Raw genomic sequence first — 72,089 nt, forward strand, 5'->3', positions numbered from 1 at the left:
TCCCTCTTTTTTAGGTTCGGCACTCTAGCTGAAAAAAAACAATTATTCTCACAGCCTTAGTCACACGTTTTCCAGGCAGTGCCTGAAATGTTTCCTTTCAACTCTTTGCAAGCATTTTATAGGTTGTCATTTCGCTGCTGCTTCAAGAACAAGAGACTGCAATTCTTCCAAGTGAACAGCTTCGATGACTTTCCTGACTGATGTAAATGTGTTACACTGTTGACAAATACTAACCATGAGAGTTGACTTGGCTATTGCTGTTTGCTGTAACTGGTATTTTCCCTGAAAATTCTCCTCACACCCATCAAATGGAGCATTCTCTTTTATCAAGTTAGCTTTTAATAATTTTTTGTGCACCTTATCTTTTATCTAGACAAATAGGAACTAATCAGTTTTCAAGAACCATAATTTGCCACTTAAATGGCTCTAACAAGTCCCTGACGAGTGGCCAGGCACTGAATACATATGGAGGCCAGAATATCTCCTACCATTAAAACTGAACCTTTTAGTCCACACTGACACACATGGACAGGGTAATATGGGCATTTCAGCTATATCTCTATATATCTTAATTTCAGCTGTTTGCAGCTTGGTTTGAGAAGAAACAGGGAATGCAGTCGATGCGCCAAGCCTGTCAGTGTTTTAGAGGCATTTGGACAATGCCCTTAACATGCTTTAACTTGGTCAGCCCTGAATTGGTCAGGCAGTTGGACCAGATGATCCTTGTAGGTCCCTTCCAACTGAAATAGTCTATTCTGTCCTATCCTATCCTATTCTATTCTATTATTTCTATTCTATTTATTCCTGTAAGTGTTGCCAATACCTATAGCACACAAACACTGACGTGGTTCCTGCCCCGAGGAACTTGCAATTGAAAATAAAACACGACAAAATGTGTCAAGAGATGCAGTAGGTTACAGAGGCCAAAGTCTCAAGCTGTACAAAATGCAATCCTGCCCCTGGTCAAAATCCTGTTCAGGAAAATGTAGGCAACCATCTATACTTATGGACCAGCTCCTTAAAATATATGAAAATATACATACACATTAATAGGAAGATAACGATAGCAATTTTGTCACTGTAAGTTAGCTGCTAGAGTTGGTGCTAACAGGCTTCAGGAGGCAGCAAATCTGGTGTATCCTAACTTTGACACCGTCTCCAAAAGTAATTCTCAACCTCATCAAAATTACTACACGGAAAAAAATAAAACAACAAGTAAATTACTTTTTAGAACTACTAATCCACATGGATTAACAACCATAATTCAATTTCAGAGAGATGACTGGATTTTCATAACACGTGCACACACACACAAAATAGACACCAGGATACTGGGGCTCAGTTAAATATTTAAATAAGATCAAAATAAAATTAAAATAGTTTTTGTATTTCATATTTGTATTTTTAATTGAGTGGAAAATGGAAAGATGACATTGAAATACTGTGTTAATATCTACGCTATCTCCACTGGCTACACAAAGATTTGCTTCTGATTTTAAAGTTTCTCAGCTCAAGAAGATGTAGATTTTCTTGGCAACAGCTGCTGTGTAAAATATTCTGAGATAGAATTTTTTATCATAATTAATAATAGATGAAAATTTCTGCGTTTTTGATGTTCTAAACTCTATGCTGTTTGATTTACGATGTCTTTATAGTTGTTTTTCTAGTAATTCTATGCCTCTCTCTGTTGGTATAAGGCTGGTCGTCTCTTTTATTTCCCTAGTGGAGTTGGTACAGTACTCTTTTCTTCCTTTTCTTGCCTTCTTTTTCTGTAAGTATATTTCATAAAGTTCCCCTTTCTTCCTTAATGAGACTGATCCCTATGTTCTGTAAGTTTGTTGCTGTGGAATTTTTTTTCTTTTTCTTTTTCTTTTTTTTAACTCCACACAAGGCAGTAATAAAACCTTGGCGGAGGCTATTGCAGCGAGGAGTGTGTTCTGTGCACACTCTTGTAGAGCTGGCTGTATTCTCTGTAATGAATGTTTTAAACCGGATGGTGACTGAAGAGGTATAATCTGGTTTGGGGGTTGAGTTTTTTTGCATTACGATTTTTTCATTTGGTGTTGGGGTTTTAGGGAAGTGTGCCTTGCAAAGCTTCCTGGATAATGCTCCGTGATTGGTATTTTATGAGAAGTTGGATACAGGTGCTTATAGGTTATTATTACTGCGTCAGCAGTCCCAGCTCTTGTGACAGTAGAGGACCATATGTCATAGCTGGGATGCTAGTGACAGCTGTAATTAAAGCTGTCAAAGAGTTTCAATAGAACCCCTTGTTTTCCATCATTCATAACTTTTTCAGCATTACACCTGCAGAGCGCATATTTTCCAGGAAACGTTTATACCTCAAAGGGAAGTTTTTTGGATGAGCCTGGCCAGTTGTTGACACATGAGAATTAAAAAAAAAAAAAAAACCAAAACCCAAATCAACCAAAAATCAAGCCACCTCTGATCATGAAATCAAAAAGATTCTTTTTCGAACTAGCCATTTGTCAGGCTGAGAAACATCCTGAAACATGTCAGGGACACCCCACGTGGAAGAAAGCAGCTCCAGGGAAAACTGTCGGATACTTGACGGGGTTGGGAGGCTCTGACTTACTGCAAACCAGGTGCAGGCAAGCTGTTCCTCAGCCCGCTGGGGACAGGCTGGGCAGGGTGGGTATTCATAAATGTATGGAATTTTTATTTATAAATAAACAAAAAAAAAAAATTCCAAATCAGCTGCAAACAAAAATAATAAATACCCTCTCTGGCTCTTTGTCAGCATTATTGCCGCACGAAAGCTCATAAATGTTCACCAGAGAAGTCACTGCTGCAAGTAAAAGGCAGCAGTAAGAAATCCCGTCTGTTCTCCTGCACTGCCTGCTTCCCTGCTTCAGTGCCATGCAAGTTTAAAAGGCCACTTCCATCCTTACTCTGTAATACCCTTTAAGTAGCATTTGTGCATCATGACTGTCAATTACCTCATAAACATCTGCAGCAGCATCATTGTTTGGATAGCTGGTTCTCAGTATATATCCTTACAGAAAAATAAGCTTTGCCTCTTATATCATTCAGCTTCTGTGGTTTGGGGTTTTTTTCAGTAGGATCTATATATTTGCCTATACTGCAACATGCCATATGGGTGTACTCATGGTAGTGTGGCTTTTTCTACTGACTGCATTTTTATTTGTAACACTGCACTTTCCATAAAAGATTTTGGCATAGGCAATGGAGACTCATAGTTTAAATATAATAATATTAATTTACCATCCTTTCTTCCCTTTTCTTTTTTCTTTTGGAGTTATAACGTAACAAACAGTCTCTAGTGCACAGACACTAATTTCTTCTTCAGTAACCCCAGGAGATAACATTCTGGCATTCTTTAGTAAATTGGGCCTTGTAAAAACTATGTCTGGGTGGTCCATGATTATCTTTCTAGAACCAGGCTGTTCTCAGTCAGCATTGTTTTTTCTTTAATAAAAAATGCTCACTGAGAAATATGTGTCCTTCAAATCAATACAATTTGAACTGCTGGTTAGGAAATAAGAGTTAGACTTCCTATATAGGAGTCACTTTCATTTTTAAACTATCATCATTACTGTCTTAGAAGCGTAAATTTGACAAATCTTAGTACTGCTTTAATACCTTGTATTTATGCAACATCCCTCATCCTGAGGGATCCCTTCATGTTACTCGGAGCCTGACCAGGCACAAACTCATCTCCAGGTCCAAACACGCACTTCCTGAGTGGGTTCCTGTACATATATTAGCATTTTGCAACAAGTTCTGTGCTAAATAAGAAGAAGGGCAGAAAGATGAGGAAATCTGTCAAATGCATGTGGCAGTCTGAAACATCATTGACTATGTAGTGACACATGCTGCTTAATAACAGAGTTAACTGTATTACAAGCGCTATGGTCTGCAACTACAACTGAATGGGACTGACACTGGTATGTGACCACACCTTCATAGCGAGGACCGCACAAAACCTGCCTAATCGAGGCAATTAAATATGCCAGGCAAGGATTTGGCCTAACCCTTTGTGGCAGGGAAAATACACGCATACATCATACAAAATTACTTTGTCTGAATGCGGTGAGAGAAAATTAATTTTACATCTGACCATGGCCTCTGGTATTACAATAGCCTAATATTTCTAACAGTGATGCCTTTGGCAAAGCCTGATTCAAGTAGGCAGGAAAAGACGATTTAAAAATAGGTACTAAGTATTCTCTACTCTCACAGACCTGGTTCACTAATGCCAGAAACTTTCCCCGCTTTTTCTTTTTTAGCTCATCAAAGGCCTGAGGACCAAACTGTGCCTTATTCTTCTTTATGCCGTTATGCTCAGCCTGCTGGAGAACAGAAACAGTACCAACCCATAAAAATGGCCCTGATTACCAAGGTAGGAAAGACTGCAGACGAAGCAGGCCGCATTTGTGAGATGCCCCTTAATCGCATGGTGTAATAGTAACAGCAGCAACAATAATAATAATAACGAACGATCACATTTATAAAAATAAGAGAATAAGCAACAAAAATTATATGTATCCTTATACCAAAAAATAGCAAAAATTATTAACTGTATGAAATCATTGACTACTGCAGTTGATCACAAATTATAGCTACCTTGTGAAAGAAAATAATTGTTTCTTAATAGTTCCAGCAATGCAACATAATAGCTTTCTAACACTGAATCTTAAAGTCTGAATAAGTGGTGTACAAGCAGTGTACAGACCCATAGTTGCCCCAGTGGTATTTTAAAACTGAAAACTGTGTGTAATACTGCTAAGTGCTTGAGGCATTACAAAGGCTGAGAAGTGGCTCACAAGTCCAAAAAACTTGAGAGCCACTGGCTTAGGAGAAGAACAAGGAGGAATACCTTACAGTTGAAACTACAAGAACATATGCAGAATAATATTTCCTATGACAGATTCTGGCCAGGTTGGTAGGATGTCCAAGCACCCCATGATTTTTAATAACCATAAAAAATAGAAGTCCATTTTATGTTTTACTTGGAAACGTACCTTCTTGGCAGCTGCAGATCCATTGATATCATTTGTTCAGCAAAAGATTTGCTTATTACTGATTCAGAAAGCAGGCCAAAGATTTACTTTGCAATTTTCTATGTCCGTTATCCAGCTTCAAGCTTCACTCAAAATTGCCCCATTTATGAGCTCAGATGAGATAACCACCTAAAACAGTATGACGGATGTCAGAAGAAGTCCAGAGGTGTTCACTTAGTCATAAATGTTTTGGACATAATTTTTAATCAGAGTTAATAATATTCAGAGCATAATTCTAACAGTTCAGCAGTTTATGGATAAAAATTGCAGAATTTATCAATAAACGTGAAAGTTCCATTTGTTCTATTATTCCAACTGGGACCATTTTTCTATGAAATGGATTTCTTTTATGTGTTCATTAACGTAAGATTGGAAGGGACCTCTTGAGTCATCAAGGCCAGACAACCATCCAACTATCATAAGCAATCACATCACACCATCTCTTATACAAAAATTGACTGAACCATGTTTTACAAGCAGTTCCATTTTTATTCCCACTACATCTCTGGAGATGCTGTTCAAAACCTCAGTAATTTAATGTTTGAGGACTTTCTTTTGTCTTCTAACTTCCTGCAGGTTTTGTGACTGGTTAAATGCATTTAATCTTTTATTTTGATAGTGAGTTTAACGATCTCTTCTCCCTCCCTGGCATATGCCCGCCTGATATGTTCATAGACATTGATTGCTAGGTTAAAAAAGACAGGTTGTTTTTAGTATCCTCTCAAAATGTAGGTTCTCTGCTTCTCTCCTGGTGGCCCTTCTCTGAACGTGCCTTTGCTTTGAGTTCCCCTTTCTTGAATGTGGTTGACCTCATCTGTACACAGTCTTTCAGGTGAGGTCTTATACATTGCAGTCGTGTTAATACGTCCTTATCTCCTTTGGGTTACTTGGCAAGAGCCCACTTGCTTATTCTCCTTGCTGCCCATATTGCACTGGGAATACAGCCCTGCTCAACCTCTTGCAGTTGGTTTGGTGGAGTCTGAAGGTACAAGTAAACACCATTTCCTGGAGCTTAGGGAGCTATGGGAAGACTTGATTGACCACCATTCATCTTTGCACTCTCCTGTCAGATTATAGTGACCCACTACAAAGGTGTCCCAAGAAAGAGCATTAAGAATACTCCCTCTACCTTTGAGGTGGTTTCTCTCTAGTTTAAAAACAAGCTGTACAATAACAGATAGGCGATGTTTCATGATGACTCCATTGGTTAAATATTTTGATGCTGTAAGTGCAGAAATGGCAGAAACACCGCACAACAAAAATGTGCAGTCCTAATAGCATCTACAAAGCTCTCCATCCCTCTTCCTTTTAAATACCAATGAACAGGAGAACATAGCAGGGAGGAGTATATTCATTCAATCAGTTCAATCATTCCTGTGTTACTTCTGTGGTGCCCTTCATGCAGAATGATCACAAGGAAAGTCGCTTAAACTAAACTCAAACGCTTACCAAACTACAACAGAAGGAAAGCAGAATAAAACAAATTAGTCTAGTCAAGACTGAGGCTTAAAAATGCTGAGGGCCCTATTAACTATAAAAAGCTTACAGTGTCTCTGTGTGTACGCACTCGCAAGCATGAGAGAGAAACGATACATGTACATGAAAAAGAAGGAATTAGCAATCTACGCTGCTTCAGAGAGATTGTGCACTTCATTCTTGATTCACAAAGAAAACTTGCCTTGAAAGTGACCCACATTCAAGAATTGGAGACCTTCTTAGGCTACCATCCAGATTAACATAGGTAACAAGGCTGGCCGGGAACAGCTAAAATCTCGCTCAGCAATTCAATTACGATACAACGCATGGACACATGTTTCAGCATGGATTTAGTGCGGGGCCTTATCCATTGGGATAGAAAAGCATGGCATGGCATTCCTCATGCTCATAAATACTGGAAACATGCAAAGTGCAAATTAGCTGGAATTGGCAGGACCAATATCTGTTACAACATCAGATTAAAAGCCTGTGACTACTGGCAATTTTATGGATCATGCTGCGTTAACATTTTGTTAATGTTTTGCTAGGGAAGTAGGGAAAATAATTGTAAAACTTCCCTGTATAGATGTATACTTGTATCTTAACAGAAAGCTAGGGGAGAAAATCAAGGAAGGAAGCAACACAATCAGCTACAGACAAGCAACCTCCTAAAAAACATTGAGGGCACAATCACACACAACCATTTCTCTTCTTGTCTACCCCAGCCATTGTGGGCTGTTCTCCCCATGTTGGAAACTAAGATAAAGAGGTTAAAAAGGCTCTTATGGGAAAAGAGAGGTGCTCAGGAAAGGCAAGCTCTGCAGAGAGCAGAGTGGGAGGTGAGGCGACCGCCCTGACCGTGGAAGGGGAGGGAGGCAGCTTGGGGGCTGAGGAACTCATGCTTGAAGAGATTTGGAGATGTCAGAGGAGAACACACTTGGGTGCGGTAAGGGAGGAAAATATGATACAGTGATATTTCTGTTATGATACAGTATTTAAGATAGCTGAACTAGGTAAGGCAGAAGACCAACAAGTCGCAGGACAGCAACTTTGTGGAGCTGCAGAAAATACACCCACAATTTGCTAGTAAAACTTAGAGGTCGCTGAACAGCGACATTTCCCACTCACACATGAAGATCCCACCCAAAAATGGAGGAAGAGATCATAAGCAATGACAAAAGAAAATGGAAGCTTCCCTCAGCAGGAGGGAATTATGTCTAATTTTTATTTAACATAAATCAGGCACAGTTTTAATGATAGGTAAGAAGGCTTCTGAGGCAAGGTAATCCCAGAGCGTGTCCCTACGAACATACAGCCCTAATGAGCGTTGCCTGGCTGTTACTGTGAAACAGCAACCCTGCATCGTCGGCCCGTGTGGACACAGCTACTGTGCACCATCAGGAACAAAACTGGTTAAAGTACATCAAAGCGAATTAAGTATTTCTGCCAGGGGTACTTTTATTATGAAATAAGAGTGTGCATCCCTTAATAAAATTTAAAATAATGATTAAAAAAAAACAAACAAAAAACCTCCTATGGAATAGCTTTTCAGCTTTAAAATTGTGCTACTGCTTTTTCTCAGTAGCTTGACTCTGTAGAACAGTCCTTACTGAGGTAAGACTCAGTAAGGGGAGGGAGGGAAAAAGTCCCATTTAAATTTAATTTTAAATGGCATCAGAAGGAATTTTGAAAAAGTTCTCTACGTTGCAGGGTGGTGGTGGGGAAGTAATGTCTCTAAATAGCTTTTTTCCATGGACAAAAGAAGTATTTCTGTAGACTTTTTAAAAAGCTTTACCTATAATATTTCTTGGGTTTGCTAGTTCAAAGAAATTTTAGAATTTAGAGATTTAAAGAACAGGACAAATTTCAAATTAAAAAAAAAAAAACTTTTTTCAGCTATTGAAAGAATGTATCCAGGGTTGCTGTTAGCTTAAAATGCTGAACAGTCTCTATGGTGATTTTCAATGTTTCTTGTAACTGAAAAAATCATATTTGGGAAAAAAAAAAAAGTCGAAAACAAAGTGTTTAGAGAACGACATTAACCAGATTACAACCTCACAACTAATTAGCAGCGCAAGTAGTAAATACTTAATAGAGGCAAGCCGGTTACACAGAAATATAAAATGGCTTAACATGATTTGGTACATTTTAGGATTATTGATGAAAACTAGACTGACTGTCTGAATAATATAGGCCACATAATTTTATCTAGTCATTCCTGAATCAAAATATAGAAGGTACAAATGAAGTTGAACATATATCTATGTAAATGTATAGATATATTTATAAAGATGCCCATCTGGATTTAAAGCCTTTAATTAACAGAAATGTTACAACACCTCTTGCTTCATCATTTCAGTGCTCACGAAGTAGAATTTACACCTCATGAAGACCAGGCATAGAAGGGACACAGTTCTTCTTTTAGAAAAAAACAAAATTTACATGAAATCATATTTTAATTAATTAAAAGCCCTGGTCATAAATCTGGAGGGGAAATTATCGTGGTAATTCACAAAAAAAAAACCCAACAAAATTTCAAGGCAATGCATTATTCTTACATGTATTTGTCAATCAGGAAAGATACTCTGCACAAACTGCCAGTGGTAGAAAATCACTGCTGAAACATCTCGGCTACATCAGATTCTCATAATAAAAGGATGAAACATTTTTTGAACACAAGGTTTCTGCTTCCATCGCACCAAATCAAAATTTTCTGAAAACATATTGCTTCATAGTTATTAAAAATAAATCATAAAATGTACTACTTTCTCATATTACAGATACACACATGATAATAGTTTGTTCTCTCTTGCATCCAAATCTTCTGGCTCAATGACATAATCTTTTAGCAGGGTGTCTACTAGTTCTTAAATGGAAGACACAGTGTACTTTTTTTCAGCTGTAGTTACATTTCACAAGAAGTGCCCAGCTATTTTGAACTAAGACATTGTTTGGAAACATATTCCATCCTTTTACAGAAACATGATTGCCAGCTAAGGCCACTGGTATAATGATTATACAAGATGAAAAAAAAGCACATCTTCACAAAGGTTTTCCAAATGCAAGTGTCCCCCTCCCCATACTTATAACTGGTTGGAAATCAGCAACTCTAAGTTTTCCCAAAATTAATTTATTTAAAAATAAAGGTTACACCCAGGACCAAGTCCAACAGTGAAATCAGCCATGTAAACAGGATGGAAAAATCAGTTATTCTCACATATGGTGAGTTATAAAAGGTATGTGACATATGGAATCTGTATTTCAGTTAGGTCACAGTTTTGCTCTATGTTTCTTTTACTCTTTTAACCTACTAGGAAAATGGTTTTCAGTCAAGGAGATGGAGATGAAAAAGAAAACCTACTGACTGTTGAATCTGAAGCCCTCTCAGGGCAGGATGTTTGTACCCAAGAAAGATGTGTTAAATAACAAATATGTAACGTGCATGGAGGATAAGTTAGATAAGCGTGTAATGTGCTTGGATTAAAAAACAAATACAAACTTAGAAAAATCAATCCTTGTTTACTCTATTATGAGAAACTCCAGGTTCTTTAATATTCTGTATATTCATCAGAGTAAGAAAACATGAAAACTAAAATCCTTGTGGGATGGGAAAACTGTTTCCTGCCCATCTCTGACCTCTCAGTGTAAAACTGCTAAGCGCTTTGGTTTACAGTACAAATATTTCTGGATATGGTATCCATCTGTTACGTATTAGTGAAATGTTTCTGATATTCAGCATTCTTTTAAACAGCACTATTACAATTTCATCGAGAAAGGTTAATAGCTAAGTAATAGTCTGACAGGTTTACAGTGGATGGTATTTCTGGAAAGAGTATTTGCTGTTTAACATTTCTTACGCAGAGCTGTTAAAACTTCAACCAAGAGTTTTCGAAACTTCAGGATGATGTATCATATGTGGCGTGATTACACAGAGTATTACTTTTAAAATGTTTTTTTCAAGGAAATTTGACTATTTTTAACACATAACTAAAGGCTTTAAATGGTATGCTTGAGTTCATCATAGTTATCCATAAAGATAACTTGGTATTAGTTTTTGAAACGTTCCTTGTCTTGGCTACATCTTGATTGCAGGTCTTTATTTGCTCAGTAAATTTTATAGGTGTAACCTCCTTACAGTAATGGAAGAGATGCTGTAATCCTAAGTCAAAGAACACACAGAACAAGAAAGGAAATGAAAAATCCCAAACCGAAGACCTACAGGAAACGTCTGCTAAAACCAGTGAATGGGTGCCATTTCCATTCCAATTCCTTTCTAGCTGCATGCAATTACTGTGATGAATGTTTGCTTGCCAGGCTTTCCAATCTTGTATGCATAAATGATTGGGAAGCTGTTTCCCCAGACACGTATATACCTGGAGGAAAATGGTACTAAGGTGCAGAGAGCTATTCAGATGCTCCTCACCAGCTCCTGGCTCAGGGCTGAGTCAGAAATTCAGATGCTTCGGAGTCTTTCTGTCAGGATAAGGGTCCCAGGGGCTTGCCTCTAGCTTGACATTTTCTCTGAGGTCCTTGTAAAATCTTTAGAACCTTGGCTCCTTGTCATCATCAACAGATTTTGGCTCAGCACACTTTTTCCCAAGCAGCCTCTCCCAATACCCCTGGTGATGCCATGGCCATGGCATTTCAATTCCCCAGGGGCATGGGAGAGATGGTCCCAGATTCCTTTTTAACTTGTTTACTGTGAGGGTGACTGAGCACTGGCACAGGTTGCCCAGGGAGGTTGTGGAGTCTCAATCCCTGGAGATATTCAAAACCTGGCTGGACATGGTCCTGGGCAACCAGCTCTAGGTGACCCTGCTTGAGCACGGGGGTCGGACAAGGTGACCTCCAGAGGTCCCTTCCAACCTCAAACTTTCTGTGATTCTGTGTGATTCTGATTCCTTCATGTCACCCTGCACCTCACCCCCATTTCTCCTTCTTCTTAGCGTGTGTGGGAGTTCCTAGTTTTTGACTGATACTGATGGTGGTCTCTGGTGACTTTTCTCCATCTCGTTAATGGTAATGGCCAATAAACTGAGCATACACAATGTGAAGCCAACGTGTCCAACCACATTAGCTGCAAAACTGCAATAACTATAAAAATATTCCTGTGTGCTGCTCTGCCTCCTCCTCTCTCCTCCAGTTCTTCCTGGGGATTGGGAGAGTGCTACCTGCTGAGCCTTTCTGCTCCAAGAAAGAAGAGGAGAGAGGAGGAGCAGAGGGAGACACTTCCCATTCTCCCTCTCCAGTCAACAGCGCCGCTCCCTCTCTTCCTGAATGTGCTGAAGCAGAGCAGAACAGCTGCTTGTAATCCACCATAGGGGAGCTGTAGGCACAAGGAAGCAAGCTGGACAGCTTTTATGCTAGTACATGGACATCTCAGACCCAGCAGGGAGGGCACAGCAGCAGAAGGTCCTAGACACCTCACTGCCACTTCTGCTCTAGGGCCAGGGTAAGGACTGCCAGGCAGAGGCCCTAAATGGAGCTGCAGAGAGGACCAAGGAGAGAAGAAGAGCAAGAATCCCAGCACCAGCACTGGTCCGTCAAAATATCTCTGCTCTGTGCCTTTGCTTCCAGTGCTTAGTTGTATCATAGAAATTGGTGATGTTGAGATGCCTTTTCTGCATTGGTACTGTAGAAGAGTCCAGTGGAGATGCCCATTGCTACCTCACGGGGTTTCTTCCTGAAGGAGTACCAGTTTCAGGTTCAGCTGAAAACGAAGCTACTGTTAAAAGGTTTCATGAGCAGCTTTGGTTGAGGAGTCACCCCCCGCAAGCAGGCCTGTCTTTATGCAAAACAGCACTCACTTACTTTTCACAAGTTCTTCAGCAAAATGTTGGCAAGGCTGACAAACAAATGGGAAATCTCACATGCAGGATTTATAATTTTAAACTAAAGAGAAACTTTGGTTTAAATGTACATATTTTTAACCTGGAAAGAAAATAAGCAGCCATGGCAAAAAGAAGAGTTCGCAGATAAACTGCAGTAAATAAACCTTATGTACAGAGAAGTCTGTGGGATAAAAAGCACTCTGAGTTTCACCACTAGATCCGGAACCGACACAGCACCACACGGCTGCAGAAAGAAGGCAAAATGAACCTCGTGCTGTTCTGCAATCAAGGCAACAGACCTATTTCACACAAAGAACCAGCTAATCAACCTAGACTGCAAAACCAATGTGATAGACCCACGTATCAACTGTTGAGAAAAGCTGTCTATGTGCTTCACTGATAAGGTTGGCTGAATACATATGGAACTAATTGGGAAAGAAAATTCCAGCTGCAAACAAAATATATTGTCTGCCCCACCGTATATGGCTGAATGTAAGCCACATCACAAAGCTTAAGAAGCCTTGAAAAATATTGAAAAATACTGAAAAATATTACAGCTGCCTTTTATACATCCAAGTGCCTGACAAAATCCAGCAAAGAACTACCTTCATCACTACGGGTAACAGTTTGTGCTTCTGTCAGAAGCACTCTTCAAAAGGGAATTACTTCCCCACCAGACTCTTTTTCATTACTGCTCCATTTCCAGTTTCCCCTTTCTGCCCAAAATACATATAAAAGGAGTCATCAGTAAGTTCCTGTCATCCTTAGGGCCTGACAATAAAGTTTGGATGGTGGCACAAGACAGAGCTGGAAATACACAAGACTGGAGCCACTCTCCTCAGAAAGGAAAGTGCTGTGAAGAGCTACAAAACAATGCCTTTACTGAAGGTATTTATTCCCCCACTCACTGGGGGGTCTGAAGCCACAGGGCACATTTGACTCTCTACTAAGCCTGGAGGTCAGGTATCCAGAAATACCTTCAATCAGGTTGAGGAGTGTGAAGGCTTGAGACCAACCCCTGGGAGTCTCTTGCATCACCTCTCCCTAAGCTGGGTTACTATCAATAACTTCAGTGTTGTAACTGAAGCTGAAAATGAAAATAACACCGTACTTTCTCCAGGAAGGAGAAGGAACTGCCTACCTTATCCACATGACAAGCTATGCCAAGTCTGTTCTCCTGTCACCTTCAGCTGACTCCTGTCACCTTTAGTTGGTTTCTAATGCCTATTTAATGCTTTGGTCTCAGTCTTCAAAAGCATGACTCGCATGCATATGAATGAAATTTGACCTCTGAACCAAAGTGGTAGATGCATCCCTCTGCAGCAATGCAGATCACAAAGCACAGAACAATACAAAAACTGTGGACAAAATATATTCTGATAAAGCCCACTTATGGAGCCATTTTCCAGAGAAATCTGTGTTATCTAGCACCTGACCATCTTAAGGAACGGTGCAAAACTTTCTTCTGAAAAAGTCTCCCCTCCAAAGGATGCTTGTTTCTTATAAACTGTACTGGGTAACATCATGAGAAAACCGAATTTTTGCAAACTGAGACTGGTTTCTTAGGAAAACAACTTTTTGTGGAGGTACAACAGGCAAGCTTCATGGTCACATTTGTTTTCCTACTCCTAAAAATTATTCTCTTCTACCAACTTCTGTATTTGAATCTCAGTACTTCCTTCTTCTTCCACATCCCTATTAGTCCTTACCCAAACCTCCCACAACACACCCAGACTCCCCTCCCATCATAAACAGCTTTGTGTCCTTACTTCAGACAATGTTTCAATGCTGAGAATTGAAACATACAGAGTCTATTTTTATTGATTTTGTCTACTAGGTCTACTAAGATTGGTGTCTGCTAAGATTATCATTAGGATGGCCAACAACACAAAACATAAAATAGCATCCTTGGAAGGCCTCCCCAGGTCACTGTCATACTTCCAAAATAGGAACTACGGGTAGGAGGAAGAGGTTAAGTCACCGAAGGTATTGTACTGATAAATTTTCTGTCATTTTCCACTTTCAAACCAAAGCATAATCCTGTCCAGATACAAAACAGTTTGCAGTAAAGAGAATACCGGTATTCACCAAGAATCAGCTGTGAAATGGTCTATGAGATCCCGGCAACAGGAATAGCATAGACAAAAATGTGCAGTCCACTGTGGGGCTTCTTTTGCAAGTGTCAACAAAAAGCACTGTATCTCTCCCTTGTTATGACCTGCAGATACGTGTGGTAATTATAATTGGACTTGACCTTGCCCATTGTGTTTGGTAAACAAATGTCAGACCTTCAGACAGAAGGAAAAAGGCAGATGTTTGAATAGCAGAGTGTTTCACAGACCTCCACCATTTCTAGTATTTCTACCTACTGCATTTCTTAGAGCACTTCTCAATAGGAAATGGTGATGCTAAATTTAAGTAAAACCAGTAAAAACCCAGATAACTCCAGGAATTAAGGAAAAAGAAACTTCATACAAATTTTTAAAGCTCAGGAAGCACCATGTGTAATGGCTCATACATATAGCTGACAAGGTCCAAGTTAATGAAAATATTATTTTAATGGATAACTGCCTGAAATACCAGAACTTCTATTCAACCAAAGCAGTCTCACCTACAACACAGAATAGGAACCCAAGGCATTTTAGTGGACAAAGAGTTGAGAAACAAGAAAGAATGAGATTTGGCAGCAAGTACTGTTCAAAGTAAGTATGGCTGAAATGTCTTGGTCAAAACCTAGAATTTTTAGCATCTTTAGAATTTTTAGAATTCTTCCATTTTTTAATGAAAAAATATAATTCAAGTCCTTTTTGTTTTCAAATTGCATAAATAATAGAAAAAACACAGGTTTTCAATTCTTTTTGTGTAAAACAAGCAAGCAGATGGTATAAATGCAGATTCCCTAGCATAAAAAACATTCTTCCAAAATTTGTGCTACCTTCTATTTTTAAGATGAGCTTCCATCTTAAAACTGAGATTCCACTTAATAATTTGCCTTCCTGGTCTCAGAGTAATTCACAAAAAATGCCATTGTACTGTGACACTATCTGATTGTGAATGTTCAGTATTTATTTCATCTGGCCATTCAGACCTCAGAGTATAGGCAACAGAGTCGCATCAATCTGATGGAGGAAGGCAGAAGTGGAAATAAAGGAGTTGAGAGTAGTAATAATAATCTAAAGGTCTGTTTGTTAGTTCGTGTAATCAGTCAGATCTCTGATGGAATAGACAGCTCTTCACTAACACATATGTTGCCTACACTTGGGTATACAATGACACACCACCATCAACTCCCCCTTAATTTTCTTTTGATAAACTTTTTGTATTCTCTGAGAGCAACTTTATAGGACAGCGCTAATAAAAAACCCCTTCCTACTTGCACAAGTTACTACCTACTTTTACCAGTTACAATTCTGATAATTAAATATTAGATTAGCTTATTCAGGCTGTATGTGGGGATAACAGGCATTGGAAGGGGTTTTTTTCACAAATGGTTCTGTGCGGAACAAGGCACAGTAGGCGTAGGTGCTGGCATTGCCATTGCATCTCAGTCTTACAAGCTGAAAAAGATCTGTTATTCTTCCAGACTAAAGCTGTCAATCAATCAGGAGGGACTGTGAGAAGTGATGCAGTGGTTAGTGATATGGACTAAAGTTCACAAGAGACCAACTGATTCGCTCTTGTGACCTAACACAAATTTGAAATTCCTGTCTCCAGAGGTAAAAGGTTAATGGAATAACCTATTTTTTCATCTAGCTCCCTACTACAGAACACCCTTTTAATTATTGCTATTATTTATTGATTTATAAAGTAACATGTAACATAAGGTACTCAGCAAGGAAATTATGAAGCATATAAAACACAGTTAAAATGATCAAAGAGATGTCTGATCAGAAGAGATCTGTGATGACAAATATGGAAAAGCACTTCTCCATCTTGGAGACAAACATCAACTTCACTGCGTCTGGTTACGCAGACACAGAAAACACACACACACACACACACACACACACACACACGATCCATCTTTAAATAAAGGAAGAACAGGGATTTTAAAAACTCACACTTGGTTTAAAAATGTGAAGACCATCATATTAAGAGTCTAAATACTAAGGAATAAACATTTTAATTATTACCATAAGTCAAATAACTGATCAGTGACCCAAACTTCTTTTAGTGTCCAAAGAAATCACTTTGATTATTTTAACGCAACAATAGTTGAAGCGGGATTTCAAGCCATATTGCCCTGAAGTAATAAAGAACGAACCAAACCCAAATTTTCCCCACGTCTGACTGGAGTCAGATGTGATGTTCCAATGCTATGACCCATAGCAGGGCTCCTAAAGGGTGCAAGAGTGTCACGAGAAGCTGCAAGAACTGGAAAATATCAAGGATGTTGATGTGTTCTCAATACATTGCCAGTAGGAAATGGGAATAGGGGCTGCAAAAGAAAAGAGTACACTGTGATGGAGACCTGCTGTTGTGTTCCCCTGCATTCATTCGGCTGCCACGAGCATGTTAGGTGCCCCCAAGTCCGGTGTGCAAACACTACATGCTACCAGCTTCCACACGCAGTGCTAAGGCTGCATTCGATGCTTTCCTAATGCAGCCTCGAGCCAGTAACTTCAAAGGAGCACATCAAAGCTGTTATTCACAGCGGAGAAGAGAGTGTGAAGCCGGGTGGCATTTTTTTTTCTCCCCAGCGAATAAGAAACTTTAGGGGGCTTCCCAAAGGACATACGAATGATTAAAAAAAAGGAAAACGCTCCTTCGTATCCTAGGGAAAGGAGGGTAGAGGCCCCATAGAGGCAGATGGAGGAAGAAATGAAAATTTCTCTCTATTAATAGAGAGATCCTAGATAGCCTGCTATGCTGCGAAGGGAGGGGGGGAGGGGGGGAGAAAAAAGAGCTAAGTTTCATCTTTGTTTCATTGGTCTTTTTTTTTCTAATCCGAGTCACAAAAGCTTAAAATGATGAAATGAGCATGTGCAGTCTGACTGAGATAGGAGACAGGCAATTACTGAAACTCTGGGCCACAATATCAGCTGCCTGCTGACTTCTGCGATTGAATTAAAACTACCATAAGAATAATGCAAGGACTTGCCCTTGTCCTGCTTGTCTATGTGTTTATTTAATTTTCTGTCCAACTGACTCTCAAATAAATTGGAAACAGCTGCCATTTTTTTGATTCAGTAGCTCCATTACCCCCCAATGACATCATTCTGGGCACGCTCACCAACAATAGGTCATTATGCAGCAATTACTTTATTGATTTATGGAAGTTTTTAAGCTCCACCAGGAATATGCACATTCAAGGAAAAAAAAAGGACTTCTCCTTCTGTGCTCTCGTAAGTAGTGAGTTGCTGCACTAGGCAGGGATAGCATTACGGACACAAAATTGGAATTTAGATTACAAAGGGAAAAGGAGGAAACCTTTTTGCTATTGGTTACATCGCCAAACAAAAAAGAAGATAAGATCCTTCAGAGAAGGATCCTGCTGTGAACTGATGTTTAGAAACCATGATTTAATGCAGTAATTAAACATATGACGCAAGTAAAACTGCTACGTAATAAGCTGGCAATAAAAGCATGTAACATTTGCTATAATCCACCCTAATGAAAGCTCTGATGCATGGGCTCTTTGAGGTAGTGCAAAACACATTTAAGAATTATTATCACATGGAAACATTTGCTTTCTTCTGTTCCTATCAATATATTAGATCAGCCATCATTTATATATTATACACCATTCTAAGGGAGGAATGCAAAAATCATACAGTGCAGATCTGATTCATTATGGTCTTTCAGCCTTTAATCATCTGCTTGGTTTGAAACCATGGAATTTTGAAGAAGACTGATGCTGCAAATTAAGACAATTTGTCATCTGTATTCAAAAAAATCTGCTGGAATACTCAGGAAAAAGTATACTGTAAGTATACTGTAGTTAATAAAATAGTGGTACGCAATGCAAGAATTTTATAATCTTTTGAAAGAAATAGAATGGACATTAAGCTGTATGGAACATAGAGATATATATCCCTTTTATGAAAAGTATAGAAGTGGGTCGATACCTGCAAAAACTGTGTCTGAACATGTATTCGAATATTTGAATGAGGCTCATACTTATACCTCTTAACATTTCCTTCTAAAACTTCTGACATTTGCTTTTCTTTGCACTAATATTGGGAGTCTAAAAATGGCCCGCTGCAATAATCAGTGGTGTAACTAGGATTTTCAAAAATCTAGAGGAATTGAGTGCCTGAGCATCACAGTATTTAGCAAGAACTGAGTGCCTTACTTGGATATTCAAACGTCACTTTTTTTTTTCTTCCTGTTCCTGACTTTGATACTTAAAAGGTTTCAGTCATCCACTGAAGGTTAAGAAGCCGAATCATGTGTTTTAGGTGAATCATCAGAGTTGTGCACAACAGAGGCTCTGATCTTCAAGGGCAAATAGGTGATAGCAGCAGGTTCCTAATTCAAAGGATGATATATACAAATCAGCAACATTTCTGCAATGATTCCAGTTCCTTTTGAAGACCTGGACATACTGGATAACTGAAATGTACAACTTACGACCATCATATAGTCAGATATTCCTTCACGTTAACATTTCCATACCAGTTGCACATAACAGACAGAGTCACAGAAACTAGCCTCAGCTTGTGAATGATTCATAAAGAGAAAAAAATGGTTGGATAACTTAATTATAATGAAAAAATGATGATTTTTAGAAAACACCTCAGGGAAATGTCTTCAGGTCTGCAATCAGCACCATGCGGGTATATTACTGTGCCTAGCAGACTCTCATATTATGACTTACAGAACTGGGGCTGAACTGTATATTGCCATCACAAGTGCTTTGAGAAAGTATCAGAATAATATTTGTGAATTTTTCTGCATTTTATGGATGCATTTTACAATCAAGTCATCTTATTTGTTGTGATATGTCCAATGTCCCTTTCCACATCAAATATATGTTAATATTTGAAAAGTTGGGTGTTTTTCAGTTAAATTATCCTGGATGAATGATAGATCCTAATTTTTAGGAGGTCATGCTTTGAAATGCAAAAAAACCTAAACAGCTTATTAGATCTGCTGGTATCACATTAGAAGGAACTATGTAAAATGCAGTGAGATATTATGATTAAAATAATAACATAGCTGTATTTGATCATATTTTTGCATTTCACACATTAAAATAAATACGACTGAATGATCAGGACATTCCAATGGCATAAGCTTAACTCCTTTTTTTCTACTTGTGACACACCACCAATTGCACTTTGATTGAAAAACATGAAATGACGTGAGACGCCTTCTCCATAGTCTGATTATTCTTTTAAATTTCTCTAATACAGCTGTTGTATCTTACTTGCACCATCTTGAAGAATATGTAATGAAGTCAGATACAATACTGCTTTAGTAATGTGCCTGTAAAGTACTTGAAATACAAGCCTGCACTCTATGATGTCCACGCAGTGGCCATACAACCTGGTTGTGTGCTTATGCCATTTTTACCATGTTCGACACAAATGTGAGATCTCTGTGTGGCTCAGGTATTGCGTTAATAAAGCCACACCAGCAAATTGCATTACTCTGACCTTTTTGGTTTTGTTAACTTTGCCAGACTCCTCCCATTTATAAGGGCAACTTATGAGGAAAGACCCATCATAATTGACCAGTCAATTATTACAATAATTAGCATTTAATTCATTTAAGTAGCACCTTCAATAACACAGCAATGCAAAGAAGTTAAAAAGCCAAAACAGCTGCAGAGGGAGAGCCTTTCACACAGACAGCAAGGGACCCCAATCTCATTTCTTCCTCCCATGCATCTCCCATGGGCAGCGTGGGAGGTTTTCCTGCGTGTGGAAGCTGTGGTTAGACCACAGGTATTGAAATTCAGATTTCTCATTCTGGTCACAAAATTGGTCAGGAGTACAGAAAAACTACAGCAGGCATTCGCTCTCGCGGTGACTAATGAAACAAGAATAAGGAAGGGTACAAATTGAATGTCTCTAACAATCCCACCCCGTGGTTCTCCTCTCCTTCCCGACCCCCTGAGCTCAGCTCTTGCTGACTGCATCAGGTGAGACTTGGCAGCCCCTTGGGCTCCGGGCACGCAGGGTCACAGCACTGTGCTGAACCGCAGCAGAGCTGACAACGGATGGATGAAGCTAGAAGGGAAACAGGACAAATCCACTGCGGACCCGTGGAAGCGGAACGTGGGGGTAGGGCAATGCTGGGTGCTAAAATTCCCCTTTGGCTACTGGAAATCCTTCAAAGCCAGCAAACTGGCATACTACCAAAACCAATTGCTAGTGCCAGAACACATTTCTATGGTAAGTCAAGTGACAGATTTTGCAGTCATGCCATAAATATTGCACTTTCTCCTCAAGTGGGGTGAAATGTAGTTCTACCGAAATTAATAGCACTACCTCAATTTATAGTGGCTGCGAATCTGGTTCAGCGTGTTAATATCTCCATTGACATCTTCTGGTTCTAAGTTATGACTCCTCAGTTTAAAAATTCCACCTGGAGTTATTAGTAATAAAAAGGAAATTCCTCTCTCTTCCACCATCCTGCTGGTATTGAGAAGGCTGCAGAGGTTACAAAACTACACATTTTGTGCCGTTACAATAAACAGGTTTTCTCATGAAGCAGACATTCTTCTTGACAGTAGAGTGACCAAGATGAAACCCTACCTTTCAGCCAACTGATGTAATTACACTTTAGTCAGTGGTACAGTGTTAAGTCTCCATTATACCCCTGTGGCATTTTTCTATCTTGAAACCTTAGGTAAACAGTCCTCTATATCATCATTTATCCCCAAAAGGCACAGTAGGTAAGAGAGGCAACAGTTAAATGAACTGCCTGCTGCTACAAAAGATCAGTGCCAGAGGTAGGATCAAAAGTCATGAATTTCTGGATCTGCTAACAAAATTTCTCTGTGTAATTATATTCACCATTTACAGATATTAAAGTTATGTAGATACTGAAAAATGACAGAAAAAATACCCGCCTTCTGTAATGGTATCCGTGTCTGTCCCATTGTTTGTATAGACTTTCCAGGAAAATACATGAAGATACAAAGGTGAACAGCCAGTTAGCTAAATAGTTACAGAGACAGCCAAGGGATGCATTAGCAAAAATAATCACTGGTTATCCTCAACAAATGAAGAATTAAATTTTGCTCTTTGGCCTAGGCAGCCTGGTTTTCTGTCCTATGTTTCTCTCTCTGTACAATTTCCATTTGCTCTGGATACTTTCATCACCTTTATGAATGGGGTTTTAGCTTCACAGTAGCCTGTGAGGCAAGCCTACTTTCAGAATTAGGAAAGTAAGGCGTATTTTCAAGCATAAATCACAGAAGCTGAGTTGCAAGAGAGACCCAGTTTTCTCGCATGCCAAAACAGCACTCTCTGCACAAGATCATCTCTTGCAGCTCAAGAGCACCACAGGTTATCATGTCATGTATGAGAGGAGTGAACCATGCAGCACCCAGTTGAGCCTCCATGGGTGTACCAGCAGCATCTTGCCTTTGCGCTCCCCACTGCCTTTCATACGCACACAGCCACATACAGGAAGGCAGTATCACAGAGGCATTTCACCGACTGTGAAAGTGAGCCTGAGATCCAAACTGTGGACAGGGAATTCAGTCTGTCCTGCTCTGCACTGGAGCGCCATTTGGAAAGACAGTGGTACCCTCTCCCGCAAGGACGGCGTTGGCTGATGCAGCCGCCTCTCCCTGGGCCTGGGGTCAACACCAATCCAAGCAGAGCTGCGCTTTTTCCTGTGAACCGCCGGGACTGTCACTGGTTCTGCAGCCATCCCTCCGGCTGATATAGCTCAGATGTCACAACAAAAACTGATATATGCAAATTGGCAGAGTGTTTGCTTTTTACCTTAAACATAGTTTTTCAGCCGAACTTTGCATTCTATGGAGATGCATTTTTGAAAACCAGAACTGAGCATAAAATTCCATTATTTAAGTGGCATATACTAGGTAGGTATGGTCTAAGAAACCTGGCAGTAACTTACTCTGTTTGTGGTTTCTACTTTGTTAGACTCTGTGGAGCCATGAATCTATCTTGTCCTTAAAAAACTGAAAGAAGGGGCCTTTAAAATGAATATAATGCTAAATTTATGTGCCACAGGAGCAGCATATCAAGGCCTCTGTGCTGATTAGACCCAGATGTTGGTAACAATGTTAGTGTTATGGACCAACTGCAGGTGTGGGAATAAATCCCTTTCCCTGGGACCCTCAGCAATCAGACCAGTGGTTTCTTCTGGCTCTCAGCTCACAGTTTTCAATTAGCACTACAATGGTATTGTTGTTCTCCAGCATTAGATCATATGTCATGTAAATGAAGTTGAATATACACTTTAACTCGACAAGGTGATTAAGGCCAAGGATACATATGTTCACTATTATAACACGATCAAGGTTAAAAAATAATAATAAAAAAATAGCCCTGACATGCCATAAAGTTTTTATTATTTTGGCTTATCAGTAGATTTTCACATTTTATTTTCATAAAACAGAACATAGTGTAAAGCAGGGCTAGACCAGAATTTGAATAAAAGGCAGACAAAAATATTGTATGTGTAAAATTATATATACATCTCTGTGTGTGAGTATAATGCTTAATTTTGGACTTTTATGTATTTGTGTGACAGTCTGACATCTGACAACTTGGATCGCTCCGTATTTCCTTTCTTCATTTTCTGTCCACTCTACTTACCTTTTCCTCTTTCATGTCAATGAATAGTGCATGCACAACTATTTCCAGTGGAGAAGAGACCGGGATATTCCTGAAAAGCCATCCACCTCAGAGCAATGAATCCAGCTCATCAGTGCCAGAGGTTGTTTTCTCTCTCTCCTTTGGGTTTCATGATATTTAGAACACCACCATGGCTCACTAAAACATATTAAGGGCTCTATTAAGTAAAGGGGCCATGCTCCTCTTTCCACACATGCATAATTCCCATTAATGTCAATGGCCATTACTTCTGCAATGAAGAGTGCAGCCACTAATATTTTTCTTATATGTTCACTTTCATCAGGTTCTCTGTGCCAGAGCTGTGGGGCTGCATATTATTCAGTGGTAGCAAAACAAAAATAAAAGGGAAAGCTATGGAGAAGTAAAATAAAAGAATGACACAAACCACCATAGAGACAGGTTCTGATTTATCGTTTGCAGGGGAACAAGATGATTTCTCTTTTCTGGCAGTACAAGGGAACTGCAGACACAAACCTGTTAGGAATACAGGAACTGTAGGAGGTCCCTAGGGTTATCAAGTCTTACCAAGGGTTATCAAGCACCAACCTCTTGCCACTGTAGGCCATCACAGAGTAGATATGGGACCTATTCTGAACTCAGAACAAACGACAGAATGATGGGACTCCACTGCCCCCGCAGACCCGATGAACCCTGACAACTACATTTCCTCTCTTAGGGACTGGAGCTCAAGAGCTCATCAGTTTATTGCTGATGATCACAAGAAGGACTATCAGCTTCTCTGTTGCCTGCTTACACTCTGGTAGTCGGCAGTGTAGGTGCCTTTGAGTGTTCCTGGCCAACTGAACCTGAAATCACAAAGAAAACGTACCTTAAGGAGGTGCATCTTGGTGGGAGAACAAGAAACTGCAAGTCTTGGATGCTATAATCTGCTCTGATCCTTTGTTATTCTGCACATGCCATAACCTCCTCTGTGTCCCAATAAAATGGGTACAATAGTTGATGAACAGGAATTATCTAGATGTACATTCACCACTTATGTACATTTCAACCCAGAAACCAGAGAAAACTGCATAGCACAGGCCATATAAATATTAAATGAATAAAAATGATTCTGTGAACATCTGTCAGTAACAAATATTTTCTATACATTGCTTACTCTGCAGTAATTCTAAAACATCTGTTGTGTCCACCTGCCTTAGGTATGTCCCCTACTCTTGCCTTAAACTTTTCCTGCAAGCTCCTTGGAACAGAGACTTCTGTTGTGCATCCAGAGGCTGTGACATGGTAAGGAATGAAGTACTGAGTCTCTAGGTGTTATTGTTATATGGCTACATACTACTGCTACTATTCATAGATTCATGTTTTTACATCCCAACTTTTGTTTCAACAGCATTGAGAAATATGTATTCTGCCTATGAAGAGTAATAATTCAAGATGACCAGAGAAAAGTAAGTCTAGTTCATGATGGATTTGAGAACTCAACATTTCTTTTCTGCACAGATTTGAAACAAAAACTGAGAAAACTCATATATTTCTCTATGAGGAGGAGTTGCAGGTCCTAGGAAGTCTGGGATTCCTGACTCAGAGGCCGACTGGTGAGGAACACAGCACAGAAGTGGCAAAAATAAAAGAAGAACAAAAATCCCAGAAAGACATCCAAGCCAGAATCTTACCTAGGCTTCATTAGAATTTACAGTTCACCCCTGGGAAGCCTTTGAATTGCCATGAGTTTAGGTGTACTCCAATGAAAAAAATGTTGTCTGACCTGTTTCAACTATTTCTGGCTATAAACATAGTAAGTGCTACTCTACAGTGATGAAGCAACCTAGAAACCTGCCTCGTACAGTTTTATCCACACTGTATTAGCTCAGGACACTGGAAAGTCCTAGAATAGGTGATGTAGGAAAAAAAAGAAAAACTCCAGCATTAATGATGAATAAATGGGGATAGTCCAAGGACCACTGGCATGCTCATTCACAGGTGACAGGTCTCAAACACACACTCACACAATGTCCCGTTTGTGGCTCATACACAGGACATGCTGTGCGAAAAACCACTCACTCCTGTTAAGAAGTACTGCCTTTGTAACAATGTCAGCATACAATTAACTTCAGCAGAAATGTTACCAACATAAGTTAGCAATGATATGTAAGATTTAACTCACAAAAGAGCTTCAGAAGTTTGTAGATTTTGAGGCAGGAAACGATAAACTTATTTTAGGGACAAGGTTCTCCCTCCTGGCTTTATCTTCTGAATGTTCCCTCAAATGGTGTGCTCTGTATGGCTAACAATTTTCCCGAACAACAATTAATCCATGCTGACACATTTGTCAGATGTATTGGAGTTATTAGCCAAGGTTTCAACAGGTTATTCCCAAGTTACCTGAACAGAAGCTTTTGTGTACAGTTGTAACAGTAAATCATAATAATAAAAGTGCTCATACTGGTATATAAAAATAGTATTAATAATATCTAACTCCTATATGGAACTTTTAAAGTTATTCAAAAGTTTCAGGGGAGAAAATAAAATTTTGGGGGGAGGTAGAAAACTCATAAAGATACAAATATGTTCATTTAATATGAGCAACATAAAGAAGAACTCATAAATGGTCTGTCTAGGAAACAAACATATCAATCAAGGAATAATCAAGCTTACTAAAATCTATGAAGTACTGAGGAATACAAAACACTAAACAACATTTTCAACCTATGACACCCCTTCTATCCAGTGATTATAAATGTTCTACACCACTTGCAAGAAACATCTGTCCTGTTTTAGAGACTGATAGAACAATGTAATGTGCAAGATAAAATGTTCCACTCATCCATGCTCTGAAAATACCTCTAGCTCAATGACCCCAAATCCTGCATGCATGTGAACAGTGGGAGGGCGCATGTGTAGAGGAGAAAAGAGAGGACAGAGGCCTGGTCTCAATCCAAGGTAGAGAAGTCAGAGCTCTGCTGTTAGTGAAGAAGATAGGCTTGATCCAGGAACTGCATCTCGGAGTATGCAAGGATGGTCTCACTTCTCACGTAGCTGGATATACTCTTTGAACCAGGGAATGATACAGAAATTTCTACAGAAACTTTGTCTCTAGCAAAGATTTCCCAAGCAAGAGGACTCCTCCAGGACTTCATTCTGCCAGCCTTAAAATCAGACGCTGGGTCAGAAGAGGTGGTACAGAAGGTATGTATATCAAGTTCAAGTCTATCTCCAGTAGCATGGCCGCAGTGAAAGACAGAGAGAAACTGAACTACAACTCTTAACACATAATTTCTAGTCTTTGTCTTCAACCACTCCACCTTCTTTTCATTTGTTATTTTACTCACCATCCTAGACACGGACCCACCTTTTAAACTTATAAAAATAGCGACTGCAAAGGCAAAGTTAAAGGTGTAGAGCATGAAATGTAAAGGCCAAGCTAACAGGAGTTTATTGTAGCAGACATTGATTCATAGTTGTTAACCACTGTGAATAAAATATAGACAACAAGTGTGCCACTTAAAACTGACTAGGTGTGCCATTTACCCATTGATTGGAGGGAATGAAATCAATGGTGCGGGCTCTGCTCCACAGCAATCATGCCACAGACAGAGAAGTATATTTCAACAAGGCACCAATTAAATGGATTCTTCTGTTGTTATAGCCCCATCATGATCTGAGCAGTTTTGGTTCTGAGTAAAAGCAATGGGCCTGTGTAATCAACAACCCATTAAAAAAATGGCAATCTATAATTTAGATCATTTCAGTGCAGGTGTCAAAGCATAAAAGTTAATATGAACTTAGGATATGTAAAAACTTAGGCCATGATAGTCCTGTGTAGTTATCTTTCTGAGCTCTGCCTCCTCTTAGCAAGGCAAGCACTGAGGAGCAAGGCCAACCTTGCATCTTGGGGAGGACAAAAGGCTGGAGAAATTGAGAAGAGACTATTATCCTACTGTTTGCTTTCTGTTGACAGGAGGTTAGTGAGTTCAAAGGGAAGTCTGTAGAGACTAAAGGTCATTTCTCTTGTTATAAGAAACTCCCAGCTTCTTCCCACTCCTCTGCCAACAGTTTATAATGAAAAATGTAAGAGTGGTTTAGGCACTTAAAGACTTCTTCTAAGCGTAGGCAAAATACCTTTCAAATTAAATACAAGTACTCAGATGCCACCAGCACAGCAAGCACTGTAAACAATACTTACATAGAGTGGGTTTAATGAGTCATATATCAAAGAACTAGAAATACCCACCTCAAACAGACCCCTCATAGTAATCACTAAGCTCAATGGCTGAGCTGTTTACACTAAAGGCCATTCGTTATGCATGCCCTAGCAGTGAACAATAGGAATATTATGCTGAAAAGTTGAGTAAATCTATCCCACCTTTCACCAATACCTTCGTGAACCAATGAATCCATGAGGATGGATGGCATTATTCCACAAAGTATTGTGAAAACAAGCGCCATTGTTAGACCCACAATACATTACTGATAACCAAGTAGAGGCAGAGCGTAAAGGAACATATCACTATTGCAGGTGAAGAAAAGAGAAGTGTTCTGCAAACACATGTAGAGGAAAGAATATGCTTTTTGTGCTTCTCACTCATGGTTAAAGTATAACTGATTTTCACATTTAAGCAATGGCCTCAGAAACATAGCCTTGACAAACATCTGCCTTTCCTTCACTTTCCTGTCTGTTTTTGAAATGAATTCTGACCAATGCTAAGATGAGGAATTTAAAATTAAACGTAGGATGCTTGAAAAATTGGATCTTCTTTGAAGCTCTATCTTACTTGTACTGGGAGATCTAGCCTGAAGGCCAACAGTGGCTGAGGTTGGAAGGGGAGAGGAGGGAGGTGAAGGAGAGAGAGGTGGTGAAGAAGGGAGAGGATGATACTAAATTTCCTGCACGGATGTCTTGTTAGTGCAAGAGCATCCCTCGCTGGCCAACAGGAGGCAATGACGTAGAATAGGTTTTGCCTCTCTTCTGGAGGAAATACTAGTCCTAAATCCACCAATAGCAGAAACATCTTGAGGTGTAAGAAAATGTGTTATAAAAGCACGGATGATGTCTGAGCGATTACAAACAATGAAGGATTTCTCTGCCTCATATTCATGCCTCACACATTCATGTGTTTATGCATGTATTAAACACAGAGAAACACATGAATAGAGTATTTCCATACAGATAACACACATATTTCTAGAGAGAGTGAGTGAGCATACAGTTATTTCTATTTAATCCAAATTATGGAAATTTCTTTTAAAGTGTTACATTTAACTTAAATCAATTAATCAGGTAAGGATATAGCATGGTCTAGGTTTTGGCAGTTCCCATGGGATGAACATTAAAGAAGTGAAAGCAGCTGTAACAGCAGTTCTTATGTTTTAATGTAGCTGCTCTGGAAACGAGCTGTATACACACCCCACACTGTCTATTGCTAGTCTAGAGGAGGCATAGAAGTAGGAAATGTAGATAAAAGGGTCTTGCTGTCCAGTCATGCTAGGCACCTTACAAACACATGAAAAAGCAAAGTCCCTGGCTAACAGAGTTTATAACCTCATTTAGGACTAGCTGTAACTTACAGTAGACCTCTCGACTGCAGTATCCCCCTCTGTCATTTATATCTATTGGACATATGTGCTGGAAGTGAACATAAAGTAACCATATCTTACTCAAATGTCATACACCCCTTAAGTGAAAATTAACTAGGCCCTGTGTTTATTACAGTGGAGCTTGCTAGACCTCCTTGGGTTCAGGGTCAGTTGGTGTTTCTTTATGAACCCCTTTATGAAAGTTTTCAGTGCTTTATAGTTCAGCCATTAAATTTTGCTCCAGGCTGAAGCTTCTCACAAAAGGTTTAATTCTAGGAGCTTTTTTTTTTTTGGTAATATATTTTCAAAGAGAACTCTTTGGTCATTTTTAAAACATAAAAAGAGTAAAAAAAAAAAAAAAAGTTAATTGGTTTTAGGCCGTCTTTAGGACTCGCCATAATTCAGAAACAACCTAGATCTGGACATTTTTGGTGTTTGAAGCCTGTCTACTGAGTTTGTACCGGGACTTTTTATTGCATTTCTAATATGCATGCCTATAAATAAGCAGTCCTACACCTTTTTATGGTTATTACAGTTTGTTTTTCACCCCCATAGGCTGAAATCCTGCTTGTCTGACTCATGCAAAGTAATCCATATCGAGTATGATAAGCAGTTCTAGGCCTCCGTTGTTAATGATTAAATTCTAGAGAACTAAACCTTTGCTTCATTTAATTGTGTAATTTTAGGATGTTCTTTACATTTCACATTATCATAGAATTTCAGCAGTGTTGAATGTTGCACGGCACTTCCATGTTTGTGCTGAAATTAGTTCCTGTCCTGGCCACACTGGTGCTTTTATTCCAGTTCTAAGAAGATGAGCTTGTTGGCAGTGCTACCTAAAACTGGTCCTGCTCAAACTGCCCTGCTACAAATGATTTCTGTATGTTCCTGGCTCCTGGAGTCAGGGAAGGTTAAGGCTTGAATGTTTAATAACATTCCCCTCATATGTGACTAGCACAACAAACTGAGAAGCGTGGCTTGTCCTTGTGAGTATTGGTGAGCTTCACAGGAAGGAGATCGGGACTGACACTTGGTCTCTGCATGCTGTGTGAGCCTCCCCACACGATTTCTTCCAAAGAGCTATGAATGAAATCAAGACACATTTGCAAAAGCATCTATGTGAATATCCACACTGAAGAATGAGAGCAAAAAGTGCTGAGAGCTGTATCAAAAATCTCCACGTGACTGACTTTTGGCCACAAATCTCAAGAGCTGTGAAACCCCAACAGCTCTGCTGCCCCAGTCCTGGCGCAGCTTGTACATCCCTCCCTCACCAGCACCATCAGGGCCCTAAACTAGTTTTAGTGCAGAAATCTGTTCCTTTAAAAATGTTTTAGTTTCCTTTTCTCTCATCTGGGAGCCAACTAAGACCCATCATCAACCTGGCTTCCCCACTGGGGGCCCATCTCTTCTTACTACAAACTGGTGCCACACTCAAACCCGTATGACTCCCCATCCCTTCTCACTCTTCCTCCACAGCTCCCTCCACCAGCTCCGCTTTCTTTTCTCTCTGTCTCGCGCCTCTTCCTCCCAAAATCTCCCCAGCCCAGCCCCACACTCTCACCTGAAAGAATCAGTGTACCACTATTTTAAATGCTGATACAAGCAACAACAAGTTGGGGGCAACTGATAAGTGGTAGCTGCAGCACGCAGGCTGTGCGTGCCTGTAGTTACCATGATCTGACCGCATTTATCATAAACAAACTGGTATGTGGCATGCAGAGAGCGTGCACTGTGCATCCTGCCAGACCTGTGACACGGCAGCTTGATGGGAGGAGATGCCCTGCAAGCATGAGTCCAAAGCTGTTGTATGTGTTATGTCTACCTAAGGGTGACCCTGAGCTCACCCTAAGCTAGGAGGGTTACATTTAAGGCAGTTAGCATTGCTATGCACATCACGTGATTAACACAATACGACTGATATTAAAGGAGCAGCAACAAAGAAAAGTTCCTTGTAATTTATGATAAAAGGAGAAACAGATGTTTATAAAAAGACAAAGGAAGCAAGCAAAAAGCAAAGAAATAAACTTTCACATGCTCTATTTTTGGTAAACCTCAAGGGCAAAACTCAGGTTTGAGCAGGAAAAAATATCTGTTGCATATTAAACTAAGATTTATTAGCATTGTTAGGACAGCCAGCATAAACACAAACCTATACTTTACCTGTAAACTTAAACTTTTATTAGATGGTTTCATCCTAGAGCTGAATGTCTCTCTACAACCACCCCTTCAGGCTATGTCTCTACCTAGTAGATTCTTTCTGCGTAACAGCTCTAATATATAGCTCTTCCCATCCACTAATCACGGCTCATCTTGATTACTGCAACATTCTTTTCTCTGGCCTTGACAAAAGCAATCATCCTCATGTCCATTAAGAATATGTCTGGCAAAAATTATTTTCTAGCCTGTTTCTTTTAACCATTTCACCCTCTCTTTTCATTTTCTTCTGTTGGCATCCTTTCCCTATCACATCAAATACAAAACTACTTGTTGTTATTTTAAAGGAACCTCATAGCTGATCTCACTCACACTTCTTATCAGCTTTTCTTCATTAATGAGTTGTTTACTCCTGTCTGGCCTCTTAAAATTTCAAACAAATGCTTTCATGGTTTGTCCCACAGGTTCTCCTCAGTCTTCAAAATAAAAGGTTTCATGGTCATAAATAAATATCATTTCAGTATTCTTCTTCAAACTTCTCCTTAAAACATTCCTTCTCCATGAAATCTGGAAAAACTTGTCAATGGTTAAACTCACAGTGTGCTGAGACCACCGTCTACCATGCTGACCTATATTGTCCCTTGGTTTCCTTAAAATACCCTCAGTTATGTCTGCAGCCATATGTTGTCTCTTGTCTTGGGCTCAGATGTATAATCAAATTGCCACAGCTTAATGAGTACCACGTGTTAGCTGAGCCAAAGTAGTAATTTGCATAGTTTTAAGCCACAGCACATGCAAGTTAAAATGCACTAACTTAAACCTCAGTGAAATGGGTTTAAGAACGTAAGTTTACATTACAACAGCTAAGAGTATACATGCAGTGAATCATTGAGGCAACTTGTTAGGCCATTGCAACTTAAACATCTGTCTGGAGCTTTACACGTTGAACTGTGTTTGGAGAAAAAACTGGTTTTTTCATACATCCATGTAGCATTTAGAGGTTTTGTCCAGAACAGAGCTTCTAGGGTTTACTACCGTTGAGTGAGTAACTACAAGAAGCAGCACTACATAAAGACAGTGTTGTTATGTGAACAGCCAGACGCACTGTTCCCAGACTGATCTGTCTCTGTTCTTATGACATCTCCCTGCTGTAGCGTGCTTCTCAAGAGCTGATAATACATTATCACATTGTTCAGAGGTCAAATGTTTCTCTCTCTACTCAAAGTCATTTTGTCTGTGTATTTTACTTCCACATTTACATCTTGCTCTCTCTTCTGCAGTTTTTTCCCCTCCCTCTTCTTCTTCAGTACCTAAACCACGTCATCAACATACTTTCTCCTCTTCTTCCTCCCCCCACCTTTTTTTTCTTGTTTGTAGCAGCAGCCCTGGGAAAGAGAAACTGAAGAAGTGTTTTTCACCCTCTAAAGCTCTTGAGAGTTGGTACTGCCAATGAGACAAGGTAACGCTTTCCTGGAATAAACAAAACTTTTAAAAACTTTTTTGTATTGGAGTTCCCATTGTTTGGGACTGAGTTGCAGTCCCAAAGTCACACAAGATTGTGCAGCCGAGATCATGACAATAAATAAAAGTACATTCTTTCACTTGTGATACTGGAGAGGACGCAGGCAGAAGTTGAGGACATGTCTCAACAAGAGCTGCTGAGTAATTTGAAAATATTAGAGGATGAGGGTTTTTGTCAATGAAAAAGAGATAATTGTCAGGCTTCCATCCTTCCATTCCACAAATGCTACCTTCCAGCACTTCTGCCTGCTGTATATCTCTCTCTCCTCTGCCTGTTTAAGCCTCAAAACTGCCTGCAGCAGGAATCCTGGGCTGCAGTGGTATAAAGCAGTATATCTTTTTACATGATCAAGTGGCCAGGGAGAGATGAGAAAGTTAATGATTCATCCCTTGATGAGCTGGAGAAGATATGAACTGGCATATTCATTTTTTAAATAAAGAATTCCCTCCATCAGCAACATAAGCTTGTACAAGCAGCTATCAAATACAATTCTCAGAATTGCTAAAGTGTCTTTGGAATACAAGTCCAACTGAAAAGTATTATTAGAACACGTACTTTCCTAAATTGTTTAGCCAGAAAATGCAACCAGAGGTTCTGAATGCCTAAGGAAAAACACACACACATGTTCAATTTCAAACACTCTCAGAGACAAAATAATTAATTCTCTCTGCAATCTAGTGAAGCAAGCATTTAACCCTCTAAAAAACTAGAGGAGCAGGGGAAAGGAAGACAGGGAGAAAGAAAGAGGAGAGGAATCAGTCTGGCATGGTTAAGTGATTTGCTCATGAGTAAGATGATCAGCAGATTTAAAGAATGATCCAGCTTCCACTGAGTTTCACAAAACTAGCTTAGAAGCTTCAAGCATCATTCTCAAACACAGGGAGTATGTGATCCTTATGTACCTACATAATCGGTTAATAGATCTTTGCATAGTACACATAGTTTAGGCCAAGAATGAAAGACTATGGGGTTTGTTATTGAGGATCTTTTTCCAATGTTACTGTCTAAAAACAATAATGAAGCAAACATTGCAAGAAGACAAGCTAAATCATTGGCATTCCTGCAAACAGAATAGCCAAATACTGATAATGCTGCCACTACGGATTCCTATATTCAAAAAAAACCCCAAGCCCTAAAATGTGTCTGGTTTGAAAACAACTTTGCAAGCATGTGCTTGGCTCTTTTCTAGATTGTGGTCACAACTGTTGCTACAATTGCAAACAGGGCCAGGCCAAATTCAGGGCTGATTCATAGCTGACCTTTGACTAACATAATTTATGCAACAAGAAAAAGAGGAGTTACAACTTGAAAAGCATCGATCAGGAAGGCTACAAGGCATAGTAATCCCCTTTACTATTCCCTCTTACCCACTTCAATATGCATTTTGGTCCTCTTAACATTTCTCATAATAGATTGCTGTCATTGGGCTAAGCCACTGTTGCCACAGCTGTTTGAGATAGCTGGCTTATTGAAGACATAGTAGGGAAGGATATGACACAGAAGACCCACCTGCCTCTGCGATGGCAGGTGGAGGTCTAACAGGATAACCTAGAATATCTAAAATGGCACTAAGTGGCTATGTTTAAGCAAGTGGATTGACACCTTAAAGTCAACAGCAAAATATCTACTAATGTCAAAATAGGTAAATTGCATTCTCACTGGATATCTCCAAAATGCCATAAAACAAATTCTGATCTAAGGCATAGACCACTTCTGCCCAACTGAGGCTATCTGGGCTATTACGGTGACAGCATTATATTTTGGAGCTGAATTTGAACCAATGTTACCTTTATCGTGCTGCTTGTTGTTGATACCTAGGCACATGCTGAAAGCCTACACCTTGGCCAGCCTGTGTTGCACTTTCTGACTGAACCAGTGAGCATGGATATGATCTGGTCATTTCATCTGTGCTTTGTTCAAATAGTGAGAGAAGAAAGGGGGTCTCATAAGGGTAGAGACTCAGTACAGAAACCATCAGAGACTATCATATTGCACAGTCTAACCCGCAGTCAGCAGGACACAGGTTGTTTTTACAGGTTCATGTGTAACATGGCACTGGTTTCTTTCTTTTGCTGTTCCCATATTACAATTCCTGTCCCAAGTAGCAACTGGACACAAAATTAAATGATTCGAACATTTTGAAGCCTGAGAAATAAATAAGCCTGGGCCCCGCACTCCCAAGTTTTAATAACTTTTGCATTTAGATATTTATTGTGTAGTAACTATCATACATGTAGTAGGCTGAGAGATGTTCCTAGATCTCAAGAACCCCAGTCTTTAGAAACATTGAGATCTAGATCCTTCCTGCTTTATCAATATTTCCTTTGAGGAGGGGGAAAAGGTAGCTTTGGCTTTTTCAGTGGTTGATTTATTTTCTGAGGTGAGGGAAATCTTATTACTTTCCACACCAGTTCACCTAGGTCTGTTTGCAGTATAAGAGACAACCCCTCTAATTACATGTTTTATATTTTTCTAAGATTCTAAGCCAATTTATTTCTGCAGAAAACTGTATCTTTAAATTGTGAAAATCACTCCATAAATTCTGAGTTAGAACAGTCAAGGTCTGATACCTTATCTGTGCTCTTACTGTGTACAAGGTCACATCATCAGCATGTAGATGTACAGAATATTTCATGAACTATACAGCGTCGACAGGTCATTAATAAAAACTGCAAAAGTAAAAGCCCTCTAATTAGCTCCTGAGGTAACTTCGCATGTAACATTTTCACCTCAGATTCAACACCATTAAACAAAATGACTGGTGTTTGCTCTCTAATGTAGCCAGAGAACCATTCTACTGTAGTTAAACTCAGCCAAATTGAGGGAAACTTAGATAGCAATATGTTGTGATTTATTGGATCAAAGGCCACAGTCAAATCAATATAGATAGTTCCAGCATAAAAAATTATAATGTATGTCTATAACAATATCAAGGTTACCTTGAAAAGAGCAATACAGCAGGCCAAAACATGACTAAAATAGGGTCAATACATTATCTTTGAAAGGAACGCTCATTAATTTCTGAGCAATTGGGAGAAAACAGAGAAAACACAAATAGGTTATAATCAGGGCAGTACAACAGGGTTACTATAGCATCATTTCAAATGGTCGGTTATCTCAAATCAGAAAGTAGCTATTATAATAAAGATCCAGCAACAGGTTTGAGAAGTGCTTACAGAAGGTATTTAAAGAAACACAGGGTAATGTTCCCAATGGCTAGCACACTTACTAGAAGGTGGGCTGAGAGCAATGAGGCCACTTTTTTTGTGGACTCAGTTTCTCCACTGCAGTACGGATGACTGAAAGGACATTTTCATGAGCATTTCGTAAGGCAAGGTAAAGCTAAGTATACAGGTGTTATCAGATACAACAGGAATGTAAAAGGCAAAATAGGAGATTAAACCATCAACTCTTTCTCCTTATTAAAAATAATGTTTTTCATACGGGAAGGAAGGAATGCAAGATTAACTGGGTGACACTGGCTGGGTTGAAAAGGAGTAAATTCCTCTTCCCGCATTAACTGCTTGTGATTAGGAACAGCTTGCTAATCAGAAATGAACTGCTCCAAGGTCTCCAAGGCTGCACCTCTGCTAGGAAATAAAACAGGGCAAAGGCATGTTCAAAACATCAGCAGGCAACATGCTCTGCTGTTAGCACGCTCCCTGCCACAGCTTTGGCTCACTAGCATGTCCCATTCGATACCTAGGTACACCTCATGGGGTAGCATGTGGAAGGACTATTTCCTATTGGCATCGTGGCCTGTTTTATTTAACAGTTTAGATCCGGCCCTTGAGTCCAATCAAGCTAAGTATACAGAGCAACATGTTCCCTGTGTGGAGCAGGGAGAACTCTCTATTGCAAATAACATGTTTGGTAAACGTCACCCTTTCTTCTGTTTGCAAATAGCCACTGACCGATTTTTCATTAACGTGTTTGTTATTTGATCTTGTCTGATGAATAGGTTGTGAAAAAAGATATTTCAGTCTATGTTCTGGGGGCTTTTTGGTGAGCATATTTTTTTTACTGTTTGTTATTCAATGTTTGTAGTGGTTGGTCACCCAAAATACATTTGCATTGCTTCTGCTTTCTGGATTACTTGAGAGAAAGAGATTAATGAGAATTTGAGATGGCCAGTCAAACTAATCCAAGTGTGAAGAGATTAGCATGCATACCCATGAATTATATTCTGTAACCATCTTGTAACCTTAAAGTCCTTAGTGTAAAAGGTATACAAGGCCTTTTATATCAGTATCTAAACTTGAATGACATGTTGACAATTTAAAACAACTGGAATTTATTTTAAAGCCAATTAAAAACCCGATAACCTACTTCACTCTGATATAATGGAGACATTAAAACTGAAATGAATTAATTTTTGTCAGTTTATAAGAACAGTAAATTTTGACACCTTTCCATCAGATAACTTGAACAATGTGAGGTTTTATGCTTAAATCTCATAATCCTTCTAAAATGTAACATGAAGGAAGCTCAGGCCCAATGTTTTCACGTTCCCCTCAGAGGGGCAAGTTGCCAGTCTTTAAATGAGACTCTCTCTAAAATCACACCCCAACTGCTCCTTCTGTCACCCCTCATATTCAGGATAGGTTATTTCCACAGAGGGATGGTGGTCTTGAACATGGAGCAAACAAATGGGCAGAGCTGAAGGTATGGGAACCTCAGGTCTCATCCAGGGTCTCATACTGATGCCCACCCACCATGAGGCAAAAAAAATTAAGGAACAGGAAAGACAAATTTTCTTTTGTCAGTGGCTTTTCATGGCAGTAAGGCAAATTTATGAGACATCTGAAGAGTTTTTCAAAGGGCGCAGAGTCATTGCTTGGTCCTAGACAAAGTACAGTAATGGAGAGTGTATTCCTGGGAATCATTCTGCAGCAGCCCATAGTGAGTTCACTGTAAGACCTAATGGCTCTTTAGCCAACTGTCCTGTGATTTCTTTCCACTCAGGCTTAATAACTTTCTTAACAAGTTTCTTTGTACAACTATATATGAAGCTGAGTTTTTTTTCCAAGTGGTAATTGCCCCAAATATAGTGGAATAGAGCTATTATCACTACCAGTGCGGTTGTTACCATAGTTCGTAAGCAGAAGATTGCAATAATATCCCAAGACAGCACTGGTCCTGAGCACTCAGGCTGCGCCTAGAAGTCAATAGGATTTCTTCCTACTCTACCATGGACCTGCCAGGTGGTGGTCTTTCTCTTATGTTCCCCAGTTTGTAAATGGATAACAAAAACATAACCCATCTATGTAAAATGCTTTCAGATCTACTGCTGAGAACAGCTGTATTTCACCTATATTTCACCCTTGCATCCATATGATTGGACAAAAAGAAAATAAAATTGATATTTATTGCTAATTGTTTAGCCTAAGTAGGAAACATGGAATAACAGTACTATAAGAGAAACTCCTTATGGTGTTACTTGAAACAGTTGAACATTGTCCAGGTATTATTGAAAAGTTACCTTCCCACGTCTGAATATGAGAGATACATAGAAATAAATACAAATTATTAGAACTTACCATAGGTGTTATATAAGAAAATGCTAAAAACACAGGCAATAAAAAGTAAAATCATGTGTTAACTGGCAAGAAATTATTTCTATGTTATTACAGTATCAACTTGTTAATCATATTAACAATTTTATATTATATTTAATGTCACATAAGTCCTACACTGACTGAGTTGGCAGTGTTGTCTGCGGCAGTCATAAGAAATACTGACATCTGGGAATAACTGTAGAAAGCTAGTGATACCTTTTGCTTTAAATTGAGAGATGATATGACTGAATAGTTACTACTGGACATGCTGAAATCTTTTCTTACTAAACTTAATTCAGATGGTGACTAATGTGGAGATAGCGGCACAAATTTTTGCACAAGCAAATGAGTAAGAGTTATAACCTGCAGGCAGCTCCCATTCATGTGCTTATCCAAACTGAGGTCCATGCTTCCATGTCTCCATAACTATGGCTACCTTTCCAGACTCAGCATAGCTGTATCTGTCTACACAAGGACAAGCTCCAAGGTACCACCCAATGAACACGATATAACTCATGACCTAACCAGATGGTCAGCCATGGTTTCTGTGTCTGGGTACTGTTAATTTGTACTAAATTTAACTGAGGGAGAAAGGCTTTTAAGTTTCAGCCTATCAATCAGCCCTATTTTATTTCATGTTTTGCAGACACATTTTGATTTCAGCGGTTCACTAATGAATATGCACCTGTATTTACTCCAAAATTCATAGCTGAATGTTATTTAATAAGCATTTACAATACTTTCTAGTAAAACAAACATACTCTTCTATAAAAATAAACTAAATGTCAACTCAAAAGCTGATGGAAAAGGATGCTAAAACAAATTGTAAGTTGTTAGTGAAGAACTAGAGACATGCGCTAGGACTAGAATCTCTTCCACTGAACAGCTTTTTTTCCTTCTGGAGATACTGAGATCCAGGGATCCTCAGTCTGACTGTTTTACTTATGAGAAGAGACATTCTTACATGCTGTGTTTTCAGTTGTCCTAACTGGACATCTGATTGATTGCCAGGGCCCTCATTTCTGCTTTAATTGCTAACAGAAGCATAATTTTTAACGTGGATAAAATTCTGAGCAAAATTAGAATACAATTAAAAAACACCTGAGAGTGCCCTACTCACCAGCTTGCATTGCTCTTCCCAGCAGAAGATACATTTGACAATGAATAGAAGATCTCACGTATGGAGATGATTACAGAAAGTATCTATGGATTTGAAAGAATTTGAGCAAGAAAAATGTGTGTGGAGCAGACGCAGACACATTGCCACAATGAGATTTAGCCACAGGAGGCAGCAAACCAAATGGTAAGAGGTTAGGTGGAAAAGGAGCTAAACCAATTTCATATCAGCTGGCATTTGTTTCTTTTTTTTTACAGTTTATAGCTGAAGGCAAAGTATTGCAGTTATTGAACACCAGGGTCCAGTTCTCTGTCTGAGAACTGAGGAGCTGAGCCCAAGTAAAGAACAAGGCATTTGATCCAACAGAAATACACAAATAAAGAACTACACTATAATATATAGAAGAAAATAGTGTTGCTTTCTTCACCTAAATTTAAGCCTTCACAGAAATCTGATGATCTTATTTAGTCCAGAGATTAAGATCTCGGCAGAAATGCAATAAAATTACAATAAAGGTTATGTATCAATAAGGTGTCAGTTGTGCATAAGGATGAAGTATTCTAGTCATAATTAAATTTCAAATCTAATTATAATTTGAGGAGTCCTTTTAATTACATTGCAATATTTTGCTTTTGTAGGAAGATGATTGCTATAGCATCTTTTATCTGTAATTTTCTTTTAATTAAAAAATGTAAATAAATCAAACCCACCTACTTAAAATACTTACATCTTAAATGAAAACAAACAAAAAATGCAGGAATTTCTCCATCCAGGTCTTATCTACCAAATCACACCTAGGTCTACTTCTTTTTTTTTTTTCCTAATGAAGTTGTGTATTTTACATTATCACTTATTTCGTTCACATAACCAGAAATGGCCAAATGACTTTGGCCAAAGGAGAAAAAAGAGCTTCCTCAGAGCAAAGACTGTCAGACAGGAAAGATATCAAACCTTTTTTTCAAAAGATGTTGGGACTGTAGGGCATCCTTTGAAAAGCTGCTAGATGCTTCCTACACTGCACTCCTCCAGCCAGTCCCACCAGACTCAGCTGTTCAATAGAACAGCAATTTCAGGTGCCTCTGCTTATTAATACTTACAAGCCTCCTTGTGCTTACATTTCTTTGTCCTCCTTGTGTTTCTTTGAAGCACTTAGTCATGGTCAGTTTTTATCACCTGCCTGTGTGCTAATATTGTGTGTTGGTTTAAGCAGTTCCTTTTTCTCCCTGCCATTAGGCTTCCTGATGTGATGGCTTGATAAGAAAAATCTTTCTTCTTGGCTTTCATTTCTTTAAGTGAAACAGGCGATTGTCTTTTACTCTTTTAAGACTGAATCTCAGTTTGCCTGAGCACCTCCTCCAGTTTGAGTTAGTCTTCCCTGAATAGAGGAGACCAGAATTTTACCAGGAGAGTGCAAGGTACTCCAGGCAGACTCCCCAGGGCCTCTGCAGTGGCATAAATCCTTCGTCGTTCCTATGGCAAATATCTCCCTTACTACGTATTAGGGCCAGATTTGCCTTTTCCGTAAACTCCTCATATAGGTGAGCTTGTCATCCACAGTCATTTCCAGGTGACAGCTAGAACACCCTGTATGATCATGCATTTTCTAGTGTTCAGCTTTGTTCCATCCCCACTACATAAGACCTCAAGATCTAGTTCTCGCTGTAAGATATTTATGCCATTCTTTTTTTTTTCCATCAACAAGTTTCATTGCAACATTTTATACCAAAATTATTTAAACAAATCAACCCAACACTTGTAGAGGAATTCCATTAATAATTTCTCTCAACCACCACCCCTCCTTTGTGTCTCTGCTGTAGTAAATTCCTTACTCAGTTGTTTCAATCTACTGTAGTAGATACCTTACTTGGTTGTGTTAATCTACTGTTCATTTGTTTATCTTCCTTTGTCCAGTTGAAAAAATGATTCAAAGATTTTAATGAAGCACTAACTACTTACTGCAGTACTATGTATCAGTCCAGATAGATTGGATATACCACCTTTCCTTTGCTTGGAAGACCAGCTATTTTATGAAAGCAAGCGATTAGTTTAGTCTGGCATAATCTATCTTTTGCAAACTCAAGTTGTATTCTATCCCATTTTCTATTTGTCCTGCATCTTTACTGTATTCTACAAACTTTGCTTTAAAGCCTGACTCACAACTGATGCCCGACAACTAGGCTTATAGTTGTCCAGATACTCTTTTTCCTACTCTTAAATATATGTGTATATTGCAAACATATGTGTAAATAGATATGTGTATATACTTGTGTGTATATACATATACAGTTACCCTCTTTTCACACAGTACTGTCCTGACCTGGCGGCTGTTTCTGCCACAACGCATGAAAAATCAGATACCATTTCTTCAGAGTACTGGAGTGGAAGTTATCTGGTACCCCAAGACTTGAACAGGTTAAACTCTTTGAGCCTCGTTACCGTCCATGTGATAATCTCCACTTTCATTTCCGTACCTTTGTTCCTATTAGCTGACCTACCTTTGCTTTCCATATTAAATATTATTATGTTAATGGCAAAAGACAAATTTTTTATCCTCCTTTTGGGGCCTTACACTATTTTTCATCTCTATCTCATCCTACTGTAGAGCAACTCTCTTTTGTCTTTCCTTAGTCTCTTCCTATTTATAAGCCTGGGTAAGAAAAACCTAACTATTTGTTTTAATATTCTTTGCAAGCATACCATAGCTTTAGTACTAGCAATTCTTGCTTTATCAATACAACTCCTGGCCTTTAAGACATAGTTTTCACTGCTGTTCACTCTTCTTCCATTCCTCTTAGGCTTTGTGCTTATTTCTACTGTACAGGTAGTTTGGGCACATTTTTTGGTCAGATAATGTTTCCCCTTTTTCTGAGATACAAATTCTTAACAGATTTTGAAATGTGGATTAAATTCCAAATTTCTTCTGTATTTAAATCCATAGCTTCTCAGCCCAACTCATTTCAAAAACTACATTTATTGGAGTTTGTCTTTTTGAACTGGACCTTTGAACCTTCACTTATCCTGCCATTTAAATTTAAATTCTATCAACTCATGGTCACTTTTTGCAAGGGTTATTTTCTACCACCCTGCTCCCCTCAAGTTTAAATTAGTATTGATTCTCAGGTGTTCAGTGAATTTTGTTGAAAGAAACAATCTTTCTCCCATTGTATTCCATCATAACTAAACTTTATCATTATTCCTAGGATGTGATCTCCAAACTAGTAGTTGATCTGTTAGTCCATAATTGCTAGAATGAAAACAAATATAAGCACCACTTTGGAAAGGATTGGGCACAGAAATTAAATACTCCCTTTATATTCAAGTAGACTATTTACATGTATTCGGCTAGTCATATGTGTGAGTTATTCCTGGATTGTGACAGTCTTGTGGACTGGACCAAACCAATTAATTAAAGTCCCCTTGAATGTGCAAAAATGTGTGATAAAAAAGTGTGAGCATTTGATAGTACATTCAGACAGGTCCTTGGATTGTTCAGAATTAATAAAATGTGATCTGATCCTTATCCATAAACTTTCTTCATCGGTAATAGTAATGAAGATTGCCTTTTCACTTCCATGATCTGTAATCTCTGCGCAAGTGAAGAAGAGTGGCTGGTGGAAAATATGTATTTGCATTACTTAATCTATACATTTGTCAGCAGGAGAGCAGGGAGGAAGCTCTGGATCTGTTCCTGACCCCGACAACTCTCCTGATATATGGGGCAGGAGGGTTTCAAAGGGGCAGGCAGAGGAGGCAGATGGCATAATCCACATTAAACTGTGTATACTCAGAGACCTGAGAGTCACCACTACGTACCGGCTGTCATACAGAGATTTCTTAGGCTGTGGGTATACACCCAGTTTATCAATGTCAGTGACACTTAAGACATTAATGCTCCCTAGCTGCTTGCTGCCTTTATTCTTCCAGTGGTGACCAACCCCACAGCAGAGCCAGTGGTAGGGAATCTATGAGCAGTTCTCATTTGTTTCAGCACAGAATTAGACAGATTAGTTTAATCTGCTGATGAAGACAGTTTGAGCTGACCTTGCTGAGTCTGCACTGGGGCTGACCAGGGTGCATTCACACATTGGCTTCTCCAGGCAGGACTGTGAAAGTGAGAGCTCACAGCTGGTAGGCAGCCTCCCAAGCAGCTGGGAAGCCCGTAACATTTTCACCACACAGATGTTTGCAAAATGAGTATCTATCTACAGCTTTATTTTCCAGAGGAATCAACCACAAGCCGCGGAGGCTCTGGGGTGGGTATCATCCAGGCCATGCCCCTTCTCTGTAGGTTCAACTCTCAGAGGTGTGATACCTCGCATGCAAAATGAGAGAGAGGAGAAAAGTACCTGTACGTCTTGATGCCACACCTAATCCCTGGACTTCAACAGATTTATGCTCCATACTCCAGGGAAATGCAAAACATCTGTAAGTAGCTGGCTTAGCAGCCAGTGGTCACTGGGGTACAGCACCACTCCAGGCTTGGCTTTTTTCCCTCAGACTCTTTATTTGAAGTTACGAGAGTGTAACTTACATTGGATAATTGCAGTGTTCCACTTAGATAAATGAAGTTATTGGCTCAATGCCTATTAGCATTACCTAACAACATCTTAATTAGGCTAGAATTGCAGATACTGCTAAAGTTCATATTAGCACATCAAGTGACTATCGCCAGACAATTTTTTTTAATCAATGTCCCAACTTTCATGTTAACAGTTTTGGGTTGTTGGCTTTTACCTTTAACTTTAGCACTAACATTTTCTAATTTTCAAGTATACTTTATGTGTTTAATGCAACTTTATAATGTCATTGTGCATTGATGGTCTACATAGAACCTGAAGGTTATTTTAATAAAGTTCTTAACTGGGACTCTTTTCTGAGGGCAACTTTTATAACAATATGTGAAAACAATGTTTTCACATCAGCAGAAAGAGATTATAGATTGGCATTCATATGCAGTATGTGCTTTGAAGAATTTCTGAAGCACTCATAAACCACTGGATCACATGAGGACTTTAAAAACTTCTTGTCTTGAATCAACCATAAATTAACACTTTTATATTTACAAAGTCATCCACAACCAGCAAGAACTTTAGTAACGGCAATAGATGTGTAACAGAATGAAAAGAGCCAAATAACTCAAATATTTGCCTCCTACATTTTGGATATGTTGATAGCATTTGGCCTTGGAGGGTGAAAAGAATAAGCCAAACCTGGAGTTTCTAGGTCAGATTACTAAGTTTTTCAAAAAGTCCAAATACCTGACTCTGCATTGCTCCCTCTTCTAGAAGCAGTTTGCTGATGGTGGGCAGACCTGAACAGCAACAGCACTAAGTTTTTCCTCAGCACAGCGCCATAGGAAAAAATTATTTTTGGACTGGATGCAGCTGAAGTAGTTGCCACCGCTGTCAGACATACTCCCCGCCAAAGGTCACCAGCCACCGAGGAGCCGGTGGGGCACATGTTTCTCACCCACAGCAGCTCACAGCCCGGTGCGTTAACGGAAAATGCCATAACCTTCCTTTTACTTCTGTGCAGGGAGAGGGGGCAAAGACAGGGCCCTTTCTCCCGGCACAACCACTGTGGAGGCAACCTTCTGCAGAGCCAGGGGACGTAGCTGGGGAGAGAAGGTGTTTTGCAGCAGTGGCCGCATCCAGCCAAGCTGCTAGATCAGAGTCCTGGAGCAAATGCAGCCAAACAGTACATTTAACAATACCACAGTCACTGTCGCACTGGGCTGAGTGTATACCACTGCCATAAACATTTTAATGGATGGTTTACGGTCCAAATGATTCTGAGTGGGATTATTTAAAAACATGCTGTGTTGGTGTAACTCACCCTTAAAAAAAATCCTCATAAGATTTCACATAACTTCAGTAGGAGCAGAATTAGGCCAAAACCAAACGGCTCTAAAATGCTGCCTTCTGCACTCGCTGAGGAGGGCAGGGGTGGGAGAGGAGCAGTGTTTTACATTTAGCATGACCATTTCAGTGCCAGTTTTCTAACAGTTTTCTAACAGTTCCATCTTTACAGAGCTAAACTTGCTTTCCCTTTTCCCCCCCCCCCCCCTTTTTTTTCTGGTTTACTTTGGGGTTTTTAATGTGACTTTTTTGGACCGAAGAAATAGTTACTGTAGTACTCTTTTGCAACTTGGCTCTAGCCAGCGTCTCTGGGTGATCACAAAAGCTTACATTATTTTGCAATAACTCCCATTCTGATGCACAGTACGAGCGCAGCCCTCTCGCAGAGGAGCTCAGGAGTTTCCTACACTAATTGTACCCCCGCCAGTTGCCGATTTCCCCGCAGCAGCACAAGCCAGACTTTCTTACAGGCTGTTAATATTTTCCACTCCAGTACCTGGTGCCAAATTCTCCCACGGCTTGCTACAAGTTTCCTGACAAGATATGCTTTTAGCACAATGTACAGGGGATTCACACAGGCAGCCGAGGCCAGGCTCCCACCAACCCACCAGCCAGCATTGGAGGAGGGCCCAGGCAGCAAGGTGGGGCCCAGCCTCCTTGGCCTCCCCAGTGAACCCCCTGGCCTCGGCAGGCTTGCGCCAGCGTGACCAAACTCAGAGGGCTGCCCAATGGGGCCTGCAGTTGTGCCACCGCCCTCCCCGAGGTGTGAGGACACGAGGTTTCCTGCGGAAAGCAGACGCGGGTGCTGCCGACAGCCAAGGGGGAGCCGGGGCACGGCTCCAGGCGAGCAGCGGTGACTAAGCTGTGCCAGGCCTGGAAGAGCCCAGGGGACGCAGTGACTCAGAGGCACACCTCTGGCTCCCCATCCTTCCCCCGCGTCCTCCAGCGCGGAGGGGGGCCAGCCACAAACCGCGGCGCACCCCCACAGCTCCCTGGAGGGGCGCGCACACTGCTACAGGGCCTCTGTGCCCAGAAATCCCTCCCTGGCCTCCTCTGCCCACGTCTGGAGCTGCTGTGGGGCTGGGCGGCCATGGGACACGGGCCAGCCCAGGGGGAACGGCCCTGCCCTTGGGGGCTGCCGAAAGGAGAGCTCAGAGCTGCCCCAGCCAAGGGAGCCCCGCGGTTAAAAACTGACCTGGCAGGAGCAAGGAGACAGCAGAAACTGTGTCTGTGCTGGCCAGGAGACAGAGAAAGCTTGAGAGAAAAATAGGCCTGATGTTGCACCAGTTTTGGGGGGGGCTCAGAACGATGCCCTGCAAGAACTATATGGCCACCAATAAAGTTGACAAGCAGTATAAGTCACTTGAGTCCACTCGTTCTCACTGTAACACAGAGGAAAAAGAAAAAAAAAAGCCCAAAAGCTGTTTTTGGAAGTTGCGTTGTTATTTTCCCAAGGAGGCTGGGCAAAGCAGTGATCTGCCCAGCTGTCAGTGTGGGGGAGAAGACGCCAGGTGCAGATGCAGGACCCTGGGGGGATGGTGGGGGGCTGCCTGCACCTCTGTCCTGCCCACGAGCATCACCTGGTGAGACACCGCCACAACTGTGCTGCTCCATGCAGCAGAGCTCAACCAGCCACCGCCAGCTTCTGTCAGCCCCGAGCCCCGGGGAAGGGTGGCAGAGGCAGGCAGGGACATCCCCGGGAAGGGCATAAGCTTTGCTGACAATGCTTTTGATGTTGCAAAACTTCAAGCTCCGAGTCCTGGAGTTGGGGGATGATATGAGGACCTATGCTTTTGGTTTCTTATATGCTAGATTTTTTTTAGCCCTAAAAAGACCAAAAGGCTACAAGCGTGATCTACAAATATGTTGAAAGGTATGCACAAAAAAGACAAATACACAAGAATCGCGAGCTAACCAACACTGTAAACACTCATGACTTTTAAATTGGCCTTGAAATTTTTAGGTGGGTCAGTTTCTAGTTCTGACTTGCAGCTTTTTAATTGCTGGAGTTAGTGATACTATATATGAAAAAAACACCTCAGAAAAAAAACTGTAGCATATATTGCCCTCATTCTTCTGCTAGTAAAGAGTGTGTTCATTTTTAATAAAAGCAGTAAGAAAGAACAGCACATCGTGATGAAAGCAGTAGGTTTACAACATGCACGTACATTTTCCTAAGACACTCCCATTTTCCTCTGTCACCCGGCCCCAGGGGTGCTGGTGCACACACCCATCATGCCCCTGAAGCAGGGGCTCTTGCCTATTCCCTTACAGATCCAAGCCAGGACTGTGGGGGTCCACCGGCCAGACCAGCATTTAAGTGGGGAAAAACGAGCTCCCGGAACCATGGTACACCCCACCTCTCTTATACAGAAGTAGCCAAGAGCAAGTACTCTGTAGTAATGCATACAGTTTGTTGCATATTTCCAAAAAATTACACATTTTTTTCTGTATCCTGGATGCAGCCTAATCAACACAGAGCTGTTTCCCAGTCTGCCGCAGCCTGCTTGGTTCAGTAGTTCCCACAATACCGTAAGTGTCAGTTTATCTTTGCTGGCTACAACTCTCAGTCTCCTGCCCTTTACTCTCCGCTCACAGATCTCTTTCCCAGACAGCTACTATTTTCCATGCAGCAGAAGCAGCCACAGTCTCTCAAACATATTATGATTTTTCCCAGTACCATTGTCTCTGTGTTTGCTGCTGCTTTGGAAGGGCACAGCTTCTCCCCACTTGCTGATTTCCCTCCGGTCTTCCAGACATCATCTCACATAATTTTACCACAGCTTTACTGCCCAATCACTTGCCAAACCACTTGTAGCTTTTTTTCTGAGCTGCTCTGCAGAGATTCTGTGCTTTGGTTCTGTACATGCCTCTCAGCGTCAACTTTTTTTCCCTTGTACTCTACCAGCCAAAGATTATCCATATAAAGCAACGTAAAACACACCATTAAAAGCCCTCCTTGCCATAGTGTTCCCAGTTATTTTAGCTTTAGGCTTCTGTCCTGGGTTACTATAATATTTTTTTAAGTTCCTTTTTCCAAGATCGAGTCCAGAAATATCTGATCTGACAGGCTCTGGTAGAACACTGCAGAAATACCTCCGCAAAGCTCAGGAGTGTCTGCATGTTTTACAGCTTTTGTTCCCTGTTTACTTCAAAGTTTGGAAATGTTGGGATCTAAGCATTTGACCCCAGTTGTTTTTTCTAATTTCGTTGACAGCCCCTTTTGGCAGAGACCTGCCATCTTCTCAGTGCAAAGAACTAGACTAGTTCTTTAAAGGATTGAAAGGTAGTGACACCTCCAGAAATCATGTTACTCAGCACATAGAAATACTTAAGGAGTAGAACATGGCAGCAATGTTTGGGTCTGGGCAATAACTAATTCAAGTCTCTAAAGAAAGAAGATGTGCTAGCACGAAGATGGACTGATGGCTGGAGTTGAGAAGTAGTAAGGTTACCTACACTGTGCAGTAGAAAGCTTTACAAGACTCTGAGCCAAACTGAGCACCAGAAGCGATGCCGATGCATTGGAGTGGTGTGGTGTAGAGCTAATTAACACTGCTGCTGGTAATGTTGCTTTCCAAAATGCTCTGCACCGAGCCGTGTGGGTGCACCACTTCTAGTTCTGCTACTCTGAAACTGTGGACCATGTCCCCAAGCTCTCTAGCTGCTGAGCTCCTCAGATCAAGTTTAGACACTTAATAGATCCATATAGTTAATTAAGGACAGTAGATTGTCTCTGCTCATGAAGTAGGACCAGAGAAACTGTTGGGGGAATAGGGGATGGCAAAGGGAACAAATTGAGATGACACATGGATTTTATTTTCTCAGGAATAAAGCTTGGTTTTATGAAGCAAAATGAGGAAGGTGGAGACACAGTGCTATTTCATGAAGGGACTGAAATAGAAGACAGAGCTCTGGCCAAGTGGCAACATCTTCATCTCCGAGCCATTAGGGTACTGGTCTTAGAAGGGAGGAAGCATCCAACAAGATCTATAATATATTTCAGTATCATGTAACAAAAACTATTAAGCTCCATTAATGAGCAATCTCTAGAGTGAAAAGGACCTGGTGTCAGGTTATGGCCAAGGATTTTATTGGACTGTAGGATCATTGAGGAACATATTTAAAATCTTGATTAAGTTTTTAAACTCTAAGTGTGGACTCTATTTCTTTTGGCATATGTAGTTTGCGTCTTTGAATAGGTAATATGACATATTTATGTGTGAGATTATCAATTACTGTGTGATGAGTGATTAAATTTATATGTTCAAAACCTGATTGACTTTCACTGACTGTTTTCCATTTAAAGAAACCCATGCTTATATGGAAAGCATAAATCATCAGCCCATTCTTAAAAGGCAATGATTGCAGAATAATAATTTATAATAGCAACATCAATATCAATTATTCTGCCTGTAAAAGCAGTTCTTGCATACACTAAAATATGAATGTGAAAGAGGTAATAACTAACTAAGATTATATGTTCTTTTACTTGTGACTGTTTGCAAAGACTCAGGCGCTAGCATATATGAAAGGGGCAAAACCTTTGTATAGTCCCATCTAGCTACACTTCAGACAATGTAAATGTTACTCACTTTGAAATTTTACCACTAGCTACCCTAAATTCAACATTCTATTGGTTCACTGCCAGTAACTCAGCTGGAATTGAAGCAAGACTGCAGAGAGAGAGAATCCAACAAAGAACTTTGATGGGTAAAATAATGCAACAGAGTCCCAGAGAACAAGCTAAATCCCTTGTTTTCAGAACAATAGGTAAAACAGATGTGCATATAGATAATTCACTAGGATATTTTTTGTTCTTGCTCTTAAGATTAAAAAATACTTTGGGTTGACCAGACATTTAGCACAGAGATTTCTGAATGTTGGGAGAGCTGTGGGGTTTTCCCCAAGGACAGGTGATGCAAAAGACCTAACACATAAACCAAGACACCTACTGAGAGTTTCTGCTTAAGGCTAGGGATCAAAGGCACTGTCATTTCAGTAGGTTTAGTCATTTCACTGTCTCATGTGTCATTTGCCTCAGTTTCAATACTTATGATTTTGAAGGAAAGCTTGAAAACAAGAGCTACTCATATAAGATTCTGCCACATCCCCATAAATAGAGAGCCCTAAACAGTCATGCAAATGTCCTTGTGAACCTTACACGGATCTCGGCTACAAGACTCGCATGATCTCCACCACCGTTTTCACAGCGGAACACCTTGGTAGGGAAGAAGATAAAAGTGGAGCAGGCCTGATAAGCAACTATCTATCAAAAGAGAAACCTCTCTTTTGAGGTTTCAGAGGTCAACCTGCAACGCAGAGATAACAGCACAGAGAGGAGAAATACCTCACCTTTGCATATTAGAAGCCCTAGGTATCTGTTGTTCCTGTCTCTCTCTTACTACCCACTGCTTACCCCAGTGCTGTCACAGGAGGAAAAGAGGTAGGCGAATGATCCCAGGCTGCTGGGAACCTGCTTTTGCAGGAAACCTTCCCAGGTAACATAAATGACCACAGCAGCAGAGGGGGGTGGGCTACACAGCATGGTGTGCCTAAGTACACCCTCTATCTCAAACAGCCTAAATGACTATAAATTACTACAGACAAAGCCTGTGGTCATTATATAGTCCCTCTTCAAGTAAAGCTTCCCTTGACTTGGAGGAGGGAAGTGCTCTGATGTTAATGGAAGGTATCTGAGAGGAGAATATACCCCCTTGGCTTGTTATGATCATATCGGACACTAACTCGGCAAATATGTTCCCAAACTTAAACAGCTAGCTTTAGCAATAGAAAAGTACAGCCAAGAACCATGTTGGCTTAAGAAATTAGTATGTTCACATAAAGTACGAACTGACCTAAACTAGATCATGATATTCTCTGAGATTGGTAAAAAAAAAAAAAAAAAAAAAAAAAAAAAAGTTTTTGTATGTCTCTGCACTTCAACACTCACTGTAGAGACTGCAGTTATAGGTTCTTTGGAAATGCAAATTAGACAACAGTGCCTGATTTTGCCTGGCACAAGGAAGGGAAGCGCTAAAATATTTTGCAATGGGTCTGAGCCAGAAGTCTAGAAGAGTAGATTTAAAGCTAGAGGTTTAGATCAATCTTTAAAAGAAAAGCTATTGTCACAGATTTTCTATTCCCACTGAATTCAGGACATACTGAAATCTCCTGACAACTGATATTCTCTTGAGATTTTCTACCTCCCAGTTTCCACCGAGTTTGTACAAAAGCACTGCCTCATTTCATGGCTAGTTTTGAAAACTTGCATAAGAAATGTGAGACCAAACCACAAAGTTTGGATAGTGATCTGTACTTTTTGCAAGTTTGTGGGGGGTATTAGGATCACAACTGCTCTACTTTGAATAACTCCCACTAGGTCTGAACTGGAAAATAAAACTAGGCTTGTCTGCAAACACTGGAACAAACTCTGATCCAAGTTATGTCCAATGAAATAATGGGGGGGCGTAATTGGCCTGTTTTCCTCTTCCTCCTGGGACTACTTAATAGATATACATCTATTCCATCACTGAACATTTGTTAAATTAATGTCCATCCATTTTGTAATGCTTTTCTAGCACTGCTCTGTACTTTTACGTCAACATATATATTTCTATTCAAGAGATCATTACTATTATTTTAAAACAGATGGTTTGAACATAATCCACATAAATAGTAGATTGGCACTGCCAGTCATGATGGCATGTGTAGAAAAGAGCTGGCTGATGCAACAATATTTAAAGATTAGCAGTCTGGGACACTACAAATGACAGTGTCTCTTGCCACTGAACCTAATGCTTGTGTTACGGCATTCAAATAAAGGCACAGCAGTCATCGTGCCAAGAGATCTGATAAACTCACAGATTAAAAAAAAAAAGTTAAGTTTTACTGTAGGTATCTACTAAAAACAGTGCAGGGTGGCATAGACCCCTCTGTAGAAAGGAGGTATGAAACTCACACTCCTTCCTGTCCTTGTGTTGGCATCAACAGATGGAGGGCTCACAAAAATCTGTGCCCTGACCACTTCTGTGAACATGCCAGGCACGGCTTTGGCTTTTTCTCTGGGACACTAGGAAATTACCATTAATATAAAATATATAATTGTTCAAAATTACCTATAATCAGTGTCCAGTAGAACCTGTGAAAACACTGCATATTTTAAAAGCATTCTCGGTGTATGTGTGCCCTGCAGCTGACCCTGCTGCAGCTGTAACTATCTCAAGTTGCAGCTGATCGGGAGGAATGCGACATCACTCCAAGCCGTCAGTTGTGTCCATGACACTTCATCAAAATACCCACTTAATAGCCCACATCTCTGCTGTCTGGCCAGTTTATTCGCTCTGCTTGGGTTGCCATGCTGACTCATCTCCCGCTCCTAAGCTTGTGCATATTAAGGCTGGCATATTAATTCAGGCCATATAATATTAATTAATATTAATCTTGGGTCTGGCTTGCTTGCAGGCATGTTAGGTCTTCTTGACCAGCCTAGGTCCAAATTTCTCCTAGCTACAAGAGCATCTAGGACCTGGTTGCATTTGTCATTAGGTAATGGATGCATGTCCTGCTTACTGTTTTGACACATGGATCCTTATTTTGGCTCCAAGGGCAACATTCTCACTGAGGTCAGGGAGGAGAACTGAGACCCATGCGACACCCCATAAATACTAAGAAACAGTAAAAACAGCAAGGCTGTCAGTGTGGCTTCCATTGCTGGTTAAAGGGAGGGGATAATGTACTAGTTCAAACAACAAAGTTAATAAAGGACACATTTTGAATTTCAGTAGCTAGTCAAAAGACTGAAAGATTCAAGGGCACGACAAACCCTTTGAGGGTTTACATGTGATGCACATTCACAAGTCATGAAGTCTGCCCACAACGCTTGTTTAACCACAGGACACTTCAGTAGAACAGCCAGCTGCATGTTCGAAGTGCCACTGCTGCCTTCCTGGCCATGCACTGACATGCCTCAGGGGTACTGAGGGGGTTTATCCAGGACCCAGGGGAAAAAAAAAAGAAAAGATAAATTGGTTGAAGACTTAGCTTGCAGACTCCTAAGACCGTTACAGCATATGTGGAAATGTAAAACAACTTCTTGCGCAAGCTGTAACACACCAACAGAAAAACCACTTAAAACATCTTCAAACTATCAAAGTCAGAGATGATTTGATAGAACCTCACAAATCCCATAATCTACTGTAAGTAGTAGCTAAGACTTTGGCTTCACCCATGTGTCTGCAACTGGGGAAGAAGCAGGAGGATAATTTATCCAAGTCTGGGGTAATGAAGTGTTAACAAAAACCATATGAAGTTATTACTACAACCACAGGCCGCAGAATGTGAAGGAAGGAGGATCTCAGGAGACCTACCTATTTTCAGTCATCTCCTGCTTCATAGTTCATCAAAAGGTGTTCACCAAAACAGGAGGCAAGCAAGAGAAATTAAGTGATTCATTAGGCCTAATGAACAATGCTGATCATATCACCTCTAAAATAGTCAGCCGACATTGATATATACATACTTTAACTCATTCTTCCCAACTTTATTAGGTACATATGTCTACAGCAGACACAAATGAAACATTCTACAACTAGGCTCCAAGCCAAAAACTAATTTATTCTTTAATGTGGTAGTGATTACTTGGTGGTTCCTTGAGCAGAGATGACAGGTCTGAGCTAATGGAGTTGTACTGTAAGTTAATATAAATCATGACAGAGCAATTAATTACAGAAACCACTGCAAATCCCTTTGTTAGTTTTCCCCATCACCAGAAGGATTTAATAATGTTCATTTTGCTAAGTTCCAGTGACATTTACAAGTCTTAAACCATTTTTAATCAAATCAATATCTCTGGCTGCTAAATTTAGTTGTGCTTTGCTAGCAAGTCCTGGAATGCATCGATACTAATGTTTCCTACCTTCTGTTCAAGTAAATTGTACTGAAGCCCCACACTTCCTCATCATTTGTTTACATTGAGTAATTGGGATTTTTTTTTTTAATGAGTAACATAAGAAATAAGTACATCCAAAGGAGTTAGGAGACAGTGAGCTAGACAGATACACATGTATCAGTGCTTATGATGCATATCACGTAGTTGAAAAATTTAAGGAAATTTCCCTTAATTGGCTGAAAGCACTCCAAACCAAAGAACTGTGGCTTGTTTGGGAACTGGGGCGCTCAAACAGAGCTATGGGTAAGCCCACGTGGCTAGTACAAGGTACAGGGCACAGTGACCTCTTTCTGTCCCTATATGTTCTTGGATCTGTTACCTAAGCGTCCAAAACACTTGTATGACACCTAATTTCCATTTATCTCAATGTGAACTGAACACGTACCTAAACACCACTGAGGACTGTGGGTGGTGATCTCACACATTGTTTTGCATGGGAGAGTCTCTCTTTCTCTGTATCTCACATTTATAGCTCTAATCTAGGGTTTGTCATATCCACTTCGATTTTAAGTCCTTTGAGGCATGTTATCTATAGTTTTATGTGCATACTATGCCTAAGAAAAAGGAAGTTGTGAGGTCAATTGCACTACAAGAAAATCAGCAGAAATACCAATAACAGTCCTGTATGATTATATCTAGGGACTTTTTCCAGATAAGTTACTGTACAACACTGAATATTTGCAAAGCAGTTTGAAAAGTGTCATGACAAACATCAAGAACAATTAGATCCAGTCTGTGTTTTCCTAAAATGGTTTTAATTTCGAAATGGACTTTTCTAAAAGAAATATTGGAACCATTATTTTTTAATATGGGATTTTTCATTTGCATGTTCTTTAATACTATTGCCATCAACCCCCCCAAAATACAGCTGGTTTCTGAATTTTTCAGCAAAGTAATTCAGCAAAGATATTTAATTTTACTCTGCAAAAACAAAGCACAGAAATTTACCAGCTCTGGATTGTTATTTTGCTCTGTCCTTAACAGCAACAACAACAAAATCTGGAGAGGTTTGACATTCTGTTGCATTTAGATCAGTATCTTTTTCTTCATACCTAATGAACACATTCACAACAATGGCTCTCAGATCTCTGACATCCTCAAGGGACTGCACATAGGTCATAGACTCTGAACACCAGCACATCAGCACGGAATAATAATAATAATAAAAAAAGAAAAGAAGTAAAACTTCAAAGTCACTACTAGCTGCAAGGTTTCTTCTTTAGAAAACTTGTGGCAAGTTCTACCTTATTTATTTCATTTCAAGTACTTATTTAATTAATTTTGGTGAGATTCAGCAATAATGTAGTAATATAGTTCCTTGGTCTATGACCTGTGTGCTATTCCCCATAGACAGGAAAGAATTGTTGTAGCTTTTTTTATTTTTTATTTTTCTGCAAGCGTAAAAACCAAACAAGATCTAAAGAAAGAATGGGAGAGAAAAAAGAAAAACCCAGACTTTAAAAATAGAATTGCTCCCACTGAGGTTCAAAGGATGAGCTGAGCCAGAGTTCCTCATCTGCACTTTCCATTAATGTTGGGTCTTTGTGTAAATAGTATAGATTGGCAACTAGAGTTTCATTTCTTTTGTTCTTCCTCTGGACAATTGCTTTCCATTTTACCTCAGATGACACCAAGTCATTGTGACAGAGGCCCCCAAGACCTTGCTGTGATTCTGTAATGACTTAAATTCCCCACTTTCCCAGAGTGCACTAAGACATCAGGCTTTTATGTCTTGAGCTGCTGCATTAAGTCCTAATGGAAAATTTCTCTCCTAACTTAAGAACTACCTTAACCCCCATGAATAAACAATGACAGCATATGGATCAAGAATGACCTCTGATACATGTCTTTAATGGAGGAATCACTGTAAAAATTGATTTCCTTTCACCCTCAAGCAACAGGGTCTTCCCTGTGCAGAATTAAACACATACGAAGCATAAGATATATTCAAATGCAGTACTGCAAGTAGAGGCATTTCATTTAATATGCAGCTATGCTGGAGGCTCAGACCAATCTGAGATTCAATTTGCATTATAATTCTAAAAATAATAATTCTCTAATGAGAATATTTGAGTGTATGTAAGTGTGCAGAGATAAAATTCACTCTAGAAAAAAAAAGACCAAACACAATTGATTTTCTTCGGGGAGCTTAAAGGAAACTTTAAAAAAAAAAAAAGAACCAAACCACCAAAACTTAAAGGAAATCAAAAGCTGACCTTTTTTGAAATTTGCTTAGTTGACTGTGTGTCTTCTGAAGTAAACACTGAAAGACATCTGAGCAGGGAATATAGTCACTTTTATGTAAGGACAATATACATGGCATGAGTATGACTTTGTTGTTATAGGTATGGAAAAAACATGTTCAGCACGTTGTTGGCTAAACACAGTCTAACTTCAGCTAATTACGATCCATGTTACCATGCCCATTTTAATCACAAACATTACTTCTCCAAATCCACACTAAAAGCAGTATGAATCCTGGGCTGGATCCGATAACATCGCATCCCTCACAGTTCTGTAATGATGCTAGAATTTCTCTGTAGCGTACAGGAGCACCTATTGTCCAAGTTAGTATTGCACTTACAAAGGGACAGTTATTAACAGAATCAATATTTGGTTATTGGGTATTGAAAAAAAAAAAAAAAAGGTTTTTAGTTTTCTAGTACTAAAAATTGTTATTATTGTTGCTGCTGTTGTCGTTTACCCTTCAGTCAGGAAAAATGTAATTTCTTAGAGAAAAAAACCCCTCTAATCTAAATACTAGAAACTATTCATAACCCACCTCTCTTTTCTGGATGGAAAATGGACCAAGAAGCAAAAATTCTTGCATCTTCTGGATGTAACCAGTAAACGAAAATGAGCTGAAATATAGCGTCCCTCTAAGCAGCTATTTTTTCCTATTAATATGATACTAAGTCCCCTCCTTCCCCTACCACAGCCTAACACCATGTTGTAAAAAACAATAAAATATTTTTACTGAATACTGAATTATTAGAATACTAACTAGGACTAATATGTTTTCTTCTTCACACTTTTCTAGCATCTGGCCCTCAAAATATTGTGGAGTAAAGTGCCAGCCTATACTACAAATTATTTATATCACATCCTGTTTGTCTAATAATGGCTTCAATTTTAATTCAAAGTTTATATGCACATGTAAAGCAAGCACGCTAAGCTAAAAGAAGAAAATGAAAGGTGTGCTATTTTAAAAAGACTTAGGAACATATCCAGCTTTCAAATGTGGCCACTCCCCATAGCAGTATACCCAGTTCAGCACTGAATTTTTAAGCTAAATATTTAACTTGATAGAATTAAAGGGTACGTATGCATGTGTTTGTATAGGAGGTAGAGATACTCTTGTTTTATCCTCTACATGCAGTTTGTTTTTAATTTGAAAGGCATTAATTTGCTTTCAAGATGCTCTAAGGACAGAACATGAACTTTTGGGCTGCTCTGGGGCTTTTTTTGCCTCCTGTGAGAATTCTCAAAATCTCGTTCTGGGAAGATACATGGCCAAAGCCTTTCCCCCTCTTCTCACCCTATGCAAAAGCTCCAATAGGAGTCCAAAGACATCCTGCCATTTCCACTGCTGTTTTTCTTTCTAAATGGAAGGAATAATCTGTATTGCTCTTCTTCCAATGGCAAAAAGCTTAAATTAAAATTCACTGTCACATTGCCACACAGGTATAACATCAAACACAACTGGGCTTCCTGGTCCTTGCTATCATTAACCTCCACAATTATCCACCCTCCCCTGCTTCCTTAGGCTCCTGCCCTGGTCAATAGGAACTCCATGCTCCCTACTAGAGTCATGGCTCATCGTCTGCTCCCTCCAGCAGCATCACTTGCAGAGAAATGGGAAAAAGGAGTTTGTGGTTGCTCAACGACCCTGAATAAGCCACTTTTTCTTGACTGTCTAAGCATGCAGAGCAGAGCACAGCCTTGGGTGCCACTGAGAACTCTGGACTGTTTTGTATTGCTATAAATATTGCCAAGTATGTGTGGAAGACCTTATCTGTGTAAAAAACAGAGAGATAAAAGCATTAACGTATAGATCAGATTATCAGCACAAATAAACCCAGACTGTATTCATGAAGGATTCATATGGCCACATCTGGGGTGAAAACAGCAGCCAACACAGTGTGTAGCTGTAAGGAAAAAACAGTATTGCCTGACTTCTTTCTTCCTTTCTTAATTCTTGCATTGTATTTACTACTTCTTTGGACAAACTGATAGCTGACTCGGGCAGTAACATACTGGGAAGTATTTTGAAAGTATTGATCTTTGTTATAGGCTTCATTGTTTGATACTTAATTTGCTTGTATAATTTCCAAAAAAGTAAGCTCTCCGTTGTCTGTATTTCCAGTAACAGCACACACTGTGTTTGGACTTAACGTCTGTATCAGCAATTTCCAGATACCAGGTCTCCCCACTCCTCTAAGGGAAGCTGAGGATTAGATTTATGAGCTCGATAGCCTTATTTACCAGATGATGCTTGGACGTCATAGGGATGGGAGCATCATGACTATTTAAATGCTTTTAAGTTCTCTGTGGCAATATCTGTCATTTACCATGTATTTGTGCAGCACAGAGCACAGTGGGCTGCCAGCGTAACCGAGACCCCAGGCCCTAGATGAAATAAAGTTTATAAGTGGCCACCAGCTTATGTCTATCAGCAAACTCCTCTTGAAGTGGCAGCTCACCATGAAATCAAAAGGGATCAAAGTGGGCATGCAGCTCTGGCTGGCTTCGGTGCAAATAGTAAAGCTGTGTACAGCTGCTCCATAAGAAAAGGGTGTCCAAAGACACATCCACAGGCTCACTGTGCAACACTGAACATGTACATATCCTACTGAAGACGTAGTCTTGCACTTCCCTTGCAGGAGGAAACGTACAGTGCTCCATGCTACCAGTCCAAAGAAAACAGCACCAGCATTTAAGGAAGTTTTCATAAAAGCACTCAGCAAAGGATAGGATTACAAGTTAAACTGATACAGACCTGATTCAAAGCCCATTTGAGTAATGGGCAAGAGCCCCATTCATTTCAGCACTTTTGGGCTCAGTTTTTGGAGGTAGCTTACAGTAAAGCCAATGGCGAAGAACTATCACAAAGACAATAAACGTTCAAAGGAGGAAGGAACGGAAGTATTTTGTGTGGCCAGATCAATCAGATTCACTGCTTCATGGCTGTATTTCTTTCTTAGCACTGCAAATTGCCATCTCTAAATTACAGTGCTTTAACACCTGACGGATAAGTTTTCCTCCAAATAATAATATTGCATACCTGAGTAAGTTGCTTGTGATGAGGTTTACATTTTAACCTTACAATGCCTTTTTTAATTCAAATAGTGCTGACCATTGGAGGGAGTTGAAGAATTCACATATCCTAGAAGATGGTTTGATTAGAAATGGTTGTTAAATTTTAAGATCAGAGTGATTCCTTCTGCTCCTTGCTCATTCTCCTGCATTCTTGCTTTACAGGAAGCTCATTAATAGATCAGTTTGCCCAGTTTGTCATCTGTTTCATTATGCAAAATACATAAATTTCATTTACCTTTCGTGTGGAAAAATCAGTTATCTTCAGCTAGATAAAATGACTTCTTTAGGTTTCTTTTCAACCCCTGAACAGCTCAAAAATCTCTAAAATCTCAACTGGTGGTAGAATATCAGGGAACCCTGATGTGTGCCAATTGCGATGTAATGATCTTTATGTTCACATTTAAATGGGAAGTGCAATAGCTTAGAAAGCTGACCACTAGACAAACCTTACATTGACCTGAAAGGAAAATAAAATAGTTTAAAAGCTCTCTGAACATTATCAAAAGATCTATTTGACATAGAAATTAAAGAAGGAATTCCTAAAATGGAGCTTTATTTCCCAACTCTTCGGTTTTACAATATGTATGGAAATTAAGTGCAAAAAGTTTTTTTGGTTGCTTGTCTTATTTCTTGATTTTTTTTAGTAAAGTTCCAGCTTTCTCTTCACTAAAAAGATCAGAAACTCCTAGGCGTATGGATCTGTTTCAATATTTTCATAAAATAACGGAGATCGCATCTGACCAGTCTCTAATAAACATACCAGCACCCTACAGAGATAGTATATTCTGTTTATTGCTATTTCTCGGAGATGCACTGCAGACTCATAAAGATGCATGAAACATTATAAATTGTAAATAGTGACAAATTCATTCCCCTAACTGATCATAATTTAAGTTCGACAAAGCACTTGAACACATGGTTAATTTTATGCGAGCATCTTTGTCCCCCTGACTTCACAGGAACCAGAAGGGACCACCAGCGTGATGAAGTTCAGTCCTTGCATGTAAGCCTGGTGGCCTGGTGCCTTTGATGATTTTATTACTTGATAAAACACGGGCAGGTATTTAAGAGTTTTGTTGTTTAAAGTCTTGGTCATGTTAATAAGTATGTGTGAGACAAACTCTTCATGCAAATACCCCCATGAATTCAGCATGAATTGCTTGCCTACTGGCAAGACCAAGGTTCAAATGGATGTAACAATAACTGAAAGACAGAAGACTGAAGTGGGGAATGACAGAAAGAAGTCAATATGTTTACATGTTCACTTAATAGATCTGTAAGATAATGGGACTTTGCCACAATCAGAGGTGTGTGTGAATTGTTGTCATATGAAGCCCCTATTAACTGCAAATATATGCATTCATAAGAGTGGTGGAAACAGGGACTGCAGGAGAATCCCTGCTGGCGGTCGCGTGCCATATCACTTCCAGGGAAACTCATAGGAGAATGCAGGATATGCACTGCCCAGACACATAATCATATCTTGTGTAAGGAAAGTAAACTCTTTAAATATACTGCTGCAGAAAAACTATGTAGAGTGAGAAAACATTAAACTGAATTCTACTCTTATCACCAAACCATTACATTTCTTTCACTTGATTCTGGTTTCACTCGCAGTCCTGAAAAATATGTGTTTTATAGAATAGTGTATTGCAAAAAACAGCTTCATCATTCCAGGATGTTTAAGCTACACCTCAGATCTGCACTGTGCAGGGACACCAGAACCAGTTTTCAATGAACTCCCTTGGGTAGCAAACAGATCAAAGTTCTGCCCAGAAGAATATGCCCCATTTCTGTACGGGATAACTAGCCATTAATGTGTATCAGCAGGCTTCTTCATCCAGACTTCTGATACCTCAGGAGTTGTTTCTTTCAGCATCACCTTAACTGCCTCTACACTCAGCCACAAAGACATACTCCATAGCTACATACAAAGGCAACCCATATGTGACTTCTTCCATTTACATAGCTTTTTACGCAGTCATGATATTGGAGCACCTCCTGATTAGATGGAGAGAAGGCAAACAAATCATCGTCTTGCTTTTGTTTCTCTCTTCTACCCACAGAAAAGCTTCAAAAGCAAATTTTGTCTGACAGCTTCCTCGCTTTGCTGGGCTGAAGTTCTAAGCTGAAACTCATGATTGTCACTGGAGTTATAAAGATAAAAGAGGTATGTACTAAAGAAACAAGAGAAAGAACTCCATTTAATTCCATATGAGAACATGCATTCTTTTCCTGAGGTTTGTATGATCCACGAAACTAGTACAAAGTTCACGTTAGGATTAGACTTCCATAAGGTTTTGGAACAAAGCCAAACGTTTCAAGATGCAATCTCTTTATTTTTTAATGGAGAGAAGGTATCATCATGACCTCTGGGACTATGCAGATCATAGAAACTTGTTCGGTAAACTTTAAATATAACCTGTAAGTATAAAGACATCCTTGACTGAAAAGCTTCAGGTGATGAAGAACTATTACATCCTTACATAAATTGTTGCAACAGCTGACCCTCTACCCTGACAATCTCCCCATTATTTGGTTTGAATTTTCTAGCTACTGGATCTTGCAGTACCTTTTGTTGGGTCATTTTGTTTTGTTTTACTAGATTAAACAGCTATCTCCTAGAAGTCTTTTCCTTATGCAGATGCTTAGAAACAACAATCACCCCTAGCCTTGTCTCAAATAACCTGATAGTTTATGCTTCTGAAGTTTCTAAGAGGCATGCTTTCCAGACCGCTTTTTGAATTTTTTCCAATTTTAGTGTTCCAGCTTACAGAGTTTTCTTTAAATAGTCTCACTAATTCTGAATACAATGGCAATTTTACATTCCTGCTCCTACATAACAGTTTCAGCACATGCAGCCAAAGATCATTTTGTCCTCTTTACTCAAGTTTCACACTAGGAGCTAATTTTCAATTATTAATTCTAAAGAATTCTTATTGCTGTTCTATCCTGCATACAAACCCTTAAACTGTAAAACATGGTTTGCATTAGTTTTGGACAAATGAACATATATTTAACAGTATTAAAAGGTATGTTTGTTTAAATGTGCCCATTATGTCAAGCAATCCAGATCTCAGTGTAACAGGTGACCTCCTTCCATTACAGCCTTTCACTTCACAAACACTTGTATTATTAACAACATCAGCCAAGAGTTGTTTTATGTTTTCCAGACAAAAGATACTGACTAACCAGATACAACCTTATAAATGTCTTCTTTAGGTGACGATTCCCATTTATAATTCCTTTTGAGACAATTTTATAAGATTATAATTAATTTAATATGCATGCAATTAATTTAACTCAATATGACTTATTTTAAGTTTTTGCTATATTTTTTTCTCCAGGACTATGTCAAACACGTACAATAATTTTTATTATATCAACACAGCTACATTGTATTAATATACAATGAAATTAAGAGAACATCAGGTATGCTTGAGAAAACATTTTCTTATGTACAATCATTCCACCAGGCAGTAATAAGGCACCCATCATTCCACTCTTTAATAGCAATGTCCACTTCAACTTTTCCACATTTTTTCCAGGATCCCTATCTTAACTAGCCTGCTCAGGTATTCCAATTTTTTTTTTTTTTTAAATATTGGAATGACATTACCTTTTTTCCAGTACTCTGGCATTTTGCCCATCTTTAAAGATTAATTCAGTGTCCACAATCTTACTTTAAGACACCCCTTGGCCAATTCTTTTAATAGAATTAGTATTAACTTATTCAGTTCTGAAGATTTTGAAACATTTCACTTAAACCATTGCTGTTTAATCTCCTAAATATTAGCTGAAGATATTTCAGTGTCGTGCTAAAATATAATCCTGGTTCTTTCCAATTATAAAATATAATATCTATTGATTACATCTTTATGTATATTGCTAGAAAATTTTGTCATCTTTATCCAATATTGGGCATATATCATTACTAAGATTTGATTTGTTCTTCATGTTTTAGAAATGCTTTCCTGGTTTTGGTACCTTCTTGGGCACAGAGGTTTTTTTATTGATGTATTTAGTTTTCTCTACCAGTTGATTTTATTTCCTAAATGTTGGTTTACACTCACTATGATGAGCTTCTCCTTTTTTCATTTGCTACATAATGCTGTTTTGTAGGTTTTTTTGATTTTCAGAGGGGGTTTGTAACTGTCTTCACCTCCCTTTTTAGCGGGATTTTTTTCAGCCATAGAAACTTTCTTGATTGCAGAGCTGGATTTTTTTGGCATCTAATAAAGCATTCTTAAACAATTCCTAATTATCATGCACATTCTTGTGTTTAAATTTTTCCTCCCACTCAATTTTGCTCATGATTGTTTTCCGCTTTGGGAAATTAGCCTTTTTAAAGCACCAAGAATATAATACTGTTTGCACAAAACAAATAAAATTAGATCATGATTGCTTGCACCTAGGCAACCATCTAGTTCAGTGATCAATTCATCTTTATCTGTCAGAATATGAATTAGGAATGTCCCCACTTGGCTGCAGTGCCAACACTACTAGTTTTAGAAACTTATTTGGAAGTAGCAGCATGAAACTTCCAACACACACGCCACAAACTAATACAGCAGTTCTTTGTAGGACAGAGAGGTGTTTAAGAAGTTGCCTCAAATGCTTTCTTTCCTTCATCTCATGGTCTGTAACGTAGTTCCCTTTTTCTACATGATCACCAGCAAAACCCTAATTTCTTAGATGTTCACCATCTTGTGCCAAAAGTTAGCAATCATTAATAGGACATAATGAAGTAATACCTAAATTGGAACTGTAATCAGAAAATATGCCTTCTCTGGTTTTGATTCAGGACATGAGCTAAATCTTTTGGGGACAGATCCTTGCACAGGGATCCGATCCAGCCCCTCTAAATACAGGGTTCAGTATTCCAGCTTTTATTCATCATTTATTTTGCCTCCAAATATGGGAAGCACTATGGTAAGTTTTCTTTGTCATCTTGAAACACAGATTATCTGAAAACTGAAACGATGTATGTTCTTCAACCAATGTCTATTCTCAGGGTTTTACGGGACTTCCTAATCCCTTAGAAAGACAGATTTCTGCATTACGAGACTGTCATTGTGTGGTTAATATTTCAGTATATTTTAATGGAATCAAGTCAAGGCAGAATACAAAACTCCCATTTTCCATAGAAATATCTAAAAATGTATACATCCCTAGCTTTCAACTTCTGGGTTTTTCAGAGAAACTTTAAAAATGCATTAGAGAGATTATCTTCGGCAGCATCACCTATTTTACAAACTAGTTCATTTGTATTTTTGTGGGCAAAATCAAAGAACACCAGACGAAGAAATTTGACTCTTCTTGTAGTTTTAATTCTTGATCTTTTCCTAAGTTTGTGTTGCCAAGGCATTAATAATTAAACCACAGAGACTGCATAAAAACAGAACTCCCAACTCACGAAAAATGCTGAAATGCCAAAACCTTCTTTTTTCTTTTTTCCTTTTTTTTTTGTTGTTGTTGTTGTTTTTTTCCCAAAGACAGCTTCAATTTGGAAATTCCAAAATGTTCCCAAGGTAGGAACAATCTGAACAGAAATAGGCTTCTCAGAGTTTTTTGGCTCCTGCTTGCCCAGCTGGCAGGCTGCTCAGCTCCCTACATTTGGGGAAACATAGAACCCAGGTAACAACAGTCCTGGGGAAACTGGTAGACCAGAGGAAGGATAACAGGCAGCTCTCTCACCTAGATGGCAGGCACCAGCCGATAGGAGGCTGGGGGGAGCTGCAAGCAAGGTAGCCCACCTGGTAAGATGTAGGGTCCATCACAGAATTTGTTATCTGAAAATCTGGAGATAAACTATTGGCTGGGCTGTAATGTTGGTGGAAATCTTGCTCTCAAAAATCATGGCAGGGAGAAGTGAATAATATATGCACAAATGTCAACAGCTTGAGTGTTGAGGCAGATCTTGTTTAAAAGCACTGGTATGCAGAGAAGCTCCTCTCCCAATGACCTCACAAAATGCTGCAACATTTTACATTTGCCTGAGCTGTATTTATTATTTATACATAGGTGTGCACAGATCTTGAGCATACCATGGTCTGTCTTACGTCTGCCACCCTCCCAAATGAATTTTTATCATAGAAATCATTCGGAGTTCATCACTGGTGGGGAGCCTGTTCATTGAAACTCATTATTGTTCTAATGAATTACACGAGAGCTGTAAGTGATTACATTATAATAGTCAGACTCAGCCATTCAATGAAAATTTAATTACAGAGTACAGGGACATGACAAAAAATCCATGCCTGTGTTCTGGAATGCAGCCTCCCCAGCCACAGCTGGCTATTGAAAGTCTTCATGCAATTATAATTTCTCTTAATCACACCCATTTTTTAAGAAACAAAACAGGAACTGAAGTACGCAGCAGTTGTAGCAGCTCCCCTGCCTGCCCCTCCCCTGGCAATTCTGAAGATCTTTTGTTCACTCTTTGGGTGATCCACATACCCAAAATCTGACAATATCCCACTCCTGATAAATAGAAAGGATGGGAGCCTGTGAGCCTAACATAAAGTAATTGACATCCGCAGAGTTACACCAACTTACTGCAAACGAGGATCCCCTCCTTATGGTCACAGAAAACGATTCAAAGCCACCCTACTGGATATACTTTAAAGCACTGGTGCAGAGACTTTGCTTTTGGTCTCCTTTTTTCTTCTGTAAAACTCAACTTAAATCAATGGATTACTGTAGGCAATTAGTAGGTTTCTCTTTCAGTAGGGTCCATAGTAGGATCCATGCTAATACATACGTCTTGGTGCTAATAACATAGTGCCTGATGGGAATGACTCCCAGACATGAATCTGGGACCCTCTGAAGGTGCCCAAAGGCCTCCTGAAATGGCTTCTCCTCCTTGTCTGCCAACTCCGGTTTACAACCAATGAAGAATCTCCCATCTCTACTGCAATAATTGGACTATAAACAAACACTACTTGAGCATCAACCAAAGCATCCTCTTAGCAGGCAGCTCTGGGCTGAAGAAGTCAACCACCAGTATCACGTTATCCTTGGCTAGTAACATGAAGAGGTTGAGGAAGGAGAGATCTACCATCCTGAAAATAATCCCTGAACCAAGGGTATTGCACTTATATCCAAGAAACACCAATTTGTTGCTTATACAATAACAGCAATAATCTCTCTGCATCAAAACAATCTTTGTTAACAATTATGAAAATAACCCTCACCTTGTATATACAATGCTCTGAAGTTACTTCCTAAATCACAGTCACTGTTTTCCTTTTTGTGCCTCTTTAGAATGCCACTGTGAAAGAATAAATGTTTCTAAGAAGAATTTTTGAATTTTTCCAACAGCTTTTGACATCCCTTTCAGAAATTTATGGAAGACCTTGCTGGAGAAGTTTAAAGCAATTATTGAATATGTCTTCTTGAATATCCACATCATCCTTTTTTCAGCAATCCTTATAAGATGAGAAACAACTTCACCCTACACTTGAGGTGTTTAAAAGAAAGTCCTTTTTGTCCAGGAGATTGGGGAAATGGGAGAAAGGGGTTGGTAACCATGACAAACAGAGCCCACTGTTCCCTTCAGTGAATCATCTACGAGTCAGAATTTCTTTACTTCCCTTAAAAAAAAAATTACTCCTCACATAAACTTGAATTGTTGCTAAAGTTATATTGCAGTCTAATGAGATAATATAATTGCTAACACATGCCTCCAAATCACATATGGTGATTAAAGCTGTGTATGTTCCATGAGCGCGCTGTGGAGTGTATGTCTGATATTAGCCGGTCAGTGTTATTAAAATAGAGAGGTTATAACCTGCCAACATAACATCCTTGCTGTGTTTCCAGTTTATTCTCTTTTATATATGCACACAAATGCCCTCCCACACAGAGAGTTCACATTAGCTATGTCTGTGGGCACTTTAACGGTTAGAGTATTTGACAATATATATTCACATTAGGAACATTTCCCAGTGGCGTATCAATGATGTTCAAAATTAAATCACATCTGTTTAACGTTGCACTTGTCATAGTCTGCAAACTACGAAGACAAATTTACTAAATTCAAGTCACTATGTTCTTACCTAAAGAAATGGCCACACCAGAAAACATCTGTAACCATGAGTGACAATACAGACAGTATCTGGAAATTGGGAAGGTGTTACTGACATACCTCATCATCAGATCCCCTTGGAAAGGGCTTCTATATTTTGCACAGAAGTAGCTGAAAGCCTGTGCCTGATTCTTGTTTCCACCTGATGTGTAATTATAAATAGTGTGTTACTTTAAATACCAGAGTTTTAAAAAGTACCTATTTTGACAAATTAGTTTCTGGTACTTACTGGATGTCAGGGGTATATTGTGAAATTCAAGACCAGCACCATCCAACTCAGCTAAGAGCTGTTTCAAAACAGGCTGGAGGTTTCTAAGGTGGCTGGGCTTCAGCTGCAGCTCTGCTGCAATCACTTACAGATGTGAACTGATTTAGGAGGAGGAGAAGGAGGAGGAATTTCTTTTTTTTTAATTTCCAAGTAAAAGTGAAAGTATTCATGAAAAAAAAAATCATAAAAGCCAGTATAATATTTTTGCCTTCAGAGAAAGGTGGCCAGGTCTGGGATACTCCTAAATAAAGGGTTAGGGCCTAGTGATGGCTGATCCCAGATGAATTTTTCACAATATCAACACTTTAGGAAACATTACAGATAAGTGAGGAAGAGGATAAGACATCAGGACTGTTATTTGGAGTTCCCCTTGTACAGAAGATCATGAGACCTTGCTAAGGGGGGATTAGCCCTTCTAGGTTTTCTTCCCATGGTGGCTGCTAGGATTCTCATTTTCCTGGTGCCCAGGTCCTGCCATCTCAGACCAGCCAGCTTTCTCATCCACTGCCTGGGGCCCAGGGACACCCCCCCCCCAGAGCCCTTCTCAGCTCTAAATATGTTGCTGAAAAGAAGGAGGGATACTGACTGGGGTAGAGAAAGAGTATAGGCAGTGAAAGTGAAGGGAAGTGGGAAGGTACACAGGAGTCCATGAATGAGAGAGAGTTTGGCCAGAGGCAGAGCAGAGCGTGAAACCAGCACCGTAACTATTGTGATCCTACCAGTACCCGATAGCTTTGGCATTATACTCATGAAGCACTGCAATACTGCCATGGCACTGCTTTAATGCCCATCACACTTACTTCATGAGAAACCTCAGAGGATGGCGGGAAGAAATTAAACAACAGTGCTGGATACGCCACATGCAGATGTTAACAAAAAGCCCTGGAGAGAGGCTCCTCAGCGAGGGCATGATTTCATAGGTATGCTGCACTCTGCCAGAAGTGACATTGATATTCCAGTCCAGGAGAAAATGAGTCTGGACCCAAAAGCCAGGACCCTACAGCAGGATTTATCACAAGCCGCAAGACTTGGTCAACACTACATGGTTTCTAGTTTCCTCTGCTTCTGCCCCCTGTGGATGCTAGCACTCCCCCATTCATCAAGTACAGCTCTCCTGGTGTCCTGATCTCCAGCTTTACAATTAAATGGCAATTAAAACACAGCATTCCTGGCTGCTGGTTCTCTCTTCTAGCCCCAGAGGATGGCAGAGAGCACATACTCAGCTCTGTGGCTGGGACAGAGTTGCTGGTTTGCTCCGTGACTGCTGTCCATAACACCTGTCAGAATTGGTTATATTTTGGATATCAGTTGCATATGTTAGATATGTATGTGTCAGGCAGCCCTCATAAAAGGCATGTAAAATAAGGAGCAAATATGTGGAATACCGAGTAAGCTGAAATCATAAAACTATGGTCCATGTGAGTGATATACAAGCAGAAGCATAAGTACACTTATACGAATTCAATCAGGTGATACCACACAGTATAAAAAATATAGAAAATACCTTTCGAACTACAGAAGAAACTTTTTGTATCAGTACGATTAAAAAAGTATCCCAACCCTGCTTACACTGTGTCAGTGTTTATCTAACTTGAGAGAAAGCAAAGGTATGTGGACTGTTAGAATAGTATTTTCCACTATCATAAGGGAATCTTAAGTTTGGACAATTTTCATATAAAAAGGATTTTATAAGTTGGTTATGATCCAAAACATAGTATTTTAGTAAGTGAACCACTTCACTTTATATACTAGAGCAATTAATTATCCTTTTAACAAAATTGATTGTAGCAAGAGCACATTTTTCCCCCCAAGGAAAATAAAACCTACAAAATTTTAACCAATTAAAATCAAGTAAGTAATAAAATCCAGCAGCAATTAACATGCAAAATATTTTGTTCTTTTAATATGATTTGCTCTAATTCTGTTTGAAAAAGCACACATAGCAAAGAGCTTACTTCCTCTATCTGGGAAGGAAAGAGAAATAAAAGAAATAAAGGAAGGGATGAATGAAAAAAGTTTTTTTTTAAACATGTAGATTTGATACAGTAGTGATAATTTAACTTGGTTCTAAAAGTACACTGGGCAATAAATAGCCTCATAAACGTGCTGGTAAACTCTGAGGATACAGCAAGGAGCCATTTATTGCCTTGTAACCTCAACGGCAAACTAAAATTATCTCCTAAATAACAGATTTTCTAGTTGCACTGAATTATTGTGTAATGGAGGGGCAATAACTTCACTGTATCTCTCCCCTGGTTACCAGTAAAATGAACAGCATGAATTAGTTCCAGGTAATGTTAGGTGTCACTATTTTTAGCGAATTCAGCCTTGAAAACTTTTCCAAGTTAATGACAGTGAAAACCAGGCTGGATTTGGGGTTCATTCATGTGGTTTCCAGGAAAAACAAAGTAATTGCTACCTTCTGGTGAGACTCCATATCAAAATTCATCTATGTATCCCCTAACAAAGCTGGCACTTGAGCTATGGGGCACCGTGACACCACAGGGTAACAAGTGATGCTGACTGGTGACACCCAAGCTTCAGCAGCTTTGGGGGGTTCACTGCTGGTGCAATTAAAGTTCAGTCTGACAAAAATCAATCCGAAAACTTCATGAGATTTTTACTAATTCATGCTCTGACCTGTCTTTATGTCAGACCTCCAGGGAGCACCTGAGCGCTGCACTGGGGGACGAGCTGCCCCTTAGAGGTGCACGAGGTGCCCCCCACAGACCAAGCACCTCCACAGCTTCCCCGGCAGGTTGCACTCAGTTGTAGTGAATGAGGTGATTAGCTGAAGAGTACTAAGAGGTAGATGTGGGGATTTCTTTTTTTGGGAGGGGAAGCTGAAAAAAGCCAGAAATAACTGATAATACAAGAACTCACAGATGACATACATGGGCATATTAAGTTCAGATGGTCTAAATGTCTCTAATCAAGCTACTCTCCCCCTCCAACCATTACCCAGCGATACTGAAGTATGCACTAATGAAAACGGTGCTCTCATGCACATTTCTGAACTTCAAGCAAAACCTAGTTCAAGTTTTGGAAGAAGATTTATTTTACCTAAGCTATCTCACCCTAAGTTATCTGCATCTGCCAGTATTCTTACAACTCACTAATACTGGCATTATAACTAAGAGTTAACTGGTCTTACAGAATTCTATATATGGAAAATACCAACAAAAAGCATAAAAGGGTAGAACAAAACGTTCTTTGTCAAATGCAAGTTCAAGTTTGCACACAGAAATACACAAAGATCTATAATAATAATATTTATCTATCACTTATCTAGTATCTTAGACATTTTACAGTGAAACAAACAGATAAATTAATTCCCAAGTTACAAGAGTAAAACAGTCCAAGTTAGTATAAAACCATAAATAAAATCAAGATACAATGCCAAAAGCTTTCTGGAATGGAAATGTTTTTTATTTCAAAACAACTAATGCTGTGTTGGTTCGCAGGTCAAAAAGTCATATAGGCAAAAATACTGGCAACACATCAAGTGCTCTTGAATATGCCAACTGTCCCATTTCTTTCTTAAAGGGATGAATATTCATATAAAACAATTTTTGCACTCTGAGGTCTTCTTGGCAGTGGAGGAAATTGTAGGCCTATCTGAATAAGGAGGTAAATCAATAAGCAGGTAAATTCTTGATGCTGGGAAAGAGCACATGGATTGGAGAGAATGCAAATCTAATTGGGTTTCCCAAGCTTCAAACACTGCTATGTGAACAATCACCAAATACACTGTTTTTTCACAAGGCCTGCATGGATTCTGGAGAGAAAGCAAGGCAAGATAGGCAGCATAGGTCTGGTAGGATAAGGGAAAGATGCCTAGCCCGAGGCTTTGGCAAGAAGAAAACCATCTGTGAGCTGAACGTGCTGCTTCTGTTCAGAGGATCAGACTCTTCCCTACATTTTAAATACATGGCAATTATGCTAAGAAAATACACTCACTGCATGTCACTTTTTTTTTTTAGCCAGATAGAAACTAACTTCCAAACCTCCAAATTATCTTTTTTAATTACTCTAGAAAGCAAGAGTATAATGTAGTCAGAGATTACAAAAAAATGTCTAGAAACAAGTTCTTTAAAAGCCTGGAAGTCAGCAACTACCATTCATAAAATGGAACTCCAGCTTTGCTGGAATTTCATGGCACTCTCTTGGCATATCACAGTTCCTTACATAGCTGAGTTTTAGAGATGCCCTTCAGACCTTTTCTGAAAAAGTAAGTGGTTCTGTGGGTAAGTAGTGACATACAGTCGTCTTCTTGGCAGTGAGATTTGCCAAGTAAAGCCACTGGATAGACACAAGACACTCCAAAAGATGAAACACTTAATCAAAGTAAAAGTTTAGGCATGACACAAACAATATTATTAATTATGTTGGACATGCTCTGCCAAAAAAAAAAAAAAACCAAACAGTCGAGGAGGGGAGAAAGGGACAGAATGTAAAAGAGAAAAAAGGACAGAAAGAATACCATCCTGGAGATACCCCGCCAGCATCTGCCAGAGGGACTCGAGCAATAGCCAGTTTGGATAGTGGCCAGTACCATCTGTGTAATATCTTATACTATA

This window comes from Aptenodytes patagonicus, chromosome 1 (genome assembly GCF_965638725.1).
Source record: "Aptenodytes patagonicus chromosome 1, bAptPat1.pri.cur, whole genome shotgun sequence".
NCBI classification, from domain to species: Eukaryota; Metazoa; Chordata; class Aves; order Sphenisciformes; family Spheniscidae; genus Aptenodytes; species Aptenodytes patagonicus.